Below are 53,546 nucleotides of genomic sequence, written 5' to 3'. Positions count from 1 at the left end.
GTGTTTTCAGATCATAGTGCGCCATTCTCCCACGATATTTCTACATCCCATACCCACGACTCTTAATAATAACTGTCCCTTCTCTGTATGGTAGGAGCTTTTCTATCTGCGCTCAACACCCAAAATTCTAACCTTCTGATTCTGCTGCAACTGGTACTTACGCTCTTGTTTCTTCCATCATTCCCTTAATTTCATGCTCATATTTTACGCTCATTAGATTTTAAACACGTTTCCAAGTATCGGTTTCCCTTTTTCCTCCTCCTCATATTTTTCTAAACAATCCTTTGCCCCAGAATAAGGTTCCTCAACCTCAGAGCACCCAGCCTCTCTGTTGTTTATTTTATCTATCCTCTTATCACCATGTCTCCTTTCTTCCTCCTTTATTTCTCTGGCAATGGCCCCAGTTTGATTTCTCACTTCTTGTGTGATTGTTTAATGTCAAAATAAAGGATTGCTCTTATAAAAAAAAAAAAAAAAGGATTGCTGTTTGATCATTGGCCTCTATGAATAGTGTGGGGTATCAGATAGCATGTTTAATTTGTTTGTATTAATCTCTAATTTATACTATTATTTAAGGGGCTGGCACCTGTTTGGACCGGATTTTTTTTGTTCCAAAATAGCTCTCTATTTCTCTATCTTAAGTAGAGATAAAAGAAAATGATAATGGTAAAATATATGTCTAACTTGCACTAAAATATTGCCTACAAAATAGGCAATATTTAACTTCCACGTTAACCAAATCGTCATAAAAAAAAAAAAAAAAAAAACAAACTCCCACGTTTACTCCAGGCATATTACTCATGTTTACACTTTTCTTTCTTTAGTTTTTTTTTTTTTTTAATTTTTTTTTCTTTACCAAGACTTAACTTTTTTTTTTTCTTTGCAAAAAAAAAAAAAACTTATTTTTTTAAAAAATACACCGGTTTCCCTTAATCTCATCTCACGTTTAGTTTTTTTTTTTTTTTTTTCCCTTAAATCTCCTTTTTTTTTTTTTTGGGAAGAAAAAATATACTAAAAAGTAGAAGTCAATCATATCCAAAAGAAATACAAAAAACCTCCTATCTTTCCTACCATCTTCAAATGCATTCTTTTTTATGAGAAAAGCTAAAGATCCCACCAAATGTACCTTTTACAGCCCTGAGGTAAGTCAATATGAAGAATTGTCATTTTGTTATTTTTTTTTTTTTTAATTGATGCTGTATGTGATATTGAGTTTGCAATTTGGTACTCTTTAGTGAAAATATACAAGTAGTCAATTTAATGGAATGATGTAGCTAAGTTTTAGATTTCAGGCATTCAGAATTTGAGACAACCCTAACGAAGAGGAAGAGTGCCTTAGAGAGTTTAAGGATCCATGACTTGGAGCTACAATGATATATTAGCATATGCTCCGTATTTGGTATATTTTTACTATGGTCCTATGGATCTTGGCGGTGGTATTTGTAAAATTATCTTAATTTTTTAGAAAATACTAAGTTGTAGTGGTTGAAGGCTACTATAACCTGTGCAATGTTTTTCATATCTAATATTTATGCATGTAGTGCTTTTTTCTTTTTTTCTTTTTTTTTTTTTTCTTTTTAATGTTGAAAATTTCATTAATTTTAATTTGCGGTTTATGCATACTTCAAATGAAGTTTATGTGTGTATCTTTAAATTTATTGTGATAAAGATAACTAAACTTGAAAGTTCAATATGCGTATGAAACACCCTTAAACGTTTAGGCCCCAAAATACCAATTCAAGCTTTACATCAAACAATTAATGTGCGGAACATGATAATAAGCCAATAACAGAATTGATAGACAATCGAAGCCAAATATAAACACATCCACAGTAGTAAATATGAGGCAAAGATAAAGGGAAGAACGATGCAAACACATGGACAACACACGATGTGTTATCGAAGAGGAAACCGAAGTCCTCGGCGTAAAACCTCTCTGCCGCCCTCCAAGCGGTGATAAAATCCACTAAAGAATGTAGTTGGGATACATGAACAGTAGAAGACCCTCCAAGCCTAATCTACCAAGGTACCTAAGCCCTCCAAACTTCTTACTCCAAGGAGGTTGCGCCGAACCTATTTCTTCTTTAGCTTCCCGGATTCAACTACTTGACCATAGCATCAACCAATGTATATTGGTTCCTTCCAAACTGCTTCCCTCAGCACCAAATAAACATTCTCACAGACGTAGGTGTGGTGAGATAAAGATTTGGTAAAAGACCTCTCAAGGGTATGACAATAGAGAGGAAGAGAGTAGAGGAATTTGGCAAGTTTCTTAGATGAAGATTGGGAATGAGGCAATCTTGCTTTTCTCTAGGGTTTTCTCTCACAAAATTCTCTCTAAAAGCTCTACACATTTAGTGGGTATAAGGGTCTATATATAGTGAGGTGGTATGAGAATACGAAGAGACACATTTTTGCCAAACAGGGTAAATTGGCGGCTTGGTCTCGCGGCTTGTCCGAGTCGCAAAATCAAGTCGTGACGTAACGGCCTGGCCAACCAGAGACTTTTGTCCTGTAGTACGACAGCTGACGCAACCCTTCAGCTTCCCTGCATGCATCTCACGTGCCTAAAGTTGGCGACTTGCAGCCGCGAGCCACCCGCGAGTCCTAGCCACGAAGCTCTGCTTCATTGCACATACTTGAGCTTTTCTTCACAACTTCTCACACATTACCCTTACAATAATCCCACCTAAATACAGGGTTACTAAGTGTTTAATTTACAAGCAAATTGACATAGAATAAAGCCAACACGATGGTTGATAATTTTCAACCTTACAATCTCCCCCTTTGGCTATTCCATGACAAAATCCTAAAACAAACTCTAGACTTAATCCGTGAGTTGGGAATAGTTGGAAAATTCACTCACACCTAACTCTAGAATCTGCGAAGCTTTAAAACCATAAGAACAAATAACTCCTGAAACACAACAACACAATAAGTTCATTATATACAGAAACTTGTAATGTATATGGAGCAAGCACAATGCGATCATGCACAATGGAATAAAGCAATAAATCATGGCAAGACCAAAACAAGTAATCACTATAGCCAAGTGATCACAATGCTCATTCACACTTGGAATAAAAATTCGGACATTCAAGACAATAAACGCAAGGTAAAATTGCTTGAATGACCAACACTCAACCAATGCACAGTACATGAAGTATGTGCATCTAGGAACAATCCTACAACGGGCACAAGAGTGACAGTACTTAAAAGAAAATCCAAGATATTTAGTTGGAAGTACTGATTTAACAAAGCACAAAAGCTGCATAAAGCATGACACAAACCACAAAGGCCTACAAACTATGCATAAGCAAACCCTTAAAGCTTACAGAAGCAACATGAGTACAAAACAACAACATAAAGTGCTGAAACTGAATAACATCATATTATATATGCTGAAATAAACAACTACCAAAGAAAAACAACATCAATATATAATAATTAAGCCAAACTTAAACCACAGTGTATCAGCCCTATAACAATAGTAGTTATCCAAGCATAGTATCAAAATAATAAGCATAAACACCATAAGCACATTGTATAATAGTGAGACTCCCCCTCAAAATAAGCACTCCCCCTTAGGAATTGTCCTCCTCAAAAGTTCTCCCCCTTTTTGACTGAAATGGCCAAAGGGTCACTGCCCCTGGTTAGTGGAGAGGCTATCAATCTTAGCTGAAAGCACATCAATCTGATCCTGCATTGCTATCATCCTTTCAGTCTACCAACTTTGAACTTCTCTGAGTCCATCAAGTCTTTTCATGATGATTTGAAGTGCATCGGGAGGAGGCGCTACTGATGAAGTTGAGGCTCTACTTCTCTCTCTTTTGCTCCTAGGTGTGATTACTTGTTCTGCATCTTCTGGTTCAGTTTCCATTGGATCCCCTTGCTCTTCACCACCTGGAAGACAACTTTGTATCCTTGTGATGGTGAATTTGTTTATTGCTGACAATGGAGTCAGGGGACTAATATCTTAAGGAATCCTAACACCTTTCTTTCTGAAGATCCTCGTGAGGAGACTAGGAAAGACCAACTTTGCCCTGGCAGTAGTTTTAGTCTCGTCCAAGATGGTGTCATAAATGTGTGAGCTGATATCAATGATGACTTTCTCCTTAAGCTCCATGAGAAATATAGCTCTAGAATTGGTAAGAGTAGTCATCTTTCTTATGGGATACAAATTGAACATCATGATAGTGGTTAAACATCTCATGTTTGTAGGAAAGGAATTAGTGTTGAGACATTTCCCTTCCTTAGTACCACCAATCCGAGCCTGGACTATATCTAGGGACATCATCCTGTCTTTGTAGTTGATGAATTCATACTCCTCTAGACCTTCAAGACCAAGGACGTCATCAATGTCATGTGCGTCTAAGGTGAATTCATGTCCTCTGACCCTACAGTTCATCTCTTCATCCTTTATGATTACATTTGCATAAAATTCCCTTATCAAGGGATCATAGACTGCAGGTAGATCACTCAACAACTTCTCCCATCCTCTTCCCTCAAAAGACCCTGGAATGAAAGTGTCCTTCAAATCATGTAAATCAATAAATCTTTCCTGGATAATGGTACCCTTCATAAAGAAGTCTCTGTATCTCTCAAAGTGCTTGACAGACCTAAATAGATTAGGGTCCATCTTCATTCTTTTGTCAGCTTTCTTAGCAGTTGTCTTCTTCTTTGAAGGAAGTTCAGCCATCTGTAAGCAAGCAGAAAAGGCCACAAACAAGACATAGCACAGAATGGGGAAAAGCACACACATTAGTAACAAGTTAGTTACACAGTGATAAACAGGGTGACTAGACACAAACACAAAATAGGCACAGTTGATAACCAAACATTGGATATAATAAGTTAGCCAAGGTTAAACTGGAAAATGCAGACAAAATCAGATAAATTTGTTCAAAAAACAATGAGTTAAGACCCATTTGGTATGAACAGTGCAAAAACAATGGAGTAGCACCTACACGATAAGTTGTCATAAGAGTAAAATAATGGTAGCCATAAGCACCAAAACCACAATCAAACATATAAATTTAGAACCACAGTAAAAAAAATGTAGAAAATCCCACATTCATATGCCCAACAACAAACTTACAAAAATCAAGGCTCAGACTCAGGATTAGTGACCAGATGCAGACAAAGATTCCAAAATAGTAAATGCAACAAGAGCAATTAGCATCACACACCCAAACTCAACAAAATATGCAAACCCATGGTCGAACCCTTCAAAATCACAACCCAACAATTCAACACACAGATTCAAGAGAACAATAATGAAATCATGATGAATAAAGTGAGGACAAGAAAGCCCATACCTTTTTCTTGATGTTTGATGAAGACATGATGTAGAAAATGAGAGCTATTCCAAAGAACTACGGAGTGTAGAGAAAAGATATTGAGGAGAAGATGAACAAACACTGAACTTCGAGGGAAAAAACTGAAAAACAGTTTTAAAATTTGTTTTTAAAACGCAAAATACGTGTTTTTCACGACTGGATCAAATCGTCAGGTAAAGTCACGAAACACTGTGAAGAGACAAAACTTGAGAAATTTCTCTAAGTGTTTTTCGCGACTGGAAGGTCTACCCGCGAGATAGTCGCGATATGAGCCGTAAAATTCTCTGAGTACTTCTCGCGACTGGACCTTCCACCCGCGAACTAGTCGCTACACTGACCCGCGAAAACAGGAAAATTCAAATTTTGAAGAAAATTTTCTAAGTCTTTTTCGCGATTAGAGCATTTACTCGTCAGTTATCCGCGAAAAATCTCTGAGTGATCTCGCGACTGGGACATGCGACTGAGCCAACCCGCGACTTAGTCGCCAAAACAAGACAACACTTTTTTTTTTTTTTTTTAATTTTAAAAACAAAGTACTTTCCAAAAACAAGTCAAAACACTCAAAAATCTTTTTGTGTTTGACCAACAAAGATTAAGCATGTGAAAACACATTTAAGCAAGTACAATTACACAAATGTATAAGACATTCATTGAACATAGACTTGTGTGATGTGTGTGGATATCAAAAATGAGATAGTCCTTAGTCCAATATGAAGCTTCAATGATTAATTCAATTAAGGCATACACAACTAGCACTAGATAATGTGATATATCTCAATTATAGAAACATGCATATATAACCTCCCACAAGTACTTGATAACAAATCTTTGAAGCTTTACATTTGGCTCCATATTTAACATATCATTTGAAATTTTTGAGCAAAGAAAATATCATTAAGAGATAGATGCCTGAAATTTTTGATATTTCAATTGATGTGTTAGCTTTTGGCTTTTTGGGCATCATTCATACATTTTATTTTGGTCGCTTTCCCTTTTTCCTAGTCGAATATTAGTTTGTGCGACAGGCTTTTGCAGCTCTATATCTCTTTTCATTTGGAGATTTACATTTAGAGAGCTCTTTTAAGCAAAAAAAAAAAAAATAAATAAATAAATAAAAGGTGGGAAGATATATAGGCATGAGTCTATGCATGTCTCGAGATCAACAAAATCATTCACTAATCATTCATGACAAGGTTGAAGATCTATTTACAACAGTCACATAGATTTCAGAATTTCTTCCACAATGATAATAGTGCATGAGAGACAGGCTAAGCTCGTTAAATGCACAAAGCCATAAGTACAAAGGTACAAGGCAAAACATGATTTGAGACAAAAACTCAATCAAAGTGATCAAACTTTTTGGATTTTCTATTTTTATGTGTTTTTGGATTTTTGACACAAAAACAGTAAAAGATTGATCAAAAACATAACATAAAGAACAAAGTAAAACATTTGTACCAAAGACAAACAAAGCCTAAAAACTAGCAAGAAGCACACAAACAAGCATATACACACACATCGGAAGTATTGATGCATGGACACGTTGTAATGTTTATGCATGAGTACCCTTCATCACCCACACGTCACGTGCATTTGGGGTGATATCTTTAATGGATTGGGTACGAGTGTTAGAACTTTCTAACCTTTTGGTGAAACTCTCCAAGCAAGTGGTGAAGGCACCGATCATTTTCATCACATCCGTCATACCGGGATCAAGATTTTGACTTCTTAGTTGCTTACCACCCCAAGTCCTCATATCATTTCTCCTTTCTCGTGACTGAGGTGCGCTTGCATTGTTGTCTGATCTCAGCTTCTGACAATTAGGTCTAGTATGTCCTTACAATTTGCAATAATGACACACATAATCTGTTCTGGGACTTCATTGTGATCTTTGGAGAGATCTTCCTCTAGTTTCATTTCTGGCCACAGACTGATTTCGGGGCTTATTCACCATTCATTGCTCAGCCATATTCTCCCTTTTTACATCCTCATCTTTCTCAAGAATGGGCCCTTCAACAACCGTCTCATTTACCTTTACAAACTTTACTCCTTTGGTGACTTTGGCTGATGAGCAGCTTCCTCCGGTGTATCCTAACCCGGACTTGTCTGAAGAAGGTTTTTGAGATGAAATAACATCTTCTAACTTCTGTGAGGAGACTCTCTCTATCTTAACATGAGCTTGCACAACCTCTTGTTCAAAAAATCTCACCTTTGTAAATGCTTCAGACAGCTCGCCACTTAGTGTCTCAATCTCACACTTAGCCTCTTTATATCTGATCAAGAGACTTCTGTAATCTTCCTTAACTTTCTTCATTTTCCTTACAGCTGCCTTGGCTACTCTGGAATTCTCTCCCGACTTCTCAAGAAGTAAGGTGTAATTTTCTTGAAGATTAGCTATATTCTCTTCCTCATCAGCATCTGATTCTTCCACAATCCCAATAGACTTTGAATCAGAATGCTCACCAAGCTCTTTCACAAGTGCACCCAAATTATCTGATGACTCCACATAAGCAATGGTCATGAAGGCAGAGTAGTTTCCCTCTTTGTCATAGCTCTCTTTCGAGTCAGAATCAGAAGATTCTGAATCATTGAGTGTCATGGCATAAGCCTTGCCTTTTCCTCTCAGAAAATTTGGACACTCCTTCGTTAGATGTCCATGGCCATTGCACTCATAACACACAATGTCTGAAGAAGGTTGAGAATCCTTCCCTTCTTTCCCCGCAAACTCTTTCCTACCACCTCTTGAAGATAAAAATTTCCCTCTGTTGAATGGTTTTCCACTGTTCTTCATTTTCAAGAATTTTCAAAAAATTTTCGCAAGATATACTACTTCTTTCTCCACTCCATCTTCTTCGGAAGGATTATCCATTCTTTCGGTGATGGTTTTAAGAGCAAGCGATTTACTCGTCTTGTGGGAAGATAGTCCAAGCTCATACGTTTGAAGTGACCCAATGAGCTCTTGGATATTAATTTCATCCAAATCCTTGCTTTCCTCTATGGCTGTGACTTTTGCTCGAAAGCTCTCCTGTAAGGACCTCAAAATTTTTCTCACCACCTTATTATCCTCAATCTTCTCTCCAAAATTGAATTTAGCAATTACAATTTCATTGAGCTTCCCATAGAATGAATCAAATGGTTCATCATCCCCCATCTTGAAATCTTCAAATTTGGTGGTAAGCATCTGAAACTTTGTGTCCTTAACTTTCTTTGTACCCTCATATGTCGTCTCCAAAATCTTCCAAGCTTCCTTGGCTACCATCATATGAGAGATCCTATGGAATTCATCAGGAGACACACCACAAAAAATAGCATTTAACGCTTTACTGTTAGCATTGGCTACTGCGAGAGCTGCCTTATCCCAAGTGGACTTAGGATCCGTCGACTTGGTCCAACCAATCTCAACAGCATCCCAAACAGCATCATCTATAGAGCATAGAAACACTCTCATTCGGACTTTCCAAAATGCATAATTATTACCATAAAAAAAATGGTGGAATAGTGAGAGATTGAGACCTATCCATCTCAACACGGGGTCAAGGATCACACTCAGGTATTAAAACCACAATAAGTGTACCCGCTCTGATACTAATTGAAAGTTCAATATGGGTATGAAACACCCTTGAACGTTTAGACCCCAAAATACCAACTCAAGCTTTATATCAAACAATTAATGTGCGGAACATGATAATAAGCAAATAACAAAATTGATAGACAATCCAAGCCAAATATAAACACATCCACAGCAGTAAATATGAGGCAAAGATAAAGGGAAGAACGATGCAAACACATGGACAACACACGATGTGTTATCGAAGAGGAAACAGAAGTCCTCGGCGTAAAACCTCTCCACCACCCTCCAAGCGGTGATAAAATCCACTAAAGAATGTAGTTGGGATACATGAACAGCAGAAGACCCCCCAAGCCTAATCTACCAAGGTACCTAAGCCCTTCAAGCTTCTTGCTCCAACGAGGTTGCACCGAACCTATTTCTTCTTTAGCTTCTCGGATTCTGCTACTTGACCATAGCATCAACCAATGTATATTGGTTCCTTTCAAACTGCTTCCCTCAGCACCAAATAAACCTTCTCACATACGCGGGTGTGGTGAGATAAGGATTTGGTAAAAGACCTCTCAAAGGTATGACAATGGAAAGGAAGAAAGTAGAGGAATTTGTCGAGTTTCTTAGATGAAGATTGGGGATGAGACAATCTTATTTTTCTCTAGGGTTTTCTCTCACAAAATTCTCTCTAGAAGCTCTACACATTTAGTGGGTATAAGGGTCTATATATAGTGAGGTGGTATGAGAATACGAAAAGACACATTTTTGCCAAACAGGGTAAATTGGCGGCTTGGTCTCGCGGCTTGTCCAAGTCGTAAAATCAAGTCGTGACGTAACGGCTTGGCCAGCCTGGGACTTTTGTCCTGTAATGCGACAGCTGGCGCGACCCTTCAGCTTCCTTGCGTGCATCTCACATGCCTGAAGTTGGCGACTTGAAGCCGCGAGCCACCCACGAGTCCTAGCCGCGAAGCTCTGCTTCTTTGCACATACTTGAGCTTTTCTTCACAACTTCTCACATACTACCCTTACAATAATCCCACCTAAATACAGGGTTACTAAGTGCTTAATTTACAAGCAAATTGGCACAGAATAAAGCTAACACGATGGTTGATAATTTTCAACCTTACAATACTGAAGATAAACATTTAGGCTTGGGTTCAAAAAAACAATATGCTTTTGAACAAATCCATAACTTTTGGCCTTGGGTTAAAAAAAAAAATAATAGATGCACCAAAAAAAAAAAAAATTTATATCGTTTGATATTAAACTTAGAGAATATGTGGACTTCTCAAACAGTATTCTTGGTGTTGTAAGAAATTAATACTATTTAAATTTTCTTTTATATCAACCAAGCCTTAATCCTATTTCCAGCTTTGTGAGACATTGATATTTGACTCAAAATTAGCTACTAATCAATTTTAATCAAACCTAACAATTAAATAAATTGCTAGGGTTGCTGCTACAAGTGTTGGAGATTCAATAGCTGTTGCTGCAAGTGCTGGAGATTCAAGTTCAAAGTATGCAGGCCAAGAAAAAGAACAAACCTTGGACGATTTGAGAACATACAACTAGGCATTAACAGTAATTTGTTTTATGTAATCCGCATACATTTGGTGGTGATATAGATTATGTACCTACAAATAATTCTGTAATTTTTTTTTTGTCCTTAATATAATTTTGCAGCTTTAGGTGATAATTCTCACCTATTTATCTTGAATAAAGCTGCGTTTTTACAGATTGCATATTTAGGTGATATAAATAACTATGTTGCTACATCAATAGCATGGGAAACTCTTATGATACCTATTTTGTCAAACTTGAAAATATGTCATTGCAAAAATGAAATACTTATTCTGTCAAAACTTGAGTAAGAAGGAATAAGGAGAAATGGAAGTGCCTAATTTTAAAATCTTGAGTAAGAAGGAATAAGGAGATATGGAAGTGCCTAATTTTAAGGGATATGGATAAGTATTTAAAATTCAGGAGTGTTTAAATTAGTACCTTTACATATCTAACCTTATTATTTAATCTTTTTAAACATATGAATTTGAGGGTATTTTGGTACACAAAATGATGAAACCCAAATAAAGAATCATGTTATTAGTAATATAAACTAGCCTCTGAGCGCGTGCTCAGAGTCTTTTCTATTTTTTGGGTAGGGTTATTTTAAAGCATTTATTATAATTTGAAATTACTACATTTTCCAATAACAAAAAAACCCTAGGGGTTTGATAAATAATTGCATAAGTCATTAAGCAAAGCTTAATTAACTAAGTTTCAATAGTTACAAAGTTCATTTCTGTTATAAATTATAAATATCTAGTGGGCTGAGTACTGCTCTTACATTTCTGGTCTTAATAATTAGACACTGATCTTTTGCACCAGTTTCTTTATCTTATTTTTATTTTTTAGATTTGGGATTACAAGTGGTAGAAAAACCCAAGCCTTAACTAATCCATATATTGGATTAGACCTCCACAAGGCAACTTCAGATTGGTCATTAGGAATCAATTGCCAGAATTTTATGAATACTTTGAACTAGAAAAATAAAAAAACAACCTATAATTTCATTCGTCCATTAAGGTATTAGAGTTTAATTTCTTTCATGAACTATTGGCTGTGTCAATTTAGGCTTTGAAATTAGATGCTATCCCTTTTACCAGTTTCTTTTTACTTTTTGGAAATTAATTAATTCCTACAAAATTGCTTTATAAATCGAGTGTGTCAATTTGTAGTTTACTTTAATCTTTAGTAATAGCCTATCAGTAATAGGAGACCAAAAATGTTTAGCAGAATTTGTGTGAGACAGTGAAAACGAATTAATGATGCTTCAATTTAAGAGGCCTAAGGGAGAGAGGTTTTGTGTGTGTGTGTTTTGAGGAAGAGGGGACAATGGTTAGTACATGCCTTAATATCGTTTTCCTTCACGGTCTTTGTCCTTAAAAGGAGATTTCAATGGTACATGCATCGGAGAAATTATTCATTCCACCGAGAGGACCATATTAACAATGCCTAATGCATTCCCTCTCAATTACATTTAGGCATTTGTGATAACTTATTGAGTCAAATCTTAGTTACTAATCCATATATTTTTTAAAACATAATAATAATAATAATAATAATAATAATAATAATAATAATAAATGATGCTGAAAATGTCACTAGTGAGCCACACAATGCTCGTACACTCGATACGTCACCTGCACAAAAAAAAAGAGAAGACCTAACGAAAAGCATCGGTGTGGTGTCGGCCAAATACCCTCCGAAGGTCAAGTTAGAATTTCTTACAACTCTAGAGTGCTAAAGAGGGTTTGGTAATGCGTACCTTGATTCATGAGGGTATTGGGGCTTTTATAGTGGTAAAGGGTTGATCATCTCTTCCTTGGGCTAGAAGTCCTTTCCTTATAGGAATTCTAATGAGCGTATATTACGGAATCCTTTCCTTGTAGGATAATAATATTAAGGGTGGGATACAAGCCATTTCCTTATATACTCATGCGTGGTGACCAAGCCAAGGTTTCACTAAGACCGTCAGCTTTAGGATCGTCAGCTTTCCTTATTCCCTTCAGCCATAACAGCGTCAGCTTCTTGATGGTGTTACCTCCTGAGTGAGCTGACTTTCTTCCTGTCAAGTCATTCTCCATCAGTTTTTTGGGTCTTCAGCTTCTCTCATAGTTTAGCCCGTTAGCTTAAGCCGTAGGACCTACTCTATGATCGAAGCCGACGGGCCAAATCCGGAGCGCCTTGCATGCTATAATTTTACTTATCAATAAATAAAGTAGTAAAAACACACACAAGTTTAATATTAAAGTGAAAAATCAAATAAGAACCTTTTCAGTGAATCTTGTAGAAAAATCACTATAGGAAAAGCGGATACAACCATCTACTAAAATTGTTCAACTATACTCTCTATTGTGACCTCTATAAATATCTCGTTTGCCCTGACACCAATAGCCCAGAACCTCTAGAATTTTCCTAATAAGTGACTTTTCCCTATAGGAACTCCTTGTCCACATTAACCAAAGCCTATGGCACTCCAAGGAACATATGTGAAGATTTGTTGTAGGGAACATCTGTAGAAAAATTGTATTGTGGTTTCAAACTATTAAACACTCTCTTTAGGATTATAAGGTAAGAGGGTAAACTAACGTGGTTTTTCAAAAGGTCAAAGGTGAAGCCATAAATTTTCTCTAAATCGCTTTGAGTTTTGCAACCTCTGATTTATGAAAAGATCGTGCACAAAAGCACTTTATATAGACTTGGCAAAATGGGCAGGTCAAGCCAAGTTCGGGTTTGGATTAGGTCAATCGGGTTGCAAGTCAAATGGGTTGCTGGTCAAAAAGGGTCATTTTAGGCGGGTTAAAAAGGGATTCATGTCAATCGGGTTGCGAGTCGGGTTGGGTTGACTCGTATTTTTCACATGAATTTTTTTTTTTTTTTTTAATAAAGAAAATGTTAGGTTCTAAGGTCTTGGGATTTTATGTATTTAGAACTCTAATTTGTAATGTTGGCAAACCATGATCAAAACATTGTATTTAGTTTTATTTAGACTTGCTCAAAGTTGGTTTAATATTGTAAAGTTGGAATCGAGTGGCTGCAGAAGTACTTGGGACTCTCGGCCTGTCTCGATCGATCGAAGAATAGACTCGATCGATCGAAAATCGCAGAGGTTGAATTTTCTGCAGAATTTCCAACTCAGCCCTACTTCATTAAACGTTTAGGGTTTTATGTTTTTACCCTAGGTATATAAATAAAACCCTATCCACGTTTTTGAAGGTTGTCCATATTGTATTGTTGCTCATACATTGCTGTTTTGTGTGAATCTCGTGTGAGATCTTTGAGGAGCTTTCCTTTACACAAAACTTAGGGTTTTCATGGTGGAGATTATTTCAACATCTTGAAGATCATTACTGTTGCAACCATTGGAACTTAAAAGAAAAGCAAGCGGGGAGCTTGTAGCTGATTGAGGAATTCAAGAAAGAAGTAGTCCGTGGATTCGGAGCCTGCGCGTGGTCGTGTCAGGAAGTTCTACTGGTGGGTAGCATTAGGAAGTCGAGCGGGGAGCTTGTAGTCCTTTTGTACGAACTTCAATTCTTTCATAGTGAATTCAGGTTAGCCTTGAGGATCGGTGGGTCAAATCCTCCCCAGGTTTTTACCGTGTGGTTTCCTGGGTGATCATATCTTGTGTTATTTATTTTCCGCTGCTTTATATTCTTGATATGATTGTTTGGATTGTTTTAACCTAGAATTGCTTAATTTGACTAAGTAACAACTTGGCTAATTAATCTAGGCTACGCAATCTGTGTGTTTAAGGGTCTAAAACCGTTCAAGTGGTATCAGAGCGAGGTAGCTCTTTTGTTTGAGATTTTTAATCTCTGAGCTGATCTTGACCCCTGTTGTCATGGAGTCTTGGAAATTGTTTCTGCTTATTTGCATTATTTGTCACTTATCTATTTGTCATCTTGAAAGTAAGGATGAAAGCATTCCTGNTTTCTCGCCGTCATGAGTATATATATATATATATATATATTTTTTTTTTTCGATATATGTAGCCCCGTCACTCTTAGCTCCGCCTGTCACTTTCTATACATGTATGTTACCTTTGCAGAGATAGAGTCAGCTAAGCAACAGATAAGGGTGGTTGCTGCCCGTTAGAAGGAGGAGAAGAGGGTTAAGGGAGAGTTGACATCTTCATCAACCCCCAAAGTCGTCACTAAAGGTTCGTCGAAGAGGAAGACCAACGGGAAAGATGCCCGTCCACACAAAAAGATGGCCGTCACTCCTGTGGACAAGCCTCCAGTGAAGTCACCCCCCAAATCAGGCCATGGGGTTGGAAAAAGCGCAATGACTCCTTTTGGTCCCGTCCTCTAGGGGCCCCATTGCTTACTGACGCACAAGGATTATGCCGTCGAAGAAGTGGAATCGCTCATTAAATCAACAGACATAGATTCTTGTGCTTAGTTGGGGACGGAGGATTTGGGGGTGTCAGCCATCTTTGACTTAATGCAGGTAAGCTTCCTCCTATCTATTTTTCTTTTTTATCTTTTTCACGTTTATTAACTGACGGCTGTGCCCCATTTAGGCCTTGGTACGGGTGAAGGCGCTCTAAGACTGGTGCATGGCCAAGGAAGGCATTGTTAGCCGCGTCAAGAAGCACAACGTTAATTTGATGAACGAGCAGGGTCAGTACAAGGAGGCCATCCGTCTTCTGAACGTTGAGCTGAAAGAGACGAAGTAGAAGTTGGAGGAGGCGGGTCGTCAGAAGGAGGGGTTAGAGCAAGAACAAGCGGCCCTTCGTGAGCAGGTGGAGCAGGTTGGTGCTGACGCAGTCCTGAAATTTAAGGTGTCAGATTCCTTTATCGATGCTTCTGGTGGATACTACGGTACGGGGTTTAATGACTGCCTTAAGCAGGTTGCGTCAGCCTTTCCTGAGTTGGATTTGTTCGGTATTACTATGGATGATCTCCCACCTACGACGCCTGCTAATGACACCATCGTTGCTGAAGGTGACAACTTCGAGGATGCCTCTCCTCCTAATTATAGCGGCGTTGTTTTGAGCTAGCCTGTTACGAACCCCCCCGTCACTATTTCCAACCTTTCTGTAGATGAGTTAGACGTAAAAGGCCCTTCTGCTCAAAAAAGCAAAAAGACCTCGAGTGACGCTCCTTCTGCCTAGTCATAATTTTGCTTTTTGTAGTTGTTACATTTCGTACCATTTGCAAACAATATTTTTTAAGTGCCCCTCAGTTTTCTGGGCTTTTATTTATAAGTAAGCTACTTTTGTGATACTCTAGTAATCGTCGCTTTTGATCATGTGTGTATGGCTATTTTGTCCGTGTGTTTTGTTTTCTTACTCTATAGCCTTTGAGTTTATTTTCTAGTCATAGGCTGAGGTCGTCAGCTGGCTATGGGTTATAATTTAATGGTAATGACTATGGACCCGTCTATTTTAATGACATCGTCAGCTTAGTAAAGTCGTTGTTCCCTTTAAGGGATTTTTAGTCGTTTCTTCATTCTTGAAGTTGTCCATGTTAATGTTGGGCTTGTTTTGTTTTAAGGTATGTTATGTCCGTCGGCTTCTTGCACTGGACTTATTCCTTATTAAAATCCCACTCTTTTGAGACCGTCACTTTGTTGAGTCCGTCACTTACGAGGAGTCCGTCACATGGACTGTTAACCTTATGGCCTTGGACTTAGTGGAGTAACTTCGTTGAGATCGTCACTTTCATGAGCCTGTCTCTTTCGATGAGTCCGTCACATGGACCGTTAACTTTATGGCCTTGTCCATACTATGGACTTAGTGGAGCCATTTTGTTGAGACCGTCACTTTCATGAGCCCGTCTCTTTTGATGAGTCCGTCTCGTGGACCGTTAATTTTATGGCCTTGTCCATACTATGGACTTAGTGGAGCCATTTTGTTGAGACCGTCACTTTCATGAGCCTATCTCTTTTGATGAGTCTGTCTTATGGACCGTTAATTTTATGGCCTTGTCCATACTATGGACTTAGTTTCTGGCCCATCCTCTTGGGATTGACTCGTCAATCTTGAGGGCTTACAGTCGCCCATTTTCAACTGAAGGTTGTCTACTCTTTAACTTAGAATTTTTTACCTTTTATGGATTTGGTGTCGTCTGTTTTTTGCAAGCTTGTAAATAGAAAACGTCAGCTTTTCTGAATAAACTCCTCTTATTACCATGTATTCATAAAAAATTAACTCTAAAAAACTTGCCCTTTGGGTTTATTGTAGCAAAAACTAAAGTAAAAAAAAAAAAAAAAAAAACTTGCCCTTTGGGCTTATTGTAACAAAGACTAAAGTAAACGGTAAGTTTGAAGAGTAAAACTATAAATGAGAGGAGGTGTTGTTCTTCATGCCATCATCTCTACTGGTAGTATTTTCGCAAGTGTTTAGCATTCCAAGGATGTGGCATCTTCTGTTCATCTAGCGTCTCCAGGTGGTAGGTGCCTTTTCTCTGCCACATCGTGACTCAGTAAGGCCCTTCCTAATTTGGACCCAGCTTTCCTTGGGTCGGGTCCCTTGCTGTGCCTATGACTTTCCATAGAATGAGGTCTCCAACTTGGAAGTCTCTGTGTCTGACCTGGGAATTGTAGTGCTTGGCCATGCGGTCCTGGTACCGTGCGAGCCTTTGTTCCGCTGTTGCTTTGACTTCGTCTATTTGATTGAGCTGTAGATGTATAGCTTCTTCATTTTTGCTTTCATCATGGTTGTGCACCCTGTAGCTTGTGAGTCTGACTTCGGCTGGGATGACCTTTTCGTTCCCGTATGTTAGCCGGAATGGTGTCTCTCATGTGGGCGTCCTTGCCGTCGTCCTGTACGCCTAAAGTATGCTTGGTAGCTTTTCAGGCCATATACACTTTGCCCCCTCGAGCCGAGTCTTGAGAATATTAAGTAAGGATCAGTTTGTGACCTCGACCTGTCCATTAGCTTGAGGGCAGGTAGAGGAGGAGTAGTGGTTCTGTATCCCTAACTGTGAGCAAAAGTCCCGAAAGGAGTCGTTGTCGAATTGCTTCCCATTGTCCGAGACCAAAACCCTAAGGATGCCAAACCTGCATATGATGCATCTCCAAATGAAACTCTACACGTTTTTCTCTGTAATGGTGGCTAAGGCTTTAGCTTCCACCCATTTTGTAAAGTAGTTGATGCCGACCACTAGGAACTTCAGCTGTTGTACTGTGGTAGGGAATGGTCCCATAATGTCTAGTCCCTATTGAGCAAATGGCCACGGGGCCGTTATTGGGGTTAACTCCTCGGTTGGTCGCCTAATGATATTGCTGAACCTCTAGCACTTATCGCAGGCCTTGACATAAGCCTCGGCATCCTTCTGCATGGTAGGCCAAAAGTACCCTGCTCGCACTAGTTTGTGCACTAATGATCTCGACCCTGAATGGTTTCCGCAAACTCCCTCATGTACTTCTCTCGTGATGTAGTCTGCTTCTTCAGGACCTAAGCATCTTAGGTACGGTCGGGAGAAACCTCTTTTATATAAGATGTCTCTTATCAGGACGAATCTTGCTGCTTGGACCTTCAGCTTTCTTGCAGCCTCTTTTCCGTCTGGCAGTACGCCGCTTTTCAAATAAGAGACTAACGGCGTGGTCCAATTGCTTCCGGGGCCTATTTCCTGTATATCAATGGAATCTATCAGTGGAGAGAGCTGAACAAAGGAAAGTGCATTATCCATGGTGGTCATTTACCCGACTGAGGTGACCTTGGCCAAGCGGTCGGCTTGCTCGTTTTCTTCTCGGGGGATTTGTATGATTTTGGTCGTCAGCTCGCCTGCCTACTTCTTTGCCTGGTTCAGATACTTCTTCATTCTTTCACCCTGACACTCGTAGTTCTCATTTATCTAGTTGGTAACGACCTGAGAATCGCAGTAAATGACCACATTTGAGGCTTCTGCAGCTTTGGCGAGATCAAGCCTTGCTATTAAAGTCTTGTACTCTGCTTTATTGTTGGTAGTAGGGAAACTGAGGTGGACCATACATTCAACTGCGTCCCTCTCGGGTGATAGTAATACGATGTCGGCTCCCCCAGCTTGTCTGTTAGATGATCTGTCAACATGTATGCTCTATTGAGGAGACTTTTCTACCCCCATGTTCTCACCATTTGTGAACTTTGTTATGAAATCTGGTACGATCTGTCCTTTAATAGCAGTTTATGGGCGATACTGGATGTCGAACTCGCTCAATTCTATGGCCTATAGTGCCAATCTACCAGCAGCTTCAGGGTTGCTCATCGCCCACCACAAGGGCTTGTCGGTTAGGACGATTACTGTGTGGGCTTGAAAATACGGCTTGAGTTTGCGTGCCGCCATAACTAGTGCGAAGACGAGTTTCTCCATGGGTGGGTATCTTTCTTCGACACTGCGAAGTGCCCGGCTGGCATAGTACATGGGCTTCTACACTTTTTCTTTTTCTCTGACCAAGGTGGCGCTGACGGCAGCAGGGGAGACGGCCAGATAGAGGAAAACCTCCTCACCGGGCTGCGAGGGACTTAGTAATGCGGGGAAGAAAGATAGGCTTTTAACTCCTCAAATGTTTGCTGACACTCGGCAGTCCATTCGAAAGATTTCTTCAGTGTGTGAAAGAAGGGTAAGCATTTGTTTGTTGCCCTTGATACAAATCTATTCAGCGCAGCTATTTTGCCGTTGAGGCTTTGTACTTCCTTCACATTCTTTGGTAGTGCCATCTCCATTATGGCCTAAATCTTGTTTGGGTTGGCCTCGATGCCTCTCTGCGACACCATGAATCTTAGGAATTTTCCTGCTGTTACTCCGAAAGTGCACTTCGCTGGATTAAGCTTCATGTTGTAAGAGCAAAGAGTGTTGAACGTTTCCCTGAGGTCTTCCAAGTGATCCTCCTCCCTTCAACTTTTCACCAGCATATCGTCAACATAGACTTGGACATTTCTCCTGATTTGTTGTGCGAACATCTTGTTCATAAGCCTTTGATACGTTGCGCCTGCATTTTTTAAGCTGAACGACATCACCTTATAACAAAAGAGTCCTTGACTAGTTACGAACGAAGTTTTCTCCTGATCGGCTTCGTGCATCCGAATTTGATTGTAACCAGAGAATGCGTCCATGAAGCTTAACAGCTTGTGCTGGGCCATAAAGTCTACTAGAATGTTGACCCTGGGGCAAGCTTTGTTCAGGTCGGTGAAATCCACCACATCCTTCATTTTTCGTTGGCTTTCTTGCCCATTACAACATTTGCTAACCAGTCGGGATAGTATACTTCCCTAATGAAGCCTGCCTCTTATAGCTTATCGACTTCTTAAGCTATCGCTTGGTCTTGCTCTTGGGCGAAGACCCGCTTCTTCTGTCGAACGAGTGGACAGGATGGCGACACATTCAACCTATGCGCCATAACTGAAGGGTCAATTCCGGGCATGTCCTCATGGCTCCAGACGAACATGTCTTGATTTTCCTTAAGGAAAGTTATGAGTGCTGAGTGAATTGCCGGGCTGACGAGAGTACTGAGCCTGGTGGTCCTGTCTGTCCTGGAGCTGTCAAGAGGTATCTCCTCGAGCCTCTCTACGGGTTCTGCCCCCGTTCGTTGTTCTTCTATGCTCATGGTTTGCAATTGGTTGTCCATTTCTAGCATTGCAATATAGCATTTGCGCGCGGCTATCTGGTCCCCTCACAATTCTCCTACCTCGTACTCAGTGGGGAATTTAATCATCAGGTGATAGGTCGAAGCTACGGCCTTCTAGGAGTTAAGGGTAAGTCGTCCTATAATGGCATTGTAGGCAAAGGAGCAATCGACTACAAGAAACGTAACGTCCTTAGTGATTTGTTGGGGGTAGTCTCCAATGGTAATCGGCAATGTGACCGCGCCTAAGGGGTACACTTTAGTTCCACCGAACTCGACGAGTGGAGCATTGGCCGGGGTTAGTCGTTCTCTGCTGATCCACATCTGTTGGAATGTAGGGTAGTAGAGAATATTCGCGGAGCTCCCGCTGTCGACTAAGACCCGGTACATGTTATAGTCCTATACCTGGATGCTAACGACGAGTGTATCGTCATGCGGATGGTGGAGGCATCGTGCATCTTCTCCTGAGAAGCTGATGAGGGGATTGTCAACTCGCGGCATCTTTGGAATGACACCGGTGAGTTAAACGTTCTGGACCATTCTAAGATAAGTCTTTCGAGCCCTTTTTGATAGGCCGTTGGCGGTCGTGCCTCCTACAATCATCATTATGTCTCCTAAGGGCTGTCTCGGACGCTCGTTGTCTCGTCGGGGGTCTTGCTCTTAAGGGAGCGGATCTATCCTTTCCTTGCTAACGAACTTCTGCAACTTCCCTTGCCTAATGAGGGCTTCAATTTGCTGTTTCAAGTCGTAATAGTAGGCCGTATCATTTCCGTGGTCACGATAGAAGCGACAATATTTATCTCGGGACCGCTTGTTGGGATCTCCCTTTAGCTTTCCAGGGAAAGTTAATACCCTCTCATCCTTGATTTGCATAAGGACTTGGTCGATCGAGGTGGTTAGTAGGGTGAAGTTTGTGAATCTCCCCATAGGGGGCTTAGACTGCCTATCCTCCCTTCGCTCTCCAGTTCTTGCCATCTTCCACCTTCTTTTTTGTCGGGTATCTTCCTGCCTCTCTTTCTTCTTGGGTTTTTCTTCGCGAGCTAGTAAAGCGTCTTCGGCATTCATGTACTTGGTGGTCCTGTAAAGCACGTACGACATAGTTTTCGGGTCATTCTTATATAGTGAAAATAAGAATTTACCCTTCTTCAGACCATTCGTAAAAGCTGCCATGAGTATTTTGTCATCGGCCTCGTCAATCGAGAGCGTTTCCTTATTAAAGTGGGCTATGTAAGATCTCAGCGTTTCGTCCTCTCATTATTTGATACTCATCGGGCATGCGGTAGACTTCTTGTACCGTTGCCCTCCAATAAAGTGCGAAGTGAATTGGGCACTCAGCTCTTTAAAGGTGCTGATGGAGTTGGGTGTAAGCCGACTGAACCAAATTCTCGTAGGGCCTTTCAGCGTTGTAGGGAAGGCCCTACACATGATCTTGTCTGCTACTCCTTGAAGATGCATCAAGGTCTTGAAGGTTTCAAGGTGATCAAGTGGGTCCTTGGCTCCATTGTAGCTCTTAATCTGCGACATGTGAAACTTCTGGGGTAGGGGGAAGGAGTTAACAGAGGTAGTGAACGGCGAATCGGTTCGGTGAACCAAATCGTCGAGGTTGCTAGATACCCATCCCTTAAGGGCGTTCATCATAAGATCCATCCTTTCCTTCATCAATTGCATCTCCGCGACCATGTAAGGCGGGGCCACGTCAAAACCGAAGGGACGGCTAGTCTCCCGTCGTTCCTGTTGGTTCGGAACATTACTGCCTTCGGGTCCTTCCTGGTTCCTTCTCTCGACGCTGGTTCCCTCTTGATCATCTCTCTGGTTATTCGGTGGTGCATTCTTTTGCCGCAGTTGTTCCTTTAGGTCATGGTTTTGCTTGGTGAGGCGTTCCACGGTAGCGACAAGGGTTTGAACTTGTCTCTTGAGGGCGGTTGTGGGCAGTTCCTTTTCTCGAACATCGTTTATGGTTGCCATCGAGCAGGTGAGCACCATGCAACTCTTTTGTTTGAGAAACTATAGTGTGGCTTACATAAGCTTAAGTGTTGTTCCCACAGACGGCGCCAACTGATGATGCTAAAAATATTACCAAGGAGACACACAATGCTCACGCACTCGAATCGCCACCTGCACAAAGAAAAGGGAAGACCTAATAGAGAGCACCGGTGTGGTGTCGGCCAAATACCTTTCGAAGGTCAAGTTAGAACCTTTTACAACTTTAGAGTGCTAGAGAGGGTGTAATTATGTATACCTTGATTTGTGAGGGTATTGAGGCTTTTATAGTAGCAGGAGGTTGGCCATCTCTTCATTGGGTTAGAAGTCCTTTCCTTATAGGAATCTTACTGAGCGTATATTATAGAATCCTTTCCTTATAGGATACCAGCATTAAGCGTGGGATACAAGCTATTTCCTTATTTACTCATGTGTGGAGACCAAGCCAAGGTTTCACTAAGACCGTCAACTTTTCTTATTCCTTTCAACCATAACAGCTTCTCGATGTTACCTCTTGGGTCAACAAGCTTCCTTCCTGTCAAGTCACTGTCCGTCAACTTTTTGGGTCTTCGACTTCCCTCATAATTAACCCCGTCAGCCTAGGCTGTAGAACTTACTCTATGCTCAAATCCGCCAGGCTAAATTCGGAGCGTCTTGCGTGCTATAATTTTACTCATCAGTTGCCCCCTACTCCATATCTTCGTCAGTTTAAACTGACGGGTTATGGAGTTATATTTTTTGCTGCTAACTTTCACTTGGTCCAGGAGAGAGGAAATAATTTAAGGGCGATGATTATGCTTTTTATTATTAAACTAATGATTATGATTTTTATTATTAGACCAAATATTTAGAATATTTTAAAATTAACCAACTTGATTCCTAAACTGTTACTTATATTTCTCTTTCTCAATATGAGTAGGGACCAAATTGGCCAGTTTCGAAAGGTCAAACCCATGATGTGACTGTAGTTTACCATAAACACTAAAAATACTAAAAAGGTTAAAAACATATTCTTGCAAGGGACTCGGACCAACCGACCCGGTTTGGTTTTCAGCCCGAACGAGTACCCGAAAGTTGGAACTGCACCCACCACCAGGGAAAAGAAGACAGAACCCAAAAGAAAAGAAAAGAAAAAAAAAAAAAAAAAAAATTCAAAACCCTTAGCTAAACGTTAAACCCTACTCCTTGACCTCTCTCTGCAACTCCATGCTCAAACATGCGACCTCTCTACAACTCCTTTCCTCAGCAACCTAATTCCTCCACTGCTCCACCTTCTCAACAGGTAACACACACACACTCTCTCTCTCTCTACAGTTTCTGTGAAATATATACTTCATTCTAATTTGAAGCTTCTTTCTTCCTGTTGTTTTTATTTTGTTCACTCTTCAGGTTATGCCACCTACTCATTCAAATGCAAATTCATCTAATTTAGTGCAAAAAAACAACACGAAATTTCGACCCCAGTTTGGCACGAACAACAATCCTCAAATTCAAGCCCCTTTCAATAATTCCAATATGAGGCCTTCCATAAATCGACCTGGTTTCATGAACCCACCTTTGCAAAATTCTCATCTGGGTATGCCCCATTTGGGTTCTCAACCGGGTCAGTCCCATGTGGGGTACAGTCCACAAAACAAGGTAAGCAATATGAACCCGGTTCAAGGGTTTCCGCTTAATGGGCAATTCTGCAATATGGCGCAGAATCCGAACCAAGTCAATGTTTCTCAGCCTGCTTTTGTGCATAATATGCAGAACTCAAACCAACAGCTCAATCAAAATATGGGTTTTCCAAATGGGCAGTTTTGTATGCCCAATATGTTGCAAAATATGAACCAATTTATGCCCACCTTGCAAATGCCAAATTCTTCTCAAGTTGTTTCTTATGGTATCCCTATTTGTCCTCCATACATGGGTGTTCCGAATCAAGCACCTCGGGCCACAGTTCCTCAAAATCCCACCTTTTTCGCAAATCCGCAGTTTGGTCTTGGTCATTGTAATCAGGTCAGGCAGCAAGTTAATCAGAATCAGCAAAACTTGGTTCCACCTGCAGCAAATGCAAATGCATTAAAACCATCGCCTTTTGCAGCTCAGCAATTGCGAGGAGGGAACTTACCTGCACTGCCTAATCATTGTTCGGTCAGTACATGAATTGTTGGGTGTATTGTTGTTGTTGTGAAGAATAATTTTCTGTGATATCATTTTCCGAAATAATTAATGTGTACTCTATGTTAAATGATCCGTGGTGCTTGTGATTGACACTTTTTTTTTATCAATTATTTCAGGGGAATCTTGTTAATAATGGTGGGATTGATAACCCAAGCTCCAACAGGCAAGATTCACCAAACAAAAACTACACTATGAATCCAAAAGGAGGGCAATTGCGAGGGGGGTATGCCTTTTCTTTTTTTGGATTAATTTTGTTTCCATTTTTTTAATTCAAAGATTTGAGCTGGTTGCTTACAATTTACAATCAATTTAATTTATGTAGATTTCAGAAGTCTCAGTTTCATCGTATGAAAAATGCAAAGAGAGGGTTTCCTAATGAACACAAGGGGAAAGGTTTGTGCTTTTATACCTCGCTGGTATGTTTAAATTTCCTCAAACACAACTCCACATGGCTCTCCCTTCCTGCCCCCCACAAAAAAAAAAAGGTTAAAGTTTTTTACCTTCTTAAGAGGTGTAAGTTATAACTTGAATACACTCAATACAGTAAGAGTAAGTTCTTGTTATTAGCATTTAGCATTACATAGATTCATTGGCTAGTTCTTGTTATTAGCATTTAGCATTACATAGATTCATTGGAATAGCCTCTATTAGAAGCTTACCAACAGCATGCAAAGAGCTCTTATGACATCCAAGCTGTTATTTAGATGTGCTAGGATTTTAAGCGGTCCAAGATTGGAACTTGAAGCTAATAGTTTTTTTCCCTGGACTTGCTATACACTTTCAATTCTGCAGGGTTGGTGAAAATATGATGTTATGGCTGGAATTGTGATTTTGAGGCCAGAACATTCAGTAGGGTGTTAAGGAGGGGAAGTGATTTTTTTTTTCCCCATGGAAAGGCATTTGGCAAACCTAGGGTAGCCTTTTTTATTTGGTCTTCAGCTTTGTGCAAGATTTTATATGGCAGAATCATTGTCTTTTTATTGGAATAATTGATTCAGTAGGCATAGAAGTGATGTGGTTTAGAAGGCAGTGTGCCTCCTCTCTCTCTCTCTCTCTCTCACTCTCACACTCACATATTATTGAGTTTTCATTTGATACCCCTCAATCATAACCAGGGTTTAGCAAGGAGAAGGCAGGAAAGTTTGGTCACGTTAATTCCAACAACCAGGCCAGGGGTCAGAAGAGGTAATAGCTGCTTGATCTCGCCATATGGTAAAGTATAACTTGCAAATTCAAGAGTAAATTTTTTTATTGCATGCAGAGATGCTAGAATTTTCAGATATTCTGTGTAAATGGTTGTTGTGGTCCTAAAAAAAGTTTAAAATGTAATATGTTCCTTTGTGTTCCAGTTTGGATACTGCAGTCTGTTATTTTATCTCCTATGAACTGGCTTTGTATGCTTATTAGCTCTATATTTTGCACACTGCCTCTTTGACATTCTTATATGCTAGTTCCCTCTTTTCCTTTTATTTTTATTTTTTAAAGTGCCTAATTTGTTACTATTTTGATGTGCATGGGTGTGTCTTCTGTCATTTTTAAAATGAAAAGATCTCTTTCTTTGACCTACACGGAACAAGAAATCCAACAGTGGTGTGAAGCACGTCGGAAGAACTACCCATCAAAAGCCACTGTAGAGAAGGTCTAATTTATTGCAGTACCTTCCTGCTATATTTTTTTCATCTGATGAAGATTTCTGACATTGAATTTACCACCTGCAGAAGCAGAGTCAGAAGCTAGCAGATGATGAGGGTATTGCTAGAGAGGCCAAACTGCGAAGAGAGGTACAATAATTTCCTTTTCATCTATATTTTTCCTGCAGGTACATGTGATATGATATTACTGGAAATTAAGAAATCCTTTAAGTCGATCTTACAATACTTTAGCCAACTTATAAGGCAGTTCTTGTTACTTGTACATGTAAAAGAGAAAAATATTCAACCATGGACAGTGAATGGACAAAGGAAAATAAAAAAATGGAGATCTGTAGTTTTGTACTCTGCTAAGTTAAAAAAAATGGCATCTACAAATTTAAATTCTTTTCCCCTTTTTTCTCCATGTTTCTCTCTGGTCATTTGGCTGGAAATTGGAAGTGGAAGGTGAGAGAAGGGTGTTTACCTTGCCTTGATAGAAATTGAAGAGAGTAAAAAAGGATTCCCTTCCTTGCTATTCCACCAAGTGGATGGAAAGAAAGGATTGTGAAACAGTGTATTCGATAAATTATTTTAATCTATTTGGGTTCAACATTTACTTTCTCTTATTTTTCCTTTTATGGTCAATCAGACTCATGAAGAAAAGGCAGTTCCCTTTCCTATTTAGTTCCTCCTACTTTTCCTTCCCTTTGATTATGGTCTGGTGTTTTACCCCCTCAGATGTAAAATATTATTAAATAGGTGAATGAGAGGGTCATAATCCTAGTACACAATAGAAGCACCAAGACAAAAAGAAAACAAAGAAAGAAGCAAAATACGACTATGACTGAAGTTTGACATATTCAAAAATTTGTGAAAAGAAGAGAGTGAATAATAACTAGATAGTGCCATCCACTTGAGATGCAACATCAGAAGCAGAAATTTCAATTACCTGCCTGCCAAACAGCTCTTTTCAACATAACATCTAGAGACACTGCATAATCAGAAACAATGAGAACAGAATTGACAAAGTTTCATATTGTCTAGTGTTGTAACTTGATGTAACTTAAATTTATATGGATTGTAGCTATGTTTGTTTAATATGTTATAGTTATTGGAAACCAATATTTTCATACCCCAATAACCTTCCTTAAGAGAAATTTATTTTTATTTTTATTTATTTTTAATTTTTTATGTTTCACAAGATGATATATTGATGCCACTTATTAAAAAAAAAAGAGATGATACATTGATACCATGTAGTTTCCTTTGACAGGTTCCAATCACTTTGAAGTACATTCTTACCATGTTGTTTTTGTTTTTTCCCTTGTCTCTGTGTGTGTGTGTTTGGAAAAACGTAGGACTTATTTCTCACTTTTCCCAAAAAAGAAGAGGCAGAACTTACTGCCTCATTCGGAATGCAAAAAGTAATACAGATATTAGTTATCATATGTAACTTAAATTTTTAGTCCCAGGGGAAGGGGACATTTGAGCTAGCAAATTTTGTTTCATAAGGTGTGATCCCAGCTGATTGTGCTATTCCTTGGGTTAACTTAAACCTGACTCATATATATGCACGTGTGTGTGTATAGATAGGTTGTTTATATTGATTAATGCTATTGATAATTTATAAATAGTCCAAATTCAAATTTTCATTTTTATTAAATGAAAGTAAAAAAGAAAAAAGAAAAAAGAAAAAAGAAAAGAAAAAGAAATTAATTTGGAATTAAAAAAAAAAAAAAATTATCTGGATTACCTTTGCACAAATATGGTCCATTCATTACCGGGGAGAGTAATGTCTCAACAGAACAGATGGACCCATAGGTAACTCGCACTTATTTTGTTGAAGTTAATTTAATCCATTTAATTGGAGAGGCAGGTAACGAAGTATATATGCTTTTTCACAAAATGTATACACATTAAAAAAAAAAAAAAATCCCGAAAAGGGTGAATAAGTGGAAAAAGTAAAGAGAGAAACAGGGAAACAAATATCTAAGACATTCCTACTTGACAATTCATTTTCTCATTGGTATAATTCTGGTAATATGTTTTCTTTCATTATTTTTAAAATTTTGTATCATGAATAATATTTGAATTCTCTTATTTAAAAAAAAAAAAAAAATCTTTGAATTATGTTAATGTGTTACAAATTTTGTTTCCAGCAACTCAAGGAGATCCTAGCAAAGCAAGCTGAATTGGGAGTTGAAGTTGCAGAGGTACCATCACACTATCTATCAGATTTGGAGAAACAAGGGCAGAGAAGGGAAGAAAACAGAATGCCCTTTTCAAAGAAAGGGAGATTCCGAAACAGGTTTGATAAAAGAGGAAGATATGAAAAAAAAGACCGGTTTGCTAAGAAGCAGAGGCTTGCAGACAAGGATTCATCTGATGCCCCTTCTTTGAACAAGAAAAAGCCAACATTACTGCAGAAGCTTCTCAGTGCAGATGTAAGGAGAGATAAAAGCCACCTATTGCAGATTTTTAGGTTCATGGTGATGAACTCTTTCTTCACCGATTGGCCTGATAAACCTCTAAAATTTCCTTCAGTGATAGTTAAAGAAATTGGGTGTGAGAGTGAGGTGGTTGAAGAGAAATGTTCACCTGTGGGAAAAGATGCTGAAGGTGGCAACGAGGCTGTGGTTAACAAATCCCATGATGAAGATGATGATGATGATGAAGATGATAATGGTGTAGATGAAGACAAGAATGAAGGTGATGACAATAATGAATTGTCTTATTTTGCTAGGATAGAAGGTATAATTGGGGAGAGAACCGAGATACCCGAGGAGGAAGAGGGTGAAATTGTTGACTATAATGATACTCTTCCTCTCTGAGCATTGTGCTGAAAGTTCAGGTTATCAAACAATTAAAAATTTGTGAGAATCAGGGATGAAAAGTTCAATGTAATTATATGCTAAAGCAAAACATGATCACTGTGCCTCAGGTGTGTGCGCGTGCACGCACGCACGCAAATTGTAAGTACACATGAATCTCCCTTATCATGAGTCTCCTTGTCGTTGCAGAATTTTTAGTCCAAGGCTTGTTGATATACAAAGTCTCAGTCGATTAAAGTGTGCAGGTTAAAACTCATTTATCACAGTATATATAAACAGAAATGTAATTCAAGGACTTGTCTGGTAATGTGTAATCTCCTTCTTAAGTTTAAATTCATAGTCAATTTGTCTTATGAAAATTCAAATTAAATGATTGACATGCCTGCCACTCAAAAATGTCCGAGTCAATTAAAATGCACATGTTAAAACTTATTTATCATAGTGTATATACACCAAAAATGTAAATCAAGGACTTGTCTGATAATGCGTAATCCCTTTCTTAAGTGAGGCTGTCTTATGAAAATTCAAATTAAATTCGAGTGCATGTCTGCCACTCGAAATTGTGCAACGTGTGTTACCTATGTTCCTCCATAGAATGTCAATGAGGGATCCCAAGAATAACTTGATCATTGGTCAAAGTTTAGACTCAAAAGTGTTTGATTTTAACTCTACAACAATCATAGTAAATTTTTTATTATACAGTGTTCATGCTTTGCTTGAGTTAACAGCCAACTATACATAAAGAACACATGAAGCAAAGAAAACGAAAGGTATAAACAATAGTAAATCAGAACTCGAACTGCATCTCAGATTGGTATCCAAGTGCATCAAGGTGAGCTTTCATGGCCTTGTTCATGGCTGGTGGACCGCACCTTAGTATCTGCAAAGTAATTAGTTTTAGCTGAGTGAGTAAAAAAAAATATATTGTGACTCAACTAAACCAAGTAACTTTTTGCCAATTTTGCTTTGAAACAAATTAAAATTTTGGAAACCAACCTGTATATCTGAGGCTGGTGCCGGGCAATGGCTTTGAATAATTTCCTTGGATATAAACCCAATGCCACCATTCCATGCGAAAGGAGGCTGGTAATCATGGATAGAGTGAGCATGAGCATCGGTGATAAAACATTTTGATACTAAGTTATGACAGGACAAATACAAATTGTAAAGGCAAGATTTTATTTTGACACAAGGCTTAAAAGTCTCAAACACATATTACTGATTATTTCTAGATTCAGTACTATCATATATGTTCATATGCACATTTCAAAACGTGTGACTGTAGACATACACTGATAGTCTGATACATACATACACCAAGGGATATCTTTTATCTTAAAAAAAAAAAGGGATATCTTTTATCAGTGTTTTTAAAATAAGCTCCAAAAAAAAAAAAAAAAAAGGTTGAAGCAAAGGAATTGACCTGATTCAACACGTAATAGACTTTGAATTGGTTAGGGAATTTGCTAGCAAAGGCATCTAGCTCTTCCTGCAAAAAGTCCATAACAAATGCATTCCCATCAATGATATGCATCAAAAGAAAATTAGAGCTGAGGACTTTCAAAATAAAGTATTGGTTTGCAGTTGAAAGTTAAGAGAAAATCTTGAGAGAGAGAGAGAGAGATCTTTTTTTCCCATATTGAAAAGAAATAAGAGATAGTAGCAAGTAAATAGTCATAGTAGCTAAGCAAAATAGGATCTACAGAAAAATGATCAGGAAGACCAGGCCCTGCATTAAGGCAGGTTTCTGGTACTGTTGTTGATATTAAACTGCTTAGGTTGTTCCTAGAATTGAAGTGAAAAATATAGTAAGATATGAAAAATCAATGATAAAAATAAAAATGAATGAAAAAAGAAGAAGATAAAGTCCCGTTAACTTTATCATCAACATTATAGTGAACAAATGCAAAGTTGGGAAGCTTGTTCTTGGATGAAGTCAGATGAAGATTCCATTTTGGCATTTATTCAAATAGTAAAGCTGAACAAGCCAAATCTTTGTAGAGTCACTGTCAAAACTTGGAGATTTTATTTCTTCATATTATATATCAATTGTCCAAATATGCTAAAGCTAATTCATTTAACTTAAAAAATAAAATAAAGGGAAGCACAAAGTCTCATGACTTCCCCTCAAATCCAAACAAGCCAATACTTTTGAGACCACATAGAGAATATGAAGAATTTTTGTATTGAGGTTTGAAGCTTTGCTTGTCTCCTAGATTAAAGATGTGGCAAGGCAATACCTAAAGGGCCAAATTGGCAATGGATGTTAATTGGAACCCAGATGGACCTCTTATGCAAAAATATGGTCAAAGAATAATATATGATTCAGCTAGCCACTTGAATCCTAGTGCCTCGAGTTTTTGCTGGTGGCAGGTACTGGCAACCTACTAGTGCTGAAGCTTTGTTGACATACAAAAGCAAATGCTTAGCTATGCCTTTTTGTTCGAATTAGGAAGATTCAGTTACTTGCAAAAAACTGTTCAGCTACTTAAAATATAAAAGGTTCACTTCCTATAGTTCTTTAAAGGAGAATCATCTAGTTTCCTACAGCTATTACAAGGCACTCTTTCTTTGCTTTGTTAACTGTTAAAAATAGGTTCTCCACTAAATACAGATTGATTCAAGGATCTGTAATGTTGTTGCTAGTTTTGTAAGGTTTTTATCTATGGAAATTAAAAGTCACCTTTTTTTTTTTTTTTTCAGAATGTGTGTTTCCTAGAGTGATTCAGATGCTACTGCAAACTGTTCCAGTGATAGGCAGATAACGGATTGGGAAGCTGAGCTCGATTGGACATTGAAGGCTTGGAAGGGTCTGGCTTTTTATTGTGTTGTTGAAGTTGGCTTGGCAAGACTTACATATCATATTTGGAGGGAAGGGAACTCCATGAATCATATGCAAGTGTGCAAAGATGAAGAGGCTCCAGACACAGTTGCTGTTGCTAATCTGAGGTTGAGCTGCTTTTTGCAGGAAGACTAAAGACTTAGGAATCAAGCACAGATTCTGTCAAAGATGAGGCATTTCTATTGATGTTCCCATCAGATGTCGTTTGATTCTGTTGATCTCTCTGTCTCTGTGTGTGTCTCTGTAATGTGCTTTATTTTATTATGTTTCTTCTGTTTTGTGTGTCCTGCTTCATAGGGCTTATAAGTGATTCTGTCTGTTTGGTTGAACTAAATTTTCTAAATCATACCAGAAAAAGTAAAAAAAAGAAAAAAAAGAGTGAAGCAATTAAATTACCTTCAACAGAATGTCCTCCAATGTGACATTGGCATAAATTAGATGAACATTGGTCTTATCTTTTGGGTTTTCTAGAATGGCTCTAGTGAGCTGGAACAAAAAATAAAAAAATAAAGAAAGAAGTAGATATAAGATCCTTAAAATCATTCAAATGCAAGATAAGGGTAAAGATAACAATAAAGAAAATAAACAAGAAGAAGTTCCAGCTTTTTAAACGCACATGTATGTACCTGAAACATTGGGGTTATGCCAGAGCCACCGGCAAGCATTCCAAAAGCTCGAGCTTGGCCAGGTTTGTATATGAAACGCCCCTTAAATATGAAAGTATAATACAGAAAATGCTCAAATAAAGAAAATTTAGAAAGTTTGTCTCTAATGAATATAAATGTAATCATGTTTACTACCAAATCCCAACTGATGTAGACATAAATTTAAAGGTTCAATACTAGCTTAAGATTAAAGACTTCTAGATAACAGCGACCCAAAAGGGGTATCATCCAATCCATTACTGTAGATGAACAACTAATCTTCTACAATGTTTTGGTGATAAGAATAACGAAATAAATGATATTTGAAGATAAAAGTTGAATCTTGTTGGCTGCTGAAGGGATCAAGCAATACTGTGTCAGCCAATTTATTGGTTCATAGGTTTTGAAAAATTATCATAATCATTAACATGTAGGGCATAAAATTCAATCATGCAATTGGAAGTGAAATTACTTGAGTATAAAATCTTAAATGGTTTTATCAATGAATTTAGAATGCAAACTATGTATGGAGGGTTTCAATTTCAATATTGTGATTGGAAGATATTTTCCACAAAACTAAATTAAAATTTCACTGCATGATGTTTCATAACTAGTAATGCTGATTCCTATGCTCAATCTACAACTTCCTTGAACTCCGTTATTTTAGCTACGACTCCATATCATAAAGTGAAATCCAAAACGTAGTTCCCTCAACCAACATTGTACTTGATTTTTTTTTTTTGATAAACACATTGTACTTGATCTTTTAAGGAAGGATAACTGGAGTTTATTAACTTCAAAGTACCAACTCAGGTACACTAAAAACAATTGTGAACAATTTATTGATATTTCCATGCCTAACATTATATCTGTATTGGAAACTTACATTAATATGTGCATCTATGTTACAAAGCCTAACATGTGAATGTGATTGTCTCAAAAAATAGAGCATGTACCTTGGGGCCCTGAACAGGCAGGTAATCACCTTCGCGCATCTCTCTGAAATGGTGGGACATCCTTCCCTTAGGATACATCTTTTATATGAGAAAAATCAAAATGAGAAACTGAGTTCAGACTGATAGCTCAAAAATCAGAATGGAGTGGTCAAATATGTGTTAATATGAAAGGGAGATAGGATATACCTTTACAACCAGTTCGAAGTAACCAACATGAGAGTCCAAAGTGACTGGGGTATACGGTCTAATCACTTCTTCACCTTGACTATCTATTCCCCTGCTTAACAAAATGGAAAGCACTTTGTTTTCTGATATTTGTCGCTTATCCCATCAACTAGGTCTCCATAACCACATAAAGATAATAAATATTGAGGAATTCCTTAGTGGAGAGATTCGAGTTTATGGTTTAATTAAAGCAACTTAAAGAAAGTTGGAAATTCTGTTTGGAACAATTCACAAAATGGAAGATCATGTCATCTTAGGGAGTAAGAAGGCATTGGTATCATGCATCAAAATCTTGGCGCGTGCATGCACTAGGAACTGCTTAATTCAAAGTTTTGAGTTTTCACAATAGTTATCTATATTTCAAGATGGTTTCAGAACCTTACAGAACTTTGCAGTACATATGCAGATGCATAAAAACAGCAAAGTTATGTAGAAGACAGTAGAATAAGTGCATTGTGTTCTGTACGATTGCAGAGGCAGAATATAAAAATTTCTAATAAGAGATTGTTGGAAGAATGGCAAGAGATAGATAAGTACTTTTGGCTGCATTATCAATCTGTCAATAAAGCTATATCATAGAAAGCAGTTACTTAAGTTTTGGCTAATAGGAAAACTACAATTCTTAAATTAAAGATACTAATAAAGTGAGCTACTTGAACCTGCAAATTATATGTTGTCCAACTGGAAGACCCAATACTGAAGTAGGTTTAGGAAGAGCAAATTTAAACTTTGCAGTATTGTGGCTTAATTGAGTTTTCTTAACAAGTTTGAAGTCTGTAAACTTCTCAGGATTTAAGGAACCTGAAAAGACATCACTCCAAGTAGTCATTTTTTGCAGGCAAACAAGAATTCAATTTGCAACATATGAAAATGCTCAGATCATTAGAAATTAAACCAACATCAAGGAAAATGATTGTTTTGCGTGATAAAATGTATTTTCTCTTTATAATTAAATATCAGGACCAACATTAATCTTTCAATAAAGTTGCTTAATGCAAGGGTCATTTATGATTAACATTATGTGTGTGCATATATTTGGATAGGTGAAATTTAAGTATAGTACTTATGTGCTGTTCTTTAGATTTTCTTTTTAAAATTCAGCCATGTGAATGTATTTAACTAAAAATACACTTCTATCTCATGAGAAAAAAGTCACATAGCTGAATTTTAAGAGGAGAATCTAAGAAATTGCACCTAAATACTGTACTTATGATTTATCCTATTTAGATTAAGTTAAAGCTAAGGTTGGTGACTTTATCAATATTATGTCATTTAATGATCTTTCACTAATTCAGCAAATAAAAAAAAAAAAAAAAGTCCTTCACTTAATCAAAATTTTGTCAAATTCACAATTAAATCCTATGATCTTTACATGTTTATCATGCTTCCAAGATTTGAAAACCAAAATGTATAGAATCGCGCACTAGTAAATGAATTTCGAACTCCCAAGATTTGTGTTTTTGGTGGACATACATATAGAGTTTAATGAAAGAAGAAAAACATATAGAAAGTTATTTTAATCAAAAAATCTTGATCACTTTACACGGGGATTTCCATGTCACTTTCTTTTCTTAACAGGGAAGAAATGAAATGACAACTCTTTTTCTTTTTTCATTTTAAAGCAAATTTTCACCTCGGAGAGGGCATCAGCAATGAGTCTAGAGTGAGTGCGTGACACTTATTTTTTTACCCACCAAAATTGTCAAAACTGTTGAATTGGTGAGCTGTAAATGGGAGATACTAAAGCAGTGTTGGTGGGCAGTGGTGACCTCACTTTTTTTTCCCCACAAAATTTGTCAAAACCGTTGAGTTGGCGAGCTATAAATGGCAGATATTCACCAGTGGTGGCGGCCTAGATGAGAATCAATAATAACTTGAAAATCCAACAGCTGTGAAACTTGTCAAAAATATTATGAATATAGTAGAGTAAGAGCATTTGAATCAACTTTTGCAAAAATTCATGTTTATTTCAACATAGGAGTCTACTTTTTCTATTTTACATAATTATCTATTCTATGCTTTATTTCATTAAAATGTCAATTTTTCTTGATTTTTTTAATTGATTTTTTTTCTTCACACACAATAATCATCATTCACTCTCTTCATTCGTTTTTAAGGATATGTAAAAAAAGAATAAAAAACTACGTGTACAATAAATAGTGTTAGTGTATATTTACATCGTTACCATAGCAATTTTGCAAATCTACACATTTTTAGCTTGACTGATGTTGGTAATTTTGGGGCTTGAATGTGTACAATTGAGTTCTTTTTCTATTTTCATTGTTTGATGCAAATGCTTTAAGTTTAAGGACACACTGTTTATGTCACAATTCTTACAAGTGCGATTGTGAAAGTTGGAAAAAAGTGGTGGATACATGTGAAAGTAATGGATCATTAATCGTAGTCACATATGTCATTAAATTGACGTATGAAAGTGTGTGATTATAGAAGTTCTGGTTTGTTGCATTGCTCATCCCTGGGCGAAATGATGACTACTTTAGTTGTTGAGTTTTTAAATTGGCTAATTTAATCTCAGGTATTCACTGATTTTGACCATTAATTGGATATTTTTCATGTTAAAGTAAGCGAGAGATAGGAAGGGAAAATTTAGAAGCAAAACCACATTATGAAAACCTTACATTATAACAATACCCATTTTTAAACTAGACTAGATATGACCACTCCACCATTTAAACCTTGCATAGTTGTTAGTTGTTACTATAAACCAATAACATTCTAATGATTCATTTATTATTATTATTATATTCAATCAATGTCTTACCATCCATTGAAGACAGCTACAAACAGATGACAATGCATTACCAAACACATAATTAAATATTCTCTCAAACAACTCCATAGACATTCATTTTAAAGATGCACCTGTAGAGATATGCATGTACAAACTAATTCATTATGCATAATAATTAAATAATGTATATGCCCAAATACACATGAGAAGATGCATACTCACACCTTTGGGTTTCTTGTTGTAATAAAAATAGGCAGCAATGGCAACCAAAGCTAGAGCAACAGCCATCCTCAAGAGCTCGGTTTGGGGTATTTGCATAAGCTCCATTTTGAGAGACTCAAAGGTCACGTTGGGTGGTAACTTGAACATTTTTGTAACAAACTGAAACTGGATTACAACATCATATGGCCGGGTTCTTAAATACCATTGTCGATTATGCTTTACATCATCCAAAAAGATATGCTTTACGTGTTCTTCTAATTGTTCTCACTCCCCTTTTATTGATTCAAAGTTGGTTTGTTACTAACAAGTAACAGCATAAGATAAACAAAGGAATGAAGGGATCATTAGAAAAGTTTTTTTTTTTTTTTTTTTTTTTTAAATAAAAAAATTGATATAAAATTCTTGTAATCATAAATTTGAAATTAGGCATGAAGCTGGGATGAATGAAATCAAGCCTGACTCTAATCAAGTCGGTTTTGAATAATTATTTGGCTAAATTGCAAACTACGCTCGTAAAGTTTGGAGGTATTTGGATTTTACATTTTGAAATTTTAGAATTTGGATTTTACTCCCTAAATTTCTATTTCATTTGTATCATTAGCCCCTCTATCCATATTTTCTGTTAAGTGCCACATAAACTTGCCGCACGTGTTTAATTCATCAAATAAAATGATGTCACGTCATTTTTATTATGCCATGTCATTTTTAATTTTTTTAAAATTATTTTAGGCTACAAAAATTATATGGCATCATTTTATTGGACAAACTAAACACATGTTGCAAGATTATGTGACACTTGATGGAAATTATGAATGGAGGAGTTGTTGATGCAAACGAAATAGAAGGGGTAAAATCTAAATTCTAAAATTTTAGGGTGTAAACTCTCAAACTTTAGGTGGGTAATTTGCAATTTAGCCTAATTATTTTTAGGTTGGTGTTGGGCCAGGTCCAAAGTTTAACCTAGGCTTGCACTAGTCCCATATTCAAATCACATATTTTTTCCTTTTCTTTTTCCCCCCTTTTTTTGGGATTTTATCAAACAATATATTGAAACTTCTCATCCTTAAAATGATAGTCCACCTCAACTCAAAGTTACAACAATTTTTACAAAATATTTCATAACTCAAATTTTCACAAAAAATTTCATAACTCTCAAAATGACAAGTTGTTAGTGTTAAAGGGTAAAGAAATGTCAATAGTGGATCAGATTAGAACAAATAAAAACTTATCAATTTAATTGTTGTGAAAATTGTTGTTTGTAGCATTACTCTACTTTTTGCGACTATATATATATATATATGGACCCGTTTGGATTAAGGGAGCGAGAAGGAGGGGAAATGGAGGAGAGTAGAGTAGAGTTGGCAAAAAATAGACTAATTTTTTTTCTAACTCTACCATACTCTCCCTCCTTCCCCTCAATCCAATTAGACAATAGATATTTTTCTATTGTTAACAAAGGGTAGAATAATTTTTTTTAATACATTTTTCACGATAGCTTTAGCTTATTTTATTAAGAGTAAATTACAATTTATACCATATGCATGTGATTGGACTCTTTCACACCATATATAGGGAAAAAAATTAATGAAGAAAGAAGATAAAGTTTTGTTGAACTTAGGTGAAAATATACTTTTGGTCCCTACATTTTGGGCTGATTCCCATTTTGGTCCCTATTTTGATTTTGCTACTATTCTAATCCCTAAAAAAAAAAAAAAAAAATCAATTCTAGTTTGGTCTATGCTGTCAACCTACTAACAAAAAACTCCTATGTGGCAGACGAAGGGCTTACGTGTCAAGCCCGCCCATTCAAATAATATTAAACTAATCCCACGTGTGCCTTAAAGCTCATGTGACCCACACCTGACCATTGCATGTTAGCTTCATGCCACTCAGCCCTACACGTGACCCCACTCTGCATCACCCACACGAACTCATCCGAGGTATGCTTGAGGAGGAGAGCACCACGCATGTGCTATTGCCCCTCCCTTGTTAAATCGGTTTTAGTGGTGTATTGGACAGAAAACAATCTAGGCAGAAAGTTCTATGGGTGTCCCAATTACTGGGTAAATTGGGGTTCTTTGTTTCTATTTCTCCTTATTTTTCTTCATTAGGTATTTTTTATAGTCATTTACTTTGTTTTGGGTTGATGTTGGTTTTGAAGTATTTTTTTTTGTTTTTTTGTTTGCACATTGTGTATGTTGATTTGGTTTGGATTTGGGTTAAATTTTAGGTTGGTCGGAAGTGCAAATTTTTCAATGGGTTGATGATGAGATTTGTGAGTGTGGTAAGATGTTTATCCTGGAACAAAGGTAGACTATTCTTAGACTCTAGGCTGAGGTTTCAACCTGCAAGAAGAGGGAGAAGTGTTTGACAGTGTATTTGATATTGACATTGGTGTTGTGTGGGATCTGCCTTTGTGTGATTCTAGTTTTAGTGGGTTAGATGGGTGGGTTATGGTGTACTATGTTTTGGTCAATGTGACTTTAGGTAGGGTTAAGGCAGAGTAAAGAAGTAGAATAGGATGCATGGGCCAAGGTGTGGCATGCTTTTTGTCAGTGTGTTTCCATTTGGCAATGTGGAACATTTTGTTATCTTATGTATTCCAATCACCTTATAATTTTAGTATGAATTAAATGAAATTAGATTGTTCATTGTTAAATTGGTGTGTAATGGATTGAAGTTAAATTGTTCATTGTGTGTAATGGATTGAACTTAATTTACCAATTTTGTCAAACCATGTGATACCAAGCAACAATGTACAACATATATAGACAACATACAAATTCAACTACACATTTGGGGCAATACATGATTTTGTCCAACGCACAAAAGTTTAAGGCATTGACAAACTCCAACAAAATAACTGATTGCTATACCAAAAACAACATGTTTAAGGCACTTACAGAATCCAACAATTCAACCATTATTAGGCAACAAAAACAAATTCAGTCATATCAGGAACTACCACCTAATAGTACTTAGCTCCCACTGTGATTAGAATACCAAAATCTACATAATTCAGCCATACTCCAGCCATCTTTACAACCAAAAATAGGCCATATTAGCCAATTACAAATGTTCAAATTCACTATCACCCAAAAAAAAAAAAAAAAAAAAAAAATCTTTACAACCAAAAATAGGCCATATTAGCCAATTACAAATGTTCAAATTCACTATCACCCAAAAAAAAAAAAAAAAAAAAAAAGAACAAAAGAACAAAAAAGTGGACACTACAGCACTCCACCAGCTTATACCCTTGGACCATGCATAGATGATTAGCTCTCAGCAAACCTCAATACTTCTTTATACCTTGATGCATTTCTTGATACAGTAAGAGTTTCATTTGTGACAGTCCCCTTCTCTTCTTTGGATTGGAGGTGTTCCTGCATGGATTGGAGGTGGTGGCATTGGGTGGTGCACTGCTGGTTGTTGGATTGATAGTTGGTGGATTGCTGGTTGCTGGGTTGCTACTTGATGGCTGCTGGTTAGCTTGTCTGTTGGCTTGCTAGCTACTGGTTGGATTGTTGCTAGCTGGTACCCTTGTGGGATTTAGTTCATTGATGGTCACTCCTCCACTTGATCCTCTAGCATGGGCCTTATCAATTGTCTACAGGCAGCATATCAACTAAGTTAGCATCAAAACTCTAAATTTCAAAACATGTAAACACATGATAGGTTTTACCTTTTTGGTCTAGATCTCCTTTGGTTTAGGCCACCAAGTAGTGAAGAATTCCCTTCAACCTCACTTTTGTAACTTCTTTTGTTGTGGCCTAACTTTTCACATTACTCGCACCTCTTAGCAATACCCAAACCCTTACTATGACCCCTCCTTGGTTCATTAGGCTCCAAGGCTCTCTTCTTCTTGGGCTTGCCTAGTGGCCTTCTCTTTATGGAAGGCTGCACAAGTGGGAGACTAGTTGGGGTCCACATATGTTGACCATTTATTGGATCAATCATGGGCTCATAGCAAACTGTGTATGTGCTGAATTTGTAGCAGTCATTGGTGTACTTCTCAGTTGTCTCTCTGTTGAAGAATATGTATGAAATTGCATAAAAACATCGAATACAGTGATGCCCCATTTCCTAAAACTGTACATCCTTTTAGCCAAGTCCATAATAAAGCTTTGTAGACTATTCTTCACATTGAACTTTGTGTCAAAAGTCCAACAAGCTAACCATTTATAGCTGCCCATCTTCTCCCTATGTAGTCTTTTACAGACTTTAGAACACAGCTCAGACTCCACCTTCAAGATACTGTGTCTATTTTGTTGGAATCTGTTCATTAAATACAATCTGATGTCCTCAAGCTACAAACATAAACAACCCACATATTAGTGCCTGATATAGTTTACATAACCAAGTCCTTCTACCCAAATTGATAAAATATGCATACCATGCTAATGATGGGCTTTCCTCTAAATTTCAGTATCCTTGTAACACCCCAGTCAGTTAGATAAAGCAAAAAAAAAAAAAAAATGTAAGAATCAATTTTTTTAAAGTTCCCACGTGCCCCCACTTGACACCCTTCCCCACCACTGATTTCCACTCATCCCCTTATCTCTTTGACCGGCTCCTCACTTCTCATTTTTTTTTTTTTTTTTTTTTTTTTTTTTTTTTTTTCATTTCCCATCTAACGTTACTCTTCACTCCCTCAAACTCTCCCGCCGGTACCTCCATACCACCATTTCCACCATCATTTTCCGGTAAGATTATTGGAAAATTCTTGAGAACCCATAAGCACCTTCACATCCTTTTTTTGAGGTAAAAATTTCTAATCTTTTTAGTGGATTTTACACTTTTGCTTGAGGTTATTGGTTTTCATAATTTTTGTGACAACAAATCAAATCCAGGTCAGTGCCCTTTTCTTTGGATGACGTGTTCTTCCCTGCTGCTCGTGGGGGAAAGAGGTTCCTTGATTGTGTATGGGTGAGGTTGCTACACATGGAGCCAAGAGACCACATACAAAAGAGGTCCTATTTGACTCGCTCTCTCTGCTACCCATGGGGGGAGAGAAAAATCTTGAGGGTATGAGTGAGGCTGCTATCCATGGGGCCAAGAGTCTGCATACTAGAAAGGACAATATCATGCCAGGTATTATTTTGAGAAACTTTGTGTTTCATCATTTAATCATTCTTGTTACATTATTATTGAAAATGATTTTCCAATATTCAGTTAGCAATTTCCCAAACTAAAACAGGTTTTGTACACTGTTCATTGTCATGAAATTTGCATTTCCCTCACCCCCATTAATTACGCTACTTATTGGGCATTAGCTCATCCCACACTTTAATAGTTTTTTAGATTTACTAGCTATACCTTGGGTATGGAGCTTACTTCTTTGGTGATGATTAGAGTGCTATGTTAAATTTGAAGACTTTTACTATAAATGGTTGGTGACTCGATTTTGCTATGTTCAACAAGACTTTAATTAATTCTATTGGAGGTGGGTTGCTTGTGGTTTGTTAGCCTTTGGCGTGGTAGGCCTAGACTTGATGTTAAGGTCCTTATTCTTGATAAGATTGTCACTTTGTGTAATTTAATTATAGTTTTGTAATATATTCATGTATTATGTGGAGGCACATGATTTTTAGTTATTGTTCGTAAATGTGTTATAGAGCTCTGACTTGTAATGTGGAGATTTTAGTATGATTATATATTCTTATCTTGTGGAAAAGAAAGAAAAATAAAGATCTCCTATAGTTTGATTTGCCAAAAAGGAAAAATCTACAGGTACCATTGGGATGTTTTTCTCATGTTTTAGACCCTTTTGGGTTTGGGGCATGACAATCCTACTATTGAATCTTTCACACATGTTGTTGAGGACAGTATCACTTAGCCTATCACTTTTGAACATGTGTCTAGCCCGTACTATTGTGATATGGCATTTCAACCAAACATATGCACCCTCATTAATGTCCTTCATCTCATTCATGACCCTCTCAAATTCATGTGCATATATTGCTTTTGCTGCTTTCCAAAACAAATCCCTAATCAAGATACCAGGATTATGTTTTCTCAGGTTGTTGTACAAATGTCTACAACAAATCCTATGCTCATACTGTGGTTAGTTATTTGCAAATGTCTGCACCAACCACTGCCAAGAAAGACAATAGTGGTTAGTATGTATACATTACACACTAGCTTATTGTATTCAATTAAGTTCAAAACAGAAATGTTGGAGATACCTTTTGTTGGTCTGATGTGAATGTCCACCTCTTGCTATCACCAATGTCAGTCAATAGCAAGTTTATAAAGCATGTCCATGAGTCCTTGGTTTCAACTTCTACCACTGCAACTACTAGAAGAAAATATTCTTCATTAGAGTCTTTGGCAACTATAACAATTAGTTGGCCCCCCGTCTTGGATTTTAGATGGCAAGCATCTAGACCAACTGTTGGCCTGTAGCCTGTCAGGAATCCCTGCTTACACCCAGACAAGCAGATATACAACCTCTCAAAAATGGGTACCCCAGTCTATAAGTCCATCTCAGCTGCCAAGTCTCCCTCATTAAAGGTGTGTTTCTTCATTAGAACTGTATTACTAGGACTGGATCTCCTCAGTTTTGCACAATAATCCCACAGCTGATTGTATTGCTCTATGTAAGACCCATCAACAAACTCATGAGCCCTTTCCCTAGCCTTATTGGCTTTCTCTACACTGATATTTACTACATACTTCTCATGCACAACATCTTGAATGTCCTTTAGCTATATAAGGTTACCTCTTCACTTTTTTCACCAACTTCCTTGCAAGGAACTTGGCAGAACTCCTTGGATTTTTGTAGCTCCTGATACATGTGTGCTCTAAGTTTAGAGACTTCAACTGGTAACTCATCTCCCTTGACATCTCTGTTAAGTAAGTTATTAACTTGTAGAGAGGTTGGCATCTGCCTCCAACCCTTAATTTATCATTCTTCACAAACTTCACCCCCTATTCACCATTAAATGCATACTCATGAATAGCCTCATTGAACCGTTTAGATGAAATAAATAATATGTCATTCTCAAATACTAGGTGTTCAAGATTGGAAACTGGTTTAAACACTGGGAACTTTTTCCTTTTGGTGACATTGTCCACGTTGGACCCATATCCATGATTGATAGTACCATCACCCTCACTATCACTATCACCATCACCGTTACCCTTGCTATTAGATGAGGACTTAGTTAGACTTAACAGCTCATTACTTGTGTAGTCTAAGTTCATTACACCAACACCTATCTAATCTGTCATTTGCACCACTACATCACTGTCATTGTCACTATTATCTTCACCAAAATATCTTTGGTTAGGGTTCATTTCTCTAGCCTCTTCCACATCATTATCTCCAATACTCTCATTACTATAAGTGGTGACAACCTCATCTTCTTATGGTTCCTTAATAACTAGTTCCATACCTTATCTCTTGCACCCAAGTACTTTAACTTCTAAGTCACTTTGATTATCTTGGACATTAGTGGGAGCAACATGGCCTTCACTATCATGATTTTTATCAGCAGCATCCTTACCACCATCATTAGAGTATTGATGACCATCTCAATCACCACCACCATCATATAACTCCTCATCCCCACCACCATCCCTACCAGCATCCACACCACCCTCATACAAGTTTTGATGACTATCCCAATCATCATCATCACCATAGAACTCCTTCTTATCATCAGACCCACTACTAAAAAAAAGCCTTGACCATTATAAAAACCATCAAGTGCAAGTTCAGGTTCACTAGAAGTGTACCCATCAGGTTCACTAACATCCAAAGTCTTTACATTCTCAGGCTCTACAATAAGATCTAGAGTCACACCATTACCACCATTAATAAGGATAGGCTCATGTACTGGATGCTCTACATATACATGAATCTATCCATGACCCCTTACCAAATCAGTTATGAACATTACATCATGATCATTATTTATCAAGTGGAGCATCCTACCCTCCTCATTATCCCTAGGCATTTTGTACCATAGCCTACTCACAAATGTATACCCAAAATCTTTACAAATGGCCTCAATTTCTACCTTAGACCACTTATTAAGATCACAATCATCTACTACCCCCACATCACCCCCAACATACTCCTTAGGATTTTCATTGAAATACCCACCATGATGCACATACAAAGTAAAGTACTTGTCCATTCGGCATGCATGAAACATATAGTCAACATTATTTAATCCAATAAAGACAAAACCCAACCAAATAGTCAAACATGCACTGACACTGTTACATTCAAAACAATATTCCTCCAACATGGAACATAAAACAATATAAAATTCAAGCTGCTTAATGATAACAAGGAACAAATGGACCAACTTGATCCCTTAAAGGCCAAAAAGAAAACACCAACCAAACAGACAACATTATAGAAATAAAAGCATAAAAACTAATTCAAATAATGGTCCCTAACCCATGAGAGAGATAGTTATGGTATGTGTTAAGAGAGAGAGAGAGAGAGACATAGATACATACGCGGAGATGGAGAGAAAGTGAAAAGAAGTTAACTTTTCGAGCTTCAAACTTAGACCCATTTCTACACACTTGAAACTTCACCCATTGCTACACACTTGAAACTCCAAATCACAGATTCTTGCGACGTTCTCCTTCTTCCAATCATATTATTGTTCCCTCTTCAAATTGCAAGATTCAATGTGATTTTTCTGTGAATTAGTATCTCAGTTCAACGATTTAGGTTCTCTATTGACAATGGGTTTGTTTGGGGATTTTAGGGTTCAAGGATGAGGAAGAGGACAAAGAGATTATTTGGGGATTTTAGGGTTCAGCTGAAATTTGAGGGTTTTAGGTCTAGGTAATTAATGAGGTAGTTGATGAGTGGGGTCATGTATAGGGCTGAGTGGCAGGAAGCTTACGTGGAATGGTCAGGTGTGGGCCATGTGAGTTTCAGGGTACACATAGGTAGGGTTGTTTATAGTGCGGTGTGGTGCAATTTTGGATCATTATTAGCACTGCACTTTGCAGTGTGGTTTAGCCAAAACCATAACCGCACCGCACCTCATTTTTGTGGTCACATGTGTGGTGCAGTGCAGTTTAAAGTTTAGTTAAAACCATAATCATATTGTACCTCATTTTTGTGGTCACATGTGCGGTGCAGTATTTAAAATGCGAGTTGAACGATATAAAGCCAGTATATTTTTCAAATTCTGGGATTTTCCTGCCCAGCCCAAAACTGTTTTTCCCTTTGTTTTGGGCCAAGTTTTAAGCTATTGAGCTAGTTTTTCTTTATTTTGGATTGAGTTTCCTAATCAACACTTGTTAGGGCTATTAAACTATATATATATATATATATATATTTTTTTTTTTTTTGAAAACTAAGGTTATTAAACTGAGCTTTCGGTTAGATGATATTCCTCTCAGCTTGAGAAAGATAGTCCAAGTAGATGTATTACTTTGATCTAGACTGCTATTTCTATCAAAAGAAAAAGTATGCAGAGTTTTTTAATAAGTATTAACTAAAAACTAGGGTTTTTTTTAGGCGGGCCGAGGGTGGTAGTCCCCCCTTGGCTTCGCCCCTGCCTACCATCAACCCACTAACAACGTGACAGACAGAACACTTATGTGTCAATCCCACTCATTTAAATAATATTAAACTAATCCTATGTGTAGGAGCGTTCACCAAACCACGTAAACTACACAAACCACAAAAATCACAAAACCACACTGCACTACACCGCAAGTAACAATGAACCACACCACACTGTATGGTGCAGTGCAGTTTGCGGTTTTATAATGAGAAAACCACACAAACCACATTGTACCCTCTCTATATAATAATATATTTATTTTTTTTTAATATTAAATATATTATTAATTAATTTTTTGTACAAAAACAAAAAATCATCAGTTAATTAATACATTACAAAGCATTATTCTAGGTTTTTACATGTTTCTTTACATTAACGTATGGTTATTACTTCTTTGACATAACTCCTCCTCCTTTTTCTCTTTCTCTAACTTTGGAAGGAATGGATCAAATGCAAGAGGCTATTTTCAATGGGCCTTCTTGGATGTATTAGAGTTGTTGGATGGCTATGAATCAAGCTATGGCCTTTACTACGTAGACTTTGATGACCTAGATTTAAAAAGGCAACCAAAGCTTTCTGCACACTGGTACTCCCATTTCTTGAAAAGCAAAGTGTCAGCTCATATGGTTTTATCAAAATTGAGAAGAATTTGACTGCACTTTCCCATGATCACTTCTCTCAGTAGATCCTGTCAATCATTGATGCATATTTACATGATGGTCGACGTGGTGGTGCTTCTGTTTTTTGTTTTCTAGAAGTATATTTTTTACCATAATGCTAATTTACTGCCGTTGTTTTTTTTTTTTTAATCAAAACATATAATACAAATATACAATATCCTTTAGCTTTCTTCAGTCTCAATTCCAAACAACATATTACATGTTTCTTTAGGTTCCTTCAGTCAGTTACAATTATGTTACATCAAAATGTGTTGTTGCAATAGGTAATATTTTATTTTACATCGAACTATATTGTTAGTATAGTTCCCAGATATAGTTTTTGAATTGCAAAACAGGTTAATGAAAAAATTATTATTCAAGAAAATGATTTATTTATTTTTAAATTTTTTTTGATAAAAAAATCAACCTATTGCAATGAGATTTTTTCAACCTATTGCCTCAAAGTTTATTACAATGGCTTATACCGACTTTTTTGTCATTGCAATAACACCTATTGCAATGAGATTTTCAAAATAAATCATTGCAATATGTGGTACTTATTGTAATGAAAATCTAATGTTGTATAAACCTATTGCCTCGGAGTTTATTACAACAGCTTGCATCGACTTTTTTATCATTACAATAACACCTATTACAATGACATTAGTTGTTATTGCAACGACTTATTATTTTGTATTAAGTCTTTTTTCTTGTAGTGATTGTAACTTTTGTAACTCTTGGTGCTTCCAAAATTTCATATTGGATTTGATATTTCATATGTGATGCGCATGACATGTAAATCAGTTTGAGATAATCCAAGATACATATTGCATGGCTACAACTAATAATTTGCACTAGGTAGCAATTATTGTTATACGCTTCTGTTGAGCCACATCATCGGCCATGTCACTATTTTTTATTTTTATTTTTTGCTAACTTGATTTGGAGAAAAATCATATTAATATATGCCTATTTTGTGTTGTTGTCAAGTTTTAGTTTATTTGGAAAAAAAACAAGATAGTCTGGACAATAAAATGAAGAACAGTTTGTGCAGTTGAAGAAGATGGTCTTTATGTAGTTTCCTTTCACTGTTTATAAATATTTTGTTTAACAAATTAGCAATTATTATTCCTTATCTCATTGGTGCATTTTTTAAAGATTTTTAAGAAAAAAAAATTCAATTTTGTATTTAAAATTTTGTATTTATCTATTAATTATTCCCATATTGGATTAGATTATGACAATATTTACACAACACTTCTTCTTTTTGTCAAAAATTTTTGTCTACTTTTTCCTCCGATGGAATTGTAGTCTTGGTTTATTGATTTATTTTTACATTTTATTTATTTATTTTAATATTATTAACAAAAGAAATTTTAAAATCATTACATTTAAAGCTACAACCAGCACTTTGCTTAGATTCAACCACCTATTTCTATTGTGTAACTTCAAAACCTTATTAAAATTTTTAAATTTGATTGTGCATTTGATATTTGGCTTGATTACATCACATTTGATACGTTTTACATATTGGGAAGAAGTTTGATTATGATGTGAGTTTTATTTTTCCCTTTATCTTTTATTTTAAATTATAGTTTTGTTGAGTTTTATTAATTTTTTAGATATATTTTTTTGGTGTTTTTGGTGTGTAGGATAGAAGAAATTGGGTTTGAGAATTTTCTTTTTAAACCTAAAAGAATAATTTCTAAATTTTATATACTTTTTAATGATATACAAAATGTTATAAGCAAGTTTTATAAATAAAAAAATGAATATTTTTGCTAACTTACTTTTTGAATTTTTGGGAAAAATTGTATTGTTTTCATTTTTATACAACAAAAATTATATATTACATTTGTGATTTTTCCTATATCAAATGAAAATATTATTATAAAATATGTTATTCTTAATTAAATTAGTCGAATTTTCTATTAAAAAAATTAAAAAAAAAAATATATATATATATATATATATAGTGAGACCTCCCTAAAAGGATGATCACGCTCAACGCGCGGGGCCACGACTAGTTAAATTAATTATAATGTCAGTGCAATCTCAGTTGAAACTTTTGTCCAATTTCAAAAATCTTGAACTTCATCATTTTTCCTGTCCTTTGAATGGTTTGATTTCAAAATCAAGATCTTTCCATTACATTTATTTTTATTTTATTTTTAATTTTTTGATACAAGATAGAATTCTATTTTAGTTTAATCTAAATGTATATGTATGTAAAGTTTCTTCTTAGAGACTTGAACATTGATCCTTACTCCGGTATTATTCACTTAACCAAGAGGCAAGATCTGTTCATAAATTAAGCTGTCTTCAAGGTCTAAAGTCTAAACAAACCAACAAACACCACGAATGCAAGTGCCAAAATATTCCGTCATTTTCCTCTTTAACATTCGTAAGAAGTCCAGTATCTTGAGTCGGCAACTAGAACAAGTCGGTCTCTTTTCACATTTCTCAATGTACTAACTTTTATGCACAACAAATACGTTGCATGTCGATATTTCTACTGGTGGGTGGGACCCACTCTTTGTCTGGCTATAAAATTAAAGCTATAGAGAGGACAATAAACATGCATGCTTTGAAAGCATTGCTTTGAGATACATCACTTGCTGCTTCTCCAATTGCATCAACCGGGTCCTCATCCATTGCTTCTTATCCCAAGGACTCTTAGCCCCATCTTGAACCATACTCACCAATTCACATCTCAATTGTTGCATTAACTGAGCTGAACCATTACTAAACACTCCCTTCCTAGCCCTTTTATTCCTTGAAGAACTCCTTTCTTCATTATCATCCTCATCTTCATGTAGTACCCCATGCCCACTATGACCCCTAGAACCATCTTGATCCTCTTCATCCTCATCCTCGTCTTCATCTTCATCAGAACCATCATCATCACCATCATCTTCCTCATCCTCTTCATCTCATTTGTATGGTCTCTCTCATATCTTTCTGATTCTTCTGATACATATATCAGTGGTTGAAGTACGAGGGGTTGATAAATTTAGCAGAGATGACTTCCCACCTGACTTTGTGTTTGGTTTTGGGACCTCAGCTTATCAGGTCTGTTTATTAAAAAAGTTCTGGGACCTCAGCTTTTCAATTTTTTCTTAAAGATAACTTCTTCTTTTTTTTCTTTATAAATGTGCTATTTGTTTAGTTATTTCATTACTAAAAGTTGCAAAGAATTGATGATTTCTAATAGATAATTAATATTCTCTCTATTTCTTCATATCCTTCAAAAAAATGTTTATATGTGAAAGGTTGAAGGTGCAGCAAATGAAGATGGGAGGGGGCCTAGCATATGGGATTCTTTTTCCTATTCTGGTAAGCTTGTTTATAATTAGTATTGCATTTTAAAATCACATGCGTGCTCATGCACAAAGAGTTTGTCTGTATGTATGCTTCTTGCTCCCTTAGAACTGAAGAATCATTCATCGAAGTAATGCTAGAGGGCATTTTGATAGAAATATGGTTTTTGACGCAGAATTTTCTTTTCATGATCTTAGTCCTCTTAATATAAGTTTCTTTACTTTAAATGTGGCTCTTGCTTCCTCATTTTGAATCACAAATATTAGGTAACTATGGAGCGCATAATAAGCCTTTATTGGCAGACTTAGTTGCAAATGAGAAGAATTTCTTTTACTCTATCTTCAATTTTAATGTTTGTAAAACCTGTCACTAGTTTTGGTATATGGACTTGATAGATGGACATAGAAATATACCGACTGCCATCACAATTTGGCATTTTATAATACATTATCTGAAACAACAATCAATTGGCAGCCTGCATAGAGGATCAATATCCATGAACTAAATGTTTGATAGAACGTCAACCATTTTACTCTCGTTTTCAAATGTTTGCACCATTCAAAATAAAGTGATCAAACAATAAACAAATGCGTTACTTAAAAAAAAAAAGAAAAAAAAGAAAAGGAACTCCTGATTGAATCTTTCATATTTTCTTCCATTGCCCTCTCAAATACCATTTGTTCTAACTTATGATTTTTGTTCATGTTTGGGGGCAGTACGTAGCTAAGTTCAAAATCCAATTTTATTTTCATTTTAAGTGATCCCTTAATTGAGAAACTTAATCTTTTTTTTTTTTTTTTTTTGGTTAGGGAGAAGCTTAATCTTGGTTTTAATGTTTTTGCAGAACACCAAACACCACACAATTCATCATTGGAAGATGAGCCAAGGGTGAACTACTTGCATGGACATATTGGGGCTTTGCTTGATGCACTGAGGTATGCCCATTTTCTATTGATTTCTGTTTAAATCTTATAAATAATCTAAAAATATTTTAAATATTACCTTCACTATAATCTGAGTGTCTGCAATTCTAGACATCCTGATCCTATCTCAGTGGTCACATCACAAATTAGGGAGATAATAGAAGTGGCGCAAAATACTAACAGAACCCAAAACTTAATACATCAGAAGAGTTCTCTAACTTTCTCTTGTCTAATACCAATAATACAACAAGATATTTATTTTTATATTTCTCTGCCACAACATGTGGCGAGGAAAGAAAGTTCATAAAACTAAACTCACTGTTGTCTAATTTGCCTACACAAAATTTAACAAACTTATCACCTAAAGTCTCAAGTCCTGGGTATAATTAGTTGTCACACCAATTTAAGACACAGAATCATCACAATTAATTCCATTTCATACACTTGTAAACCTAGATTGATGGATGATCTGATTTGTATATTCCTTTATGTTTTCCTCAAAACTAAGTTAGCTAGCAAAATTTATTTGTACTAAAGACTAAAAAGTCATCAGCTAATTTATACATTGGAGAGCATTATTATAAGTTTCTTAATGTTTCTTTGCATTGATATATGGTTTTTACTTCTTTGACATAATTCCCCCTTCTTTTTCTCTTTCTCGAATCTAATTTTGGAAGGAATGGAACAAATACGAAAGGCTATTTTCAATGATCCTTCTTGGATTTATTAGAGTTATTGGACGTCTTTGAATCAAGCTTTGGTCTTTACTACATAGACATGGATGACCCGGATTTAAAAAGGCAACCAAAGCTTTCTGCTCATTGGTACTCCCATTTCTTGAAGACAAAAGGTGTCAGTGTCAGCTAAGATGGGTTTATCAAACTTGATAAGAATTTGACTGCATTTTCCAATGCTTACTTCTCTCGGTAGATCCTTCCATTCCTTTTTGCATAATGGTGTGCTAGTATACCTTGGTTCTGCACTGCTGCTCTTATTTTCTTTTCTTTTTTTCTAAAAATATATTATTTACCAATATACTACTTTGGAGCTTGTTTTTGTCAAAAAACTGTAATAAACATCCTGTAACCTTCTTCAGTTTCAATTTCAAATAGCATAATTCAGGTTTTTCCAACCTCATTCAGTTAGTCACATGTGCACGCGCGCATTCACACACAGTTTCAGTCATTTGTTTGAAGATAATATGTTTAGAAGTATATCTGCTTTCATAAGACAGACAATGGTAGCGCTTATCAAACTGTCGGAGTTTTAGGTCAAGTACTAACTGTTAAGACAGGAACGAGATAGTCATATATGAGTGGAAATGGCTTCAAATTTGTACAAGAAGACAAACATACTGAACTCTGTTACACTCCTTTCTGTTACTACAAGCAAGCAAAGGTTTTGGAGATTTTTTTTAGGTGATGAACAAACAAGTAATAGTTTGTTGTACAAGGCTGTTCTAGGATTTGGAAAAGGAACTCGATTAAAATAAGCTTGGACATTCTGTTAAAGCATTAAAATCTATCTTGAAATTCTCTGATTTTTTTTTTAATCTATTTTTTATTTTATTTTTTAAGTTCAGCTTGTAATTCATTTGAAATTGAACAAGATAACCATTCTATCTTGCACATGAAAGATCGAGTTGGAGACTGAAATTTTAAAGCAGGAAAACAGAGTACCGAATAGTGCACTTTGTTTTCCGTTCGGCACTCATACCATTACAATGGAATATAGATCAATCAATAATTACAAATAAATTTATCATAGACTTCGACATCACTAAAAATCCCAAGAAACTCAAATTCCAAATACAACTCAAAAAGGTCTCTCTCTCACCACAACTAATAGTCCACAAAAATTCTTAATTCTACAAAAAGATGTGCCTAAGATCAGCGTTGTTTGTTTTCTCTCTCTCTCTCTAAAACAACCAGAAAGCAGCGCATCTTTTTGTGTACGAGGTTTGAAATTCCCTACTAAAAAAGACAAAGGTTGGTAAACGGCAAAATCAACATCGGCCAAAAAAAAAAAAAAAACCAATGTCGGGCAGGAGTGGGATTTCTGAGTCTGGATTATGTAACAAATGTATAAATATCTTAAAGCTGAAAAGTAGTATTTATTGTTGCTATACTTTTGTTGAACCATATTAGCCACCATATCACTTACTTTTTTTTTTTTTAATATATATATATATATATATAAGATAGAATTTATACTCTAACTTAAACTAAGTGTATATATGTATAAAACTCCCTCTTGAAAACTTAAACTATTACCCTTACTCCCCATACTCCACAAGCACTTATATTTATAGAGTGACTATCGCACCAAGTGTGTGCAGTGATATCTACTTATTTTCAATCATTTCTCTTTTTATTTTTTAAAATTATTTATTTATTAATTAATTTTGTAATTTATGGTTACATTTTCTCCAACTTTTCCCATTCCCTTTTATCTTTTCATCTCCCCACTACTATTAACATTAATATCACTTTTCCTTTATTCCTTCATCTTCCTTTTATTTTGACTATTCTTATCCCCACCTTCTTACTATAAATTTACTAATCTCTTTCACTCTATACATATTTTATCACACAAAAAGGTTATTACTCTCCCTTTCTCGTGTTTTTCTTTTTCTTTTGGTAGTTTTTTTTTTTTTAAATATTTTTTGTATCTTTATTTTATATTGATGAATTTTCATGTTCTCTAGAACTCTACTATTATTCCCTCCCTCTCATATATATTTTTTTTCTTTTTTGTGTGGATTTTTTTTATGTTTTATATATTTACTTTAGGTTGATGAATTTGTGTGTTCTTTAAAACTCTACTTTAGGTTGATGCATAC

The 53,546-nt window shown here is 36.6% G+C and overlaps 3 protein-coding genes across 4 annotated transcripts in view; 2 read left to right on the top strand and 1 right to left on the bottom strand.

Moving 5' to 3' along the window:
- The first annotated feature begins 23,109 nt into the window (after positions 1–23,109).
- On the top strand, positions 23,110–28,948 carry LOC112001100 (uncharacterized). 2 transcript variants are annotated; one of them, XM_024033267.2, is made up of 9 exons: positions 23,110–23,269; positions 23,377–23,625; positions 23,740–24,123; positions 24,270–24,376; positions 24,476–24,546; positions 25,269–25,338; positions 25,702–25,792; positions 25,872–25,934; positions 27,944–28,948. In XM_024033267.2, the coding sequence occupies exons 1-9, from the start codon at positions 23,204–23,206 to the stop codon at positions 28,613–28,615; spliced, it is 1,773 nt and encodes a 590-aa protein (XP_023889035.2). In that variant the 5' UTR covers positions 23,110–23,203; the 3' UTR covers positions 28,616–28,948. The 2 variants fall into 2 exon arrangements, with proteins under 2 accessions (XP_023889035.2, XP_023889034.2); XM_024033266.2 differs by having other exon boundaries at positions 23,377–24,123.
- A 322-nt stretch (positions 28,949–29,270) lies between these two features.
- Positions 29,271–36,418, bottom strand: LOC112001117 (NADH--cytochrome b5 reductase 1). The gene is made up of 9 exons (XM_024033287.2): positions 36,259–36,418; positions 33,942–34,083; positions 33,244–33,334; positions 33,058–33,135; positions 32,084–32,164; positions 31,854–31,943; positions 30,039–30,104; positions 29,612–29,698; positions 29,271–29,495 (listed from the first exon to the last, which is right to left on the bottom strand). The coding sequence occupies exons 1-9, from the start codon at positions 36,401–36,403 to the stop codon at positions 29,403–29,405; spliced, it is 873 nt and encodes a 290-aa protein (XP_023889055.1). The 5' UTR covers positions 36,404–36,418; the 3' UTR covers positions 29,271–29,402.
- Positions 36,419–49,059: 12,641 nt separating this feature from the next.
- The window catches only part of LOC111994633 (beta-glucosidase 11), a gene marked incomplete in the record, with an annotated part of 13,074 nt that continues 8,587 nt past the window's right edge, over positions 49,060–53,546 (top strand). The window contains 2 exon segments of the mRNA XM_065761017.1: positions 49,060–49,532; positions 49,733–49,789.

This window comes from Quercus suber, unplaced genomic scaffold (genome assembly GCF_002906115.3).
Source record: "Quercus suber isolate HL8 unplaced genomic scaffold, Cork oak 2.0 scaffold_392, whole genome shotgun sequence".
Lineage (NCBI taxonomy): Eukaryota > Viridiplantae > Streptophyta > Magnoliopsida > Fagales > Fagaceae > Quercus > Quercus suber.
This window is presented reverse-complemented; position numbering and strand designations above follow the sequence as displayed.

Bases quoted from the DNA above. Each gene is read 5' to 3' on its own strand.
- LOC112001117 (XM_024033287.2), bottom strand. From the start codon at position 36,403: ATGTTCAAGTTACCACCCAACGTGACCTTTGAGTCTCTCAAAATGGAG. The intron at 32,165-33,057 runs GTACATGCTCTA...TTCATATTTAAG, and splicing joins TGCCTGTTCAGGGCCCCAAG to GGGCGTTTCATATACAAACC. The intron at 31,944-32,083 runs GTACATACATGT...TTTTTGTTCCAG, and splicing joins GCATAACCCCAATGTTTCAG to CTCACTAGAGCCATTCTAGA.
- LOC112001100 (XM_024033266.2), top strand. From the start codon at position 23,204: ATGCGACCTCTCTACAACTCCTTTCCTCAGCAACCTAATTCCTCCACT. The intron at 23,270-23,376 runs GTAACACACACA...TTCACTCTTCAG, and splicing joins CTGCTCCACCTTCTCAACAG to GTTATGCCACCTACTCATTC. The intron at 24,377-24,475 runs GTATGCCTTTTC...TAATTTATGTAG, and splicing joins GGAGGGCAATTGCGAGGGGG to ATTTCAGAAGTCTCAGTTTC.